The following is a 72,089-nucleotide window of genomic DNA, read 5'->3' on the forward strand; positions in this document are numbered from 1 at the left end:
CGTCAGAACAAGCACGTCGACATATTACTATGGTTTTAACGACTCACTAAGAATATAACAGTATGTTTTAGAAAATTACTCAAGTTACACCTTTTGATTAGACAACTATTGTTTAGAATACTACAAACGAAGCTTTTGTCACACAGTCTTTGGTTTTAAGACCACCATCTTGTACATCAGAATATATAGGATTTTTTTGGGGGGGGACAATTTTATTCGATTTTCGAAAAACAATGAACTAAAACACACATGCAATTAGGGATGTGCAGTCGGAATTGACCGGAACCCGAATAACCCGAAACCTGAATTCGATGAAAAGTGGGAACCGAAACCCGGACCGAATATACATTACGGGACCGGTTCGGTTCGGGTAGTACGGGTTTCGGTTTGGTTATTAATCCGAATGGACCGAAATAACTCAAATAAACATTTACATTATGTTTTTGAACCGAATAATCCAAATAAACCGAAATGACCTGAATAACCCAAATAAACCGAAATTGCCCAAATAACCCAAATAAGGAAATTCTATATCTAGTTCAAGGATAAAAATATTAAATTAATATTTTTTCTTGAACCAAATATAGAATTTCCTTATTTGGGTTATTCGGGCCATTTCAGATTATTTGGGTTATTCAGGTCATTTCGGTTTATTTGAGTTATTCGGTTCAAGTGACTATTCATTTTCCGGTTCGGTCTTTTTGGCCCGATTAAACCTTTATTCGGGTAATCCGGACCTAATAACCCGAAACCCGAATTGGGCAAAAATAGATACCAGAGTTTGGTTGAGTCTAGAGAAGGACTCAACAAAGTTGGACGAGATTATAGACCTTAAAATCATAGGACTCGACGAGTGTATGAACAAACTCGGTGAGTCCAAGGAAATCTCCCAAACCATGAAGATGGACTCGACGAGTTGTTCATACAACTCGGCGAGTGATAGACTGAACACATGCTTATGAGGGAGATGAACTCGACGAGTTCAAGGGGAAATCGACGATTCGGTTGAAGATGGTCCTGATATTATGGTTGAAGGAGGACCCGTCGAGTTGTTGCTAGACTCAACGAGTGGAGTCGGGAGTTGGATCATTATGGAGGAATAGGGACTCGACAAGTTGGTAGACCAACTCGGCAATTCAAGTCAACTGGAGGTTGACTTTAACCAAAGTTGACTTTAACCAGAATTTGGGTTGACCCTTATGGGGGTCATGAGTACGGATTGATGACTTAATAGAGTTGTTGAGTAGGGATCGAGGAGTCGAGGGAAGTCGATTTCCACGCCAGGGACAGTTCAGACACTACGCGACATTGAGGTGAGTTACCTTCTAGTAGAGGTGGGTCTAAGGCATCAAGGCCGATCCACTAGTAGTTGATTATAGTTGAGATGACTGTCTTTATGATAATTATCTGGTTGCTATTACTTGATATGTTCTATGTGCCAGTATGCTATGTTTTAATGTGATAGTGGTAGTAGGAGGGGAATAGTCCCCCGATCGGTCGTTAGGACCGAAGGGTAGGTCGGACACCCTAGATATGTTTGACAACACGTTTATGATATGTTATTATGTGATAGTAGTAGGGTTGAAATAGTCCCTATGACCGGGTGACATAGACCGGAGGGTAGGCAAGCACCCCAGAATTGCCTGACATGGGTATTCAGCACCCCAGAATGGCTTCACACGGGTAGTCAGCACCCCAGAAAGGCTTGATATGGGTAGGTCAGGTACCCCAGAATTGCCTGACAGCATGTATGATTGTATGGTATGTGGTATGATGTGGGAACTCACTAAGCTTTGTGCTTACAGTTTCATTTTGGGTTTCAGGTACCTCTCCATCCAAGGGGAAGGAGCCGGCGGCGTAGCATCACATCACACACACATGATTTCCGAAATGAATTTATGGGATTGTACCTTGATTTATACTACTGTTCGATGTTTTGATTTTGGAAACATGTTCATGATGGTTTATGGATTGATATGATATCGACAATGTTTTCAGTAAATGAATTTATAAATTACTTAATCACAAACGAAATTTTTGGACTCAAAATTTGGGATGTTACAAGTTGGTATCAGAGACTTGGTTTGAGGGATTCAGACACACCTTCGAGGGTGTCTGGACTCAAATCGAGGGCTTGAAGGATTTTTACAAGAAAATAGTTTTCTAAAATCTAAGTTAAAGAATTTTGAGAAAGAACGAAGTGTGTGATGCGTGCGACCGGACGAGCTCGAGTAAGTTTTCCCCAAGATACCCATACTTGTTATGTTATGTTATATGATATGATTATGAGAACTGCATGCTAGATTAAGGCTAAGGATCTAAGAGGATGCCTTGTATGCCTGTTATATGATTCTGAGAACTGCATGCTAGAATAGAACTAAGGATCTAGGATAGATGCCTTATATGCCTGATGTAGTAGAATAGCTTGACTGGGTTATGTTTGATTTGGTTACTCAATGCACGAATGCTACTTGCTTTGTGCTTATAGGGGTTCTGGCTAGCCTTAGCTAACTAGTAAGTGGATAGGTAATAGTATTTGCAAACTAGTTATGGAAGGAGGGCAAGGACTCCTTGTGCAGCTGATGGCAGAGAGTAGGTCGGAGAGGGCCCTAGGTCAAGCCTAGGAAGAGATTAGCTTGGAGAGCAGAATTGGTAGAAGGAATTAGGAGAAGCCAAGGCAGTCCTTGAGGAAAGTACGAATAGATGTGCAAGGTAGTATGGGCCCGTACTACTGGAAGCAGAGGATCCGTACTCGAGTCTAGGGAGGCTGAGATGGAACCAAGGACCTGGAGAGCGTGTGAGACCTCTCGAGAGTATGTACGACCCTGACGTTCACATGTTTTATTTGAGAATGGTGGTTACACGTCATGGAGTGGGAGGTTCAGGGTCTCGATCCGATTCTGGATCAGGCTCGGGTGCACGATCCGAGTAGGTTGATAACGGTCTATGCAAGTTCATCGCGTCTGAGATCATGAGTGGTATCCTTGAGGTGACCCTGGTTATTTTTGGGTCGATCAAGGAGGGGATTTTTGAGCTGATGGATGATCGCCTCCAAGCATTCAGGAGTGACTTGGCGTCCAACCAGTCGGGTACGCGCACAATGCCCTTCAAGGACTTCCGAGGGAGTGGTGCGCTGAACTTTCATAGGGAGAAGGACCCCACTGCAGCCAGGAGATGGATCACGGACATCGAGTCTGCGCATTTGACGAACTTTTGCTCGGAGGGGTCAAAGGTCTTCTTTATCGCGAGTTGTTTGAGGGACATAGTTAGGGATCGGTGGGAGTCAATTGGTGACTCGCTGGGAGTCCCAACCATTGAGGCTATGACTTGGTCAGACTTTGTGACCAGGTTCAAGGATGAGTTTGCGCCAGCTGTGGAGCTTTTGCAGCTGGCCATGGAGTTTCTGGATATAAGACAGACTACGAAGTCAGTGGCGGAGATCACCACTAAGTTCCGGGAGAGGGCCTTGTTGTACCTCAGTATGCAGGGGATGAGGAGATGCGGAAGACCTGCTATCATGATATGTTGAGGGCTAACATTTGGGAGTATGTCAACTATTCATCCTGTCCGAACCTGGAGTTCATGATTGCCAAGGAGAGGGAGAGAGATTGATTTAGAGCACCTCAGGAAGAGGAAGGCAGAGACTGAGCAGAGTATTGGGGTTTCGAGGAAGAAACCCAAGGGATCCGACCCTAGGTCGAAGGGCCAGCCAGGGCAGAGGTGCTACAGGTAATGCGGCAGGCCACATGAGGGAGCTTGTAGGGCAGGATCATCAGGTTGCTACAAGTGCGGCAAGACATGACATTTTGGCAGGGATTGTACTGCTCCTACCCCCACAGTTCATACTTCGGATCTGGTTTACTTTCATTGTAATCAGAGGGGCCATAAAAAGGCCAACTGCCCTAGATTGATAGCAGCAGAAGCAGCGCCAGTGGTGGCGCCGACTCCAGCGTCTGCACGAGTCACGGATGGCCGGAAGGTCATGGCAGAGGATCCAGTGGTGCGGAGCCAAGCATTTCAGTTGACAGCTGAGGAGGCACGCGCCGCACCAGATATGGTGACGGGACTATTCCATGTGAACAATATTCTAGTTCAGGTGTTGTTTGATTCGGGTGCTACCCGATAGTTTGTCTCTCTTACGCTCAACAAGAGGTTTCCTGAGTCCTCGGGCATGTTGGATTGTCCTCTAGAGGTCGAGATTATTGACGACCGGTTAGTACGAGCATCTGAGGTTTTCAGAGATTGTGTTTTAAGATTTTTCGAGGAGCGCTACTTGGTAGACTTGGTTCCTATACCATTGCATAGGAACAAGGTAATTATAGGCATTCATTGGCTAAGCCCCAACGGGGAGGTGATCAACTGCACACAACATTTGGTGCAGATTAGGACCCCAAGTGGGGGAGAGCTGGTGATTCAGGGTGAAAGGCCACAACGAGGACCAACCTTATGTTCAACAGCGAGGGCTAGGCGCTACCTCCGGTAGGGTTGTGCTGGATATGTTGCCTACGCTATGGATATAGGGAGGCGGGTAAGGCGACGGTCGGTGATGTGTCGGTGGTCCGGGAGTTCACGGATGTATTCCCAGAGGAGCTACATGTGATACCTCCGGAGAGGTAGGTAGAGTTCAGGATCGACCTAGTCCCCGGTGCGATTCTGATAGCCAAGACAGTGCATTGGTTGGCTCCTCCTAAGTTGCATGAGTTGTCTACACAGCTGCAGGAGCTGTTAGACAAGGGATTCATTAGGCCGAGCAGTTCGCCCTGGGGAGCCCCGATTTTATTTGTGAAAAAGAAGGACGGGTCGCATCGGATGTATATAGATTACCGGGAGCTGAATAAGGTACCGGTGAAGAACCGTTACCCACTCCTGAGGATTGATGACCTCTTTGACCAGCTCCAGGGAGCATCTTGGTTCTCCAAGATTGATTTTCATTCGGGTTATCATCAGATGAGGGTCAAAGAGGAGGATGTGTAAAAGACTGCTTTTCGGACACGATATGGTCACTATGAGTTCGTGGTGATGCCTTTTGGGCTCACCAATGCTCCTGCCGCGTTCATGGATCTCATGAACCGCCTGTGTATATCGATGTTGGATAGGTCTTTGATTGTTTTTATTGGCGATATCTTGGTTTATTCCAAGACGCAGGAGCATCATGAGGAGCACTTGCGGGACGTTTTGGATACTTTGAGGAGGGAGAGCTTGTATGCTAAGTTCTCCAAGTGCGAGTTTTGGTTGTGCGAGGTGAAGTTTCTTGGGCACTTTGTCAACCAGAATGGGATTTCGGTTGACCCAGCCAAGGTAGAGGCCATGATGAGGTGGGAGGTTACGAGGTCTCCATCTGATATTCGAAGCTTTCTGGGACTGGCGGGCTATTATTGGAGATTCATTCAGGACTTCTCCAAGATAGCCGTGCCCCTGACCCGGTTGACGAGGAGAGTCATGGTCTTTTGCTGGGGGCCTGAGCAGCAACTATATAAAGACCCCTAGTCTAGCAAAATCGACACTACTTGTAAAAGATAGAGGGCTAGCCGATTTTGAGGTTAAGTGAACTTCTCTCAAGTCTATTCCAAGAGTTGTAGTGTTGTGTGACACATTTGAGGCATCACACTTGAGGTGCTAGGCTCACAAGGTTCTCAAGGAATCCAAACTACAAAAAGGTATGTTCTTCTTCTAGCATTTATGTTTAAAAGTTCCCCATGTTATGCTAGATAGGTTAAGAACCTTGGAAAATCAATTTTTCATGTATCATAGTAAAACATAGATCCAAGGTTTCTAGGGTTGCATGTACACCTTAGGAGTGTTAGAATGCTCAAAACCCTTCAGTGGTATCAAAGACTACGTTTGTTTTCTTGATACTTGATGCTACATGTTTTTTCAAAAGTTGAAATTCTGCATTTTTTGCATATGACTGCTCATCACGACGTGGCAGTCTTTTCCACGACATGGTGATGCCCCTGTATGTAGAATTTTGAGGTTTTGCTTGGTATTGGATGAGGATCATTACCCTAAACTGTTTTTTGAACCTTAAAACCTGTTTTTAATGTGGTAATGATTATGCTAATCCAATTTCAAAGGTTATTATCAAAATTTCAAGCTTTGTATGGTTTATTTATGATTCTTAAAATTGTTGATATGAAAGTTCGTACACTTATGAGTTTAGAAGATCATAGGAATTATTTGTAACTTGCTTGTTAGTTTTATTCTTAATCATTATGTGTTTTAATGGAATCCATAATTTGTCCTCAAGTTATGGATTACCAAAAGTCATCCTTTTCAAGTCCATTAAAGAAACACATAGGTTACATAAAATGAAAAGTCTCTCATTTTAATAAACCATTTAACTCATAAGTTATGAAAAATGAAAAGTTTTGAAAGTTACAAAACTTGCCCTTAAGTTTTGGAACATGTAAAGCCACTTTAAAAACTTTAGTTCCAACCCCTAGAATGTTAAAAGTTAAAATTCAATCCTTATACTTTATAATATTATAAGTTTAATAATAATTATATATGTATAAGAAAAAGTCGTTTACCGTTAGTAGGCCTCATTCACAAAGCCGGACTATAAGGGGAGGGGGGTATAAGGTTGTTGTCTATAAAATGGCAGCTTAATGGGTGTCCACTCTCACCCACCGCTTCCTTGATCGGCGGAGGGTTGTTAGCCGAACGGGTAAGACAAGGACTTTAAATCTTCATTAAAAGTATTAATGATAGATATAAAGTAACTAAATGTTTTATAAATTCTCAATCTTATTTACTTTAAGAAAATGTGAATAAGGTGCTAACCCATGAAATTACACTTTACACTTTGCTTAAGTCGCTTAGTGGAGCGCGTGTGGTTAACCGGCACACTAGCTGGACTTAACAAGGTAGGCAAAGGGTAACTTAATATTGATCATAGTATCGATGGAGCGCATGTGGTTAATCGGCACATCGATTGAGGGGTAAAACACTAAGGGTACCAAGTAATTTGCATGGTTACTTCACACCTTGTTTTGTGATCCTCGACATCCCAGTCATAAAACCTAAAGGGCATACTCGAGATTGAAACATGCCATTGAAAAGTTCAATGAAACTCAGAGAATCTAGGATTTTCAAAAACAATTAAAACTTAATAATTTGTTTCGTTTTTCATGGTGGAAATTGGTGAATCGTCATTCACCTACCTTCAACTATTTTATAGATTGGATTACGGCATCCCTTTTCTAAGTTATAAAATATTGTGTCGGGTCCTAGCCTTAATATTTCATATTGGGTGTTATAATAAGGACTTAAATCAACTAACTTGAATATCTCCCATTGTAGATGTCTGGTTTAGACAACTATGATCTTCCCAAATCTCATGGAAATCATACTTCTCTACCTCCACCTCCTCCATTTATTCTCACTAACCCACAAGTTCGAAGACTTGAAAAATTCAAGGTTACTCAATCCCTACTAGCAATGAAACATAAAGATGGAAGACATGTGTGCACTCATGTCTTAGGAATGAAGTCACACATTGACAGGTTGAGAATGTTGGGTGTCGTTATCCCAAGGAAGTTGGCTATTGACTGGGTTCTTCAGTCACTTCCTGAGTCATATAGTGAGTTCATTAAGAACTACTATGTGACAGATCACGATATGACCCTAATAGATCTATCTTATTTTCTTGTTGTTGCCGAGTCAGAAATGATGTGGCGCAATGGTCAAGTAAACATGGGTGGAAGGTCCATTTCTTAAACTTCCATGGACATTGACAATGGTAACATTGGAAGTCCAAAAAAGCTTTCTCTTCCCAATGGAAAGGGATCGGCCTTGGTCAACTCGGTTGACCAAAAGGTAAAGGGAATAGCTAAGTATGTGATAGTCCCATGTATCATTCCAAAAGATTCTATATGTTTTCATTGTCAAGAGAAGGGGAATTGGTTGTGAAACTACCCTAACTACCTGAAAGATCTAAGAGAAAACGAAAAATCAAAAAGGTTTGACTCTACTTCAGGTAAGTCCACTATCTAACTCTGTTAAGTTCCTTATTGATGATTCTTAATACAAAATGTGACTCGGTTACATTTTGGTGTTTGGCAGGATCAAAAAAAGGTAAAGAAACTTAAAGAAAGAGTATGTTGAATCTGATCGTGAAAATGGATTTCAATCGCATGGTTCGAAGATCGGATTATAGAGCTACTACTTAGGAGTTATGATAGATTGCTAGAAAATATGTAATAGCATAGTTTTCATTTAAAGTTGCATTGTAAGGAAAAAGTTTTTTTTGCATTTATAAATAAATAAAATCTTGTTTTATTTTATTATATCTCCTTGCAATGGCATTTATGAAAAATTGATGTTTGTATGTTTCTAGCAATAATGGAAATGTGAATTTGATTCTTTTATTTGTGGTGGTGTCTAAATTTACCAAATAAGGAAAGATTCTCATCACCCAAGGTTTCAATTTGACCGAAATTTGAAATCATGCAAGTTGTATAGTATGATGAATGAGGATTTTTGTCTTTGAAAAATTAAGACTAAATCCTTGTTCACATGTATATATGAGTCAAGTGAAGGACAAAGGGATCGAGTACACATTCTAGTGCACTGGTCAAGTCCACCACAAAGATTGATAAGACTATTCGTCATGATTTACTAAAGTTTAGTAAATATGGTTATACTTAAAAGTTTAAGTATATTTCTGAAACATTGGAAAAGTTTCGATGTATGGCAGAACGAATGAGAAGAATCAAATTAGGTAGAAAGATACAAGTTTCTCAAATCTGAAAAGATGGGAGAGTACTTTAGTATCATGTTTTGTGATAATCTTAATGATTAAGAAATCATATCACAATTGGTCCTCTAAGGAAATCTTAGTGCATTCCTATGGCTAAGAAAAGGAATCTTGTATTGTTGAAATGGTTAATCAAGAAGATGAGTCATACTTCGTTCCAAAACAAGTCTTAGAGTCATACTCCAAGATTGTAATTTATGTGACACATCTTAAAGAAGGTTTATTAACACTTGTCAAATGTAAGAGTAAAATTTATCCTACTCTTGTACATTTGAAATTGGTAAGTTGTGATGTTTTTGATAAAACAGGACCAACTTAGGCCAATTGTGTGAAGTGTTTGTCTTGATAAGAATCCGCAAAATCTCTTGAATATTTGTTTGTCAAGGAATGGGTCTTGGAAAGAGAGTCTTATATGTCAAGAGGACAGTGGGAGTCTTAAAGATCTTGAAAAAGCTTCAAGATCTATTCAAGAATAAAAACTTGTAGTTTATCACTAGCACACAACATGAGGTTTATAACCTATCGTGTTGACATATTCTTATTTCTATGCTCATTCCAGTTAAAGTTGGCTTTGCATATGAGTTCTGAGAGTTCTCAATTGGTTTCACAACAACTTGGAAGCAATGGCAGACCCTTGTGCTGCTAGGTGGCAAGAAGTTAAGACTGCACAAGTTCAATCCATATGAGTTTGGATTTATCACTAACCTTGTCTTGAGATTATGGTTTTGACAAATTCACATGGATAGGAACACATACACCATAAAATCTAAGTGTCTTAAGGTTTCTCTCCGATTCATGAAAATGATGGTGAGGAAACACTTTCACTAAGTAGGTTTTAAGTAGATAGCAATTGTGATATTTGCATTCTCAAAGTTGTTAGTGGAGCGTGTGTCGTTAACCGGCACACTAACATGGACTTGTGGGAAATGGCAAAGGTCTAAACAATTGAGACTATGATTACGGCATCCGTTTTCATAGTTCTGAAATTGTTTAGACACACATGTGTGCTATTTAAGGAAAGGTGTATAATTTTGATAAAGTTTTATCAAAGCATCTCGTATCAGAAATATGAACTTTGCTAAGAAGGTCAATAAAGTATTGATTTCTAGAAGTCCAGTTGATTTCTGACTACATGTCAAAGCTTGTGGGAGCATAAGTGTTATGCTAATAATGATCATGCAAGTGGGAGCATGATAATTATAATAATCGTTGCAAGTTAGCAATGTTAATTAGAGAAAACAATAGGTTTCAATTGGGAAAAAGTTGTTTTCTATAATTAAGGGAGAGGAAATTATACTTCATTTCAATTCTAAAAGCTTAGATTGAGGTTTTAATCATCTTTAGTCAAGGATATATATATATATATATATATATATATATATATATATATATATATATATGTATGTATATATGAATTTTATGTTGGAATGGCTCAACATAAGGAAATTCTATATATGGGTCCATTATTTGCGTTCTAAAATTTGATTATGATTACGACATCCATTTTGATAATCTGAATTATGAGAACTTGGCAAATATAAATAGAAATATTATAGCAAAAGACTGGTCTAGTATCATGTCTTTATGAATCGTGTCCCATATGCTTCAGATATAGGATCGATTGCATGTGCTATAATATTCATATGTTCTAAATTTTTCCAAATGCCCAGAGCATTAAGAGGGACAAAGTACTAGAACTAGATATGGCTAATTTGATTAAGTAATTGTCGAGGACAATCTATGGTTTACCAAAGATTGGTTGCTCAATGACAGTTGAAAGTATAGTGTTAATTTTGGAAGGACCATATTGACATATTTTGAAAAGAGTCAACTCTTGTTCAGGAGTAATAGTCAAAAGGGGAATACAGAAATGTTCCCATAGGTGTAATTTATTCATTAAATATGTGTAAGATTAGGAAACTTAACGCAAGAAGAATGTTCAAAGTAATGAACCTTGAATACGAGACTTTGTTTCCATGGAGTTGATCTCCATTGGAATACTCTGTAATGCCTGTTAAAAAGTCTTTATGAATTTGTGCATAATCATTACAAGAGGACCAATGCATATAAGTTTAGAATCTAACATATTTAGGTAAATGTCATGAATTTGGAATTCTTGCATTTACGGTAAGGATTTGGGATTGTGAAATGAGTATCATTGGAATTATGCTCAATCGATCTATTTCACAGAGTAAAGATCATAGACAAACATAGTGTGCATACTTGGTGTATGGCATAACTAATGTTTGGAAAACATAGTGTGCATACTTGGTGTATGGCATGACTAGTGTTTAGAAAAAACCATAGTGTACATGCTTGGAGCATGGGATAACTATTGTTTTAATTCAAGTATAAAGTTGATAGTTTGAAATAGTATGCAATGAATAATGTGTAACCAATATGATGATAAATAAAAGATGTTCTATTTATATTCATAAGTTCTGAGACCATATTTGATTCAATTATTCTTGTGTTTCACTTTGCATGTTTTGACTTCCAGAATAACTAGGTCATTCTTTCCGAATGACTATGTTATTCAAACCATCCATAGTCAGTCATATGTTGGAAGTATATATGAATCAAGACTGTCATGAAGCTGGATTGTAGATGTCCAAGGTATGGGACATAGCACGAGTTGCTATAACATTCATGAGTGCTCATAAGTTCTAAGTATAGGATTCAACCCACGCACACTGGTATCACTTCATGAAATTTATCTCGAGTGATCGTGAGACGGTAATATCATATAAGTCTTCAAAACTAGAGATATGACTGTTGCCTATGAGTTGGTTATATATTGATTGTACGAAAACGCATTGGTAACTTGATGTTATAAAACGTGCCTTTGTGTATGATTCAACAAGTAGTAAAACAAGCATATGAGTCGAAGTTTATCTGTTCCTTATTAGAAGTGATATATGGGCCCCTCGGTGATTTTGTGTTGACCCATGTACCGGGCCCGGTCAGAACTAAGTTGATTTGTTCAATTAAGTTCTATGTCAAACAAATCGGAAATCGGGAAACAAACTGCTGGACAATAAGTAAGACATTGTTCCATGTATTTGTCTGACTGATATCTAGAACAAAGGATTATATGATCACTTATCTTAAATGGCATATCATCATCATCTCAGTTCCACGAGACCTTGAAAGAGCTATGATTGCTGATCAGTTCCTGAAGTTATTCTTTCAGATATAGTTATTAGACTTATCCAAGTGGGAGATTGGTGGATTAGGTGTCTAAGTTCATAACTATTTATGGGTTGTACTTGACCCGGTTGGCATGGTCCATTTGGGTTGCATGGCATTGCAACACTTGGATAGACTAAATGAGAGAAAGGGCACTTAAGGATTATTAATATATTATAAGTTCTAATATATTAATAATATTATTTAATTAGTATTGATCAAAGAATTAATTTGGAATTAATTAAGTGATCAAAAAGAGACTAATTAAATATATGGGGTTGATTGTGTAAATAATCTATTCTTATATAGTGGGATAATGATCCATGGTTTGTATGCATTGGGCTAAATCCCATAAGGTTCTCCATGGATAATCCATGGAGGTTACAAACCCATGGATCATGGAATATGAAAAGCCATGACAATTAGGGTTTACATGGTGTAACCCTACTTGTGCCACAACTATATAAAGACCCCTAGTCTAGCAAAATCGGCAGTACTTGTAAAAGATAGAGGGCTAGTTGATTTTGAGGTTAAGTGAACTTCTCTCAAGTCTATTCCAAGAGTTGTAGTGTTGTGTGAGACATTTGAGGCATTACACTTGAGGTGCTAGGCTCACAAGGTTCTCAAGGAATCCAAACTACAAAAAGGTATGTTCTTCTTCTAGCATTTATGTTTAAAAGTTCCCCATGGTATGCTAGATAGGTTAAGAACCTTAGAAAATCAATTTTGCATGTATCATAGTAAAACATAGATCCAAGGTTTCTAGGGTTGCATGCACACCTTAGGAGTGTTAGAATCCTCAAAACCCTTCAGAGGGACGTAGCTTGGTTTTTTTAGAGATGTCTGACCTGCAGGAAGGTCAAGGCCGAGCACCAGAGGCCACACGACAAGGTGCAGCTGCTAGACATTCCCATGTGGAAATGGGAAGATATTACTATGGACTTCATCACGAAGCTTCCCAGGACCTCATAGGGAGTGGATTCGATTTGGGTCATCGTGGATCGGTTGACCAAGAGTGCCCACTTCATACCGATCTAGGAGGGCATCTCGGCTGAGAAGTTGGCCGATATCTACATCCGAGAGGTAGTAGCTCAACATGGAGTGCCAGTTTCGGTGATTTCAGACAGAGATGTACGATTATCTTCCAGATTTTGGAAGAAATTCCATGATGATTTGGGCACTCGTCTACACTTCAGCACTGCATTCCACCAGTAGACGGATGGTCAGAGCGAGCGGACCATCCAGACATTGGAGGATATGTTGCGGGAGTGTGTGTTGGACTTCAGTGGTAACTGGGATACCTATCTTTCGTTAGCTAAGTTTTCCTATAACAACAACTATCATGCGAGTATTGATCGTCCTCCCTTTGAGATGTTGTATGGGAGGAAGTGCAAGACCCCGATATGTTGGGGTGAAGTCGGATAGAAGGTCATGGGGAGCACCGAAGTGGCGCTCAAGACGACAAAGTGGATTCAGCAGGTTAGGAGTAGGCTTCAGACTGCTTAGAGTTGGCAAAAAAAAGTTATGTCGACAAGCGTCATTCGGACCTGGAGTTCCATGTCGGGGATATGGTACTCCTGAAAGTGGTTCCTTGGAAGGGCTTCATTCGATTCAGGAAGCGGGGGACGCTGGGCCCCAACTATATTGGACCTTTTAGGGTTGTAGTCCGGGTGGGCAAGGTGGCATATAGGCTAGACCTGTTAGCCGAACTCAGTCTGATTCATAGCAATTTTCACGTCTCCCAGTTGCGGAAGTGTCTGGTGGACGATTCAGCAATGGTGCCTTTGGAGGATATTCAAGTGGACGACAAACTGAACTACATCGAGCAGCCAGTAGCTATCCTCGACAGAAAGTCGAAGGATCTGAGGAACAAGATGGTGGAACTAGTGAAGGTGCAATGGCAGCACCGCAAGGGCTCAGAATGGACCTGAGAGCCGGAGGACGAGATGAGGGAGCATTACCCCGAACTTTTCAAGACCCAGCAGCAGACTTTGCGGATGAAGTCTAAAATAAGTGGGGGAGATTTGTAACACCTGATTCTTGGTATGCATTTAATTCAAGTAATTCTTATATTTTTCCCTGGGACTCGACGAGTTGGGGGCCCAACTCGTCGAGTAGACTCGTGATCCGTGGGAAGTTTAAGTGATCTACTCGACGAGTCGGGAGACTGACTCGGCGAGTAGACACTATTTGAGTGAAACCCTAAATTTGAGATTTTGCACCCTATTTAAACAAGTTATATCTCCCTATCTCAACCATCATCGTCCCTAACACTTCTAGAAGACCTTAAACTGAAACCCTAGCCTTGTTTGAGTGCTCTTAAGCCATTTTTGTGCATTTTTGGAGGTTGTGAAGCTTGAGAAGAAGAAAGGAGCTTGGGAGTTCAATTTGAAGCTAGAAGATCCAGATATTGTGTTCCATTTCCAGTTCATTTAAGGTAAAAAGCTTCAATCTTGGCTTTCCATGTGTTTAATCAACTTTAGGGCTTGAATTTTGGTATCTTTAGGGCATTTCTAAGCCATTTTCGGGTTGTTGGGTGTAGTGTGGAGTTATGGCTTCAGATCTTGGACTTTGGAAGGTTCTCATGGCATAAAGGTGCAAACTCTATGGCCATGAGAGTCCCATGCATCTTATGGGTCTCATTTTTGGTCCTTTTGAGCTTAAAGGCCCATGCATGGACGTAAAGTTCGTGACTTTACGTGTTATATCAACCCTAAGAGGTCGGATCTACCCTTTGGATGAGACGAGCTTAGCAGAAATCGAGTGTATGGACATGGACCTTAGTGGACTCGGCGAGTTGTTCTTGGCACTCGGCGAGTCGGGTAGTGGTTCCCCGACCTTTGCTGTTTTGGGGGTCTGATTTAGTCTAGAGAAGGACTCAAAAAAGTTGGACCAGATTATAGACTTAGAAATCATAGGACTCGACGAGTGTATGAACAAACTCGGTGAGTCCAAGGCAATCTCCCCAACCATGAAGATGGACTCGACGAGTTGTTCATACATGTAACGCCCGTAGATCTGGGCTAGTCAATTTAGAGACGATAAGCATCAAAAATGAATTTTTGATGGAAGATTATTTAGAAGGATTAATCTTAACTAAGTTATAGTATATGTTACAAGGATTCCGTACATATAAATAACGCCGAAATCCGAGTTATAACGAAGAAGTTATGAGCTATCGAAGTTTCGCGAAAGAACCGACACGACACGGCGCGACGTAAATAGTGAATTTACGTTAGAGTGATATTTAGCCAAAACAATCTAAATGAGAATTGAAGATCTCATCGATAATAGTGCAACGAAGGAAAGACAGACAAAACGGACGTCAGACGAAGGAGTTATGAGTGTATAACGGAGTTTTCCTGTCCCGGCCTACTAAAAATAATATAAAAATAACATAATAAAAATAAAGTCAAAATTAGCCGACTGAGTCTAAATGAAAGTTGTAGATCTTGTTTTTACCTACGCGTCGATATAAAGAACGTCGAAAACGGAGTTCGTATGCGAAAGTTATGAATTTCTGAAGTTCGGGGCGCGAAACCCCAAAACTGTCAGATACCACGACGTGGCAAGCAGTGCCATGACGTGGCCAGTCTTCTGACAGCTCCGGGAGTCCCCCAGATGCAACTTTCGATGACGCATGCAGTGACGACCAAGCCCACGACGTGGAAAAAGGTGCCACGACGTGGCAAGGGCCAATTTTGCCCTATAAATAAATTTGAAGGGCCAGCCAACTATGGTTGCTCCATCCCTTCTCTCCCACTCCCGATACACCCTCTAAGCCCTATTTTAACCCCCCAAAGCCCCGGTATCAACCCCGAGACCCAAAGCAAGTTCCGAAACCCGAAGATCCCGAGAAGAAAAGAGTTTTTGAGCCGAAGCTCTGTCCGCGAGAAACCCGGTGTGTGAAGTGATCCCGGTTTCACCGAATAATATCTACTCTTAGAGTCGTAGTGTTGTCCGATCATCTTTTGATCAAGTGACTGTATAGTCACTTTCATCTTACACATAGATATGAAGTATTTTATAAAATACGTGTTATGTGTGTGTATATATATATATATATATATATATATATATATATATATATTGTTGTTTATATGTGTGAGTGTGTGGTTATTTTCTTCTAACATAAAGATATGAAGTATTTGCTATGAAATACATGTTATGTGTTTATATATTGTTGTTTATTTGAGATGATTGTGGAATGGATGTTTCATATAGGTGTTAAATGAGTTAATATGTATGTGTATTTTATATCTACAAATATGTTGGGTAGAACATGGGTAGATGAATTAGATGACGTGTGATTATAGTTAGGTGATGAGAAATAAGTGATGATAATTAGGTGATGAGAAATAGGTGATGATAATTAGGTGATGAGAGATAGGTGACGATAATTAGGTGATGATAAATAGGTTATATGAGATGAGAGGAGATACCATAACCTTGACCGGCGATGTGGCAATTTGGCAATGTAGTCATCTACCAGAGTATACATGGCGACCACAGACTATTCTAGATGACCCCGTGGAAACACCAGCAGGCTCATAACCTGTAGGTGATGAATTACGAGTTCAGGCGATGTTGTAACTACGTATTCATGCGTTGATACTCTAACCCTTACTATGAATTACGAGTCCAGGCAATGTTGTGACTACGTATTCATGCGATGATAGCCTAACCCTTACTATGAATTACGAGTCCAGGCGATGTTGTGACTACGTATTCATGTGATGATAGCCTTACCCTTACTATGAGTTACGAGTCCAGGCGATGTTGTGACTACGTATTCATGCTTTAGGAACGAATATATATATATATATATATATATATATATATATATATATATATATATATAAAGGAAATGCGATGTAAGAAGATGAGAGGTAAATACGATGTAGGAGATGACCCTTAGGATAATTCCTTAGGAAAGGTACTTAAGAATAAACAAAGATAATGGGGATGGGTAATTGGGTTGATTGTTTGATGATTGAATATAATAATTATATTATTGTGGGTTGAAACCCCTATATGCTCACCAGGCTCCCAAGCCTGACCCACTCAGTTTTCTTTGCATTACAGGTAATGGCACAAGGGTATAAGTTGGTGGACTTGACGAGAGAATTTGGATTATAGATCAGTAGTTATAAATAACTGTTGTAAGGTCTATTTTATATTGTTTATGCTTTTGGTCTGTATCGGAACATGACATCCCGAGGTTTTATTATTTAATGCAAATACATTCTCTTTGAGAAATGTTTTGATAAATGGTTATCATATTTTGTTTTTGGGACAATTTCCGCAACTGTTTTCCTTAAAAACGATTACTCTGATTTTAAAACAAAGCATAAACAAATCGGTCTTTTCTGTCCGCGAAATTGGGGATGTCACAATACACCTCGGCGAGTCATAGACTAAACACATGCTTATGAGGGAGATGAACTCGACGAGTTCAAGAGGAAATCGACGATTCGGTTGAAGATGGTCCTGATATTATGGTTGAAGGAGGACCCGTCGAGTTGTTGCTAGACTCAACGAGTGGAGTCAGGAGTTGGATTATTATGGAGGAATAGGGACTCGACAAGTTGGTAGACCAACTCGGCAATTCAAGTCAACTGGAGGTTGACTTTAACCAAAGTTGACTTTGACCAGAATTTGGGTTGACCCTTATGGGGGTCATGAGTACGGATTGATGACTTAATAGAGTTGTCGAGTAGGGATCGAGGAGTCGAGGGAAGTCGATTTCCACGCCAGGGACAGTTCAGACACTACGCGACATTGAGGTGAGTTACCTTCTAGTAGAGGTGGGTCTAAGGCACCAAGGCCGACCCACTAGTAGTTGATTATAGTTGAGATGAATGTCTTTGTCATAATTGTCTGGTTGCTATTACTTGATATGTTCTATGTGCCAGTATGCTATGTTCTATGTGATAGTGGTAGTAGGAGGGGAATAGTCCCCCGATCGGTTGTTAGGACCGAAGGGTAGGTCGGACACCCCAGATATGTCCGACAACACGTTTAAGATATTTTATTATGTGATAGTAGTAGGGGGTGAAATAGGCCCCGTGACCGGGTGAGATAGACCGGAGGGTAGGCAGGCACCCCAAAATGACCTGACATGGGTAGTCAGCACCCTAGAATGGCTTGACACGGGTAGTCAGCACCCTAGAATGGCTTGACATGGGTAGTCAGCACCCTAGAATGGCTTGACATGGGTAGGTCGTACACCCCAGAATTGCCTGGTAGCATGTATGTGTAACACCGTAAAAGTTCGAACAATTTTTCGCATTTTAAAAACCATGTATTTTCATTTACATCCACATTTTAAAATATTGTATCATCACTATCTCAATACAAAACCCCCAAGATCAAAACATATGAACTCCAGTGTGTGTGTGTGTACGAGTCATGCCGGCGCCTTCCCGCGATCATCACTGGTACCTGAAACACCACACATAACACTGTAAGCATAAATGTTTAGTGAGTTCCCCAAAATACCACATAAACACATATCAGCCACTCAACGTTGTAACTTTGTTGACCCTCTGGTCGAATATCTCTGTGGGACCCTCTTGGTCCCATAACTCTGTGGATCCACTGGTCCTAACTCTGTAAACTCTGAATCATGCATATCACATATCACAATAAATCACAACACATAATATCATACAAATACCCTGGCATATAACTCTAGAATACTCTGTCACATAACTCTGTTACCGTACTAGGTAAAGTATAGTGAGAAGACTCACCTCATATGTCTCGGTATATCTCTGACTTGGTAGAAATATGATCTAGCCTCCGCCTAATCACACAAAGTAAATATTCTCATAAATATAACTCTCGAGACTAGACTCAACCCTCTCTAGGTGAAAGACCATTTTACCCCTCTATCAGCTCAAAGGCCACATTGTTGACCAAACCCTAAAAGTCAACAAAAGTCAACGGTCAAACTTTGACCCAACTCGTCGAGTGCACTTGGGCGACTCGGCGAGTCTACACATGTCTACTGACTCTCTTAGTCCCTCTTGGCACGTCGAGTCCCTCCCCTTACTCGACGAGTCACACCTGGCATGAATCGCGGGGCCACCCCGACTCAACTCGCCGAGTCTCAAGAACAACTCGGTGAGTTCCGCCTTGAACTTCAGTCCCCTAACTCTCCCTGACTCACCGAGTTATTTACCAAACTCGTCAAGTCTACTCACTGAGTGATTTACGGGAAACCCTCACCCCACTCGCCGAGTCTGATCTTCGGACTCGGCGAGTTCATGCCATGCACAAACTCCATAGACCTCCTGAGGTCAGATTTGTTCCTTTAATCCGTAGATCTGACCTTCCTAAGCATGATAATCACGTAAAGTTCAGACCTTGACACTCATATAACATCTAAATGGTCTAACTTGGTGATTTAGCCCCAAAAATGACATCCTAAGCTCATGGCTCCCAAAATAACTCATAAAGCTCTAATGGTTAAGGTCTCTGGACCTCTTTGCCTCCAGATCCAAAGCATAGACTCGAGAAGGGACCAATTGCTCCACTTATCCATCCTCTAAAGGGTTACAAAAACCCTAACTCTAAGAATCAATACCAAAACTGAAGAAGGTCCGAATAAATACCTCAATATGAACTTTATGAATTCTGAAGTCACCAAAATCGCACCTCCTTTAGCCTCCTCTTCACTTGGTCACCTCTTTCTTGCAAATACACCAACAAAAAGATCAAGAATGGCCTCTCCTTCCTCACAAACGCTCTAGATCTCTTAGGGTTTCTCTCTGGGGTTTGGTAGCCGCAAATGATGGCCCTAAGGGCCTTTAAATAGGTCCCAAACCCAGGAAATTAGGGTTTCATTAAACAGCGTGGACTCACCGAGTCCACTCATGAACTCGCCGAGTCCGACTGTGAACCCGGATACTAATCCGCGACCATAGTCGGCGAGTCTAAACACCAACTCGACGAGTCCCCTCTCAATCTCCAAAAATAAAAGGAATAATTAATATACCTGGGAATCCTGGTGTTACAATTCTCCCCTACTAGAATTAGACTTCTCCCTCGAAGTCTCACTCTGTAAACAACTCGGGATGCTGCTCCCGCAGCTCACGCTCCGGCTCCTAAGTCAACTCCGACCCTTTCCAATGCTGCCACTGGACCTGTACCAAAGGCACCTCTTTGTTCCTCAAAACCTTGATCTTCTGATCCCTAATCGCCACCAGTCTCTCAATATAGTTCAGGCTCGTATCCACCTGAATATCTTCTAATGGCACCACTGCAGACTCATCGGCTATACACTTTCTCAACTGCGTCACGTGGAAAGTGTCATGGATCTGACCCAACTCTGCAGGTAACTCCAAACGGTAGGCTACCCTGCCTACCCTCGCGATCACCCTGAAAGGACCGATATATCGGGGCCCCAACTTGCCCCTCTTTCTGAATCGAATCACTCCCTTCCATGGAGAGACCTTCAGGAGCACGAAGTGGCCGACCTGAAACTCGAGCTCGGACCGGCGCCTATCCGCATAACTCTTCTGATGACTCTGAGCGGCCAACAACCTCTGTCTGACCTGCTGAATTTGCTCCTTCGTCACTACCCATCACACACTGCCCTACCTCTCCCCAGCAAATGGGGGTCCGGCACCTCCTCCTATACAACAGCTCAAAGGGTGGCATACCAATGCTCAAATGATGGCTGTTGTTGTAGGAAAACTCTGCCAAGGGCAAGTACGTGTCCCAACTCCTGCCGAAATCCAACACACATGCTCGGAGCATGTCCTCGAACGTCTGAATCGTCCGCTCACTCTGCCCGCCAGTCTGTGGGTGGTATGTGGTACTAAAATGCAGTCTCGTACCCAATTCCTCATGAAACTTCTTCCAGAATCTGGAAGTGAAACGTACATCTCGATCTGAGACAATCGAGATCGGCACTCCATGCCGCGATACCACCTCTCTCACGTACATCTCTGCCAACCTCTCCGCGGAAGAGCTCTCACTGATAACAAGGAAATGAGCGCTCTTCGTCAACCTGTCCACAATCACCAAAATTGCATCGACACCTCTCGCGGTCCTTGGCAATTTGGTGATGAAATCAATGGTAATCTGTTCCCATTTCCACTTGGGAATCTCTAACGGCTGCAGCTTACCATGTGGACGCTGGTGCTCGGCCTTAACCCTACGACAACTCAAGCATCTCTCCACAAACCATGCGACATCCCTCTTCATACTGGGCCACCAATACTCCCTCTTCAGATCCAAATACATCTTAGCGGCCCTGGGATGGATCGAGAATTTCGATCGATGAGCCTCTTCCATCAAAATGGTATGCGTCCCGCCCACAAACGGTACCCATATCCGACCCTGAAATGTCATAAGCCCCCGACTATCAGTAACGAATTTCGATACCAGCCCGACAACTCGCTCTCTTTTCTAGTTTTCTGGCCTCACGGCCTCAACCTGAGCCCCATGAATAGTGTCCAACACCGGAGTCATCACTGTCAATCTCAAACAAACATCTCACATCGGGGCGCCCTCTGCTCTACGGCTCAGTGCATCGGCTACAACATTAGCCTTGCCTGGGTGGTACAGGATCTCACAATCGTAATCCTTCACCACATCCAACCATCTCCTCTGGCGCATATTCAGGTTGGGCTGATCCATTAGATACTTCAGGCTCTTGTGGTCCATGTATATGGTACATCGAACCCCATACAGATAGTGAAGCCAAATCTTGAGGGCGAACACCACCGCCCCCAAATCCAAATCGTGGGTGGGATACCTCATCTCATGAGGCTTCAGCTGCCTCGATGCATATGCTATGACATGCCCTCTCTGCATCAGCACCGCTCCCAGCCCAGATATCGACGCGTCACAATACACTACAAAATCCTCCATCCCCTCCGGGAGGGCTAACACCGGAGCTTCGCATAATCTCTGGTGAAGTGTCTCGAAGGAGGCCTGCTGCTCTGGACCCCATGAAAAAGCAACACCCTTCCGGGTCAACTTGGTGAGTGGCACGGCAATATTGGAGAAATCCCTGATAAATCTCCGATAATAACCAGCCAACCCTAGGAAACTCCTGATCTCGGTAGGTGACCTCGGCACCTGCCAACTCATCATTGCCTCAATCTTGGCCGGATCGACCAATATCCCTTTCTGGTTCACGAGGTGCCCTAGGAACTGGACCTCTCGCAACCAAAAATCACACTTGGAGAATTTGGCATAAAGCCTCTCCGATCTCAGGACTCCGAGGATCTCCCTCAAATGCTCCTCATGCTGCTCTCTGGATCTTGAATACACCAATATGTCGTCGATGAACACGATCACCGAGCGATCCAACATCGGTCTGCACACTCTGTTCATGAGATCCATGAACACCGCCAGTGCGTTGGTGAGTCCGAAAGGCATCACCACGAACTCGTAATGCCCATAACGAGTCCGGAACGCTGTCTTCTGGACGTCCTCATCTCGCACCCTCACCTGATGATACCCAGACCTCAAATCGATCTTGGAGAACCAAGATGCTCCCTGCAACTGATCGAATAAATCGTTGATCCTTGGCAACGGGTAACGGTTCTTGACCGTTAGCTTGTTCAACTCCCGATTATCAATGCACATCCGGTGTGAACCATCCTTCTTCTTGACAAAAAGGATAGGCGCCCCCCATGGTGAACTGCTCGGCCGAATAAACCCCTTCCCCAGCAGCTCCTGGAGCTGCGATGATAACTCCTGCATCTCTCGAGGCGCAAGTCGATAAGGCGCCTTGGCGATAGGCGCAGCTCCTGGAACCAAATCGATATTGAACTCTACCTGCCTCTCCGGAGGCACACCCAACAACTCCTCTGGAAACACATCCGAAAACTCACACACTATTGGGAGCTCATCAACTGATTTCGGTCTCTCTGAATCAACCCTCGCATCCATCACATATGCCACAAATCCCCTATAGCCCTGCTGTAGACTCTGTCTCGCTCTGGCGGCCGAACAAAATGTTGACCCAGCACGTTTACCCTCTCCGTACACTGTAAGAACTCCCCCAATAGGGTCTCGTATGGTCACTAGCTATCTCTTGTAGTCGATAACCGCTCCCACTCTGCTCAACCAGTCCATGCCCACGATGACACAGACATCCCCCATCGCAATAGGAACCAAATCAATCGGAAACTCGATGCCGAAAATATCGAGTACACATCCTCGGATTACCTCAGCGGCATACACCATCCTCTCGTCAGCTATGGAAACCATCAGAGGTCGACTCAAAACCTCTCGAGTAATACTGATGTGCTGACTAAAAGCCAAAGATACAAAAGACCGACTCGCACCCGAGTCAAATAACACCAAGGTAGGTACAGAATTCACAAGAAAAGTACCTACGCATAACATAAAATAAACACTATATCCCAACATCAAAATAAATACAAGAAAGGATACATACCAGCCACAACGTCGGGCGCAGCGCGGACCGCCTCCGCAGTCAGCTGAAAGGCTCTCCCTCATGCCTTCGGTACCTCGACCTTCAGTGGCCGGCTCTCAGCAGCTCTGATAGCAGTAGGGACAGATCCCTGAGGTGCTCCCTGAGCTGTCCCTCGCAACTGTGGACACTATGCCTTGCGGTGTCCGGTTTGGTTGAAGTGGAAACACACTGCAAACCCCTTGGGGCAATCCTTGGCCATATGCCCCTCCTTGCCACATTTGTAGCAAGATCCCACTCTGCGCACCCCATCGTGGCTCTTGCCGCACTTACCACAAGTGCGGCCCTTCTGACCCCCAGATCTCGAATCAACGGGCTTAGCCCGCTTGGCTGCCGGCTGAGACTGCGCAGGTCGCTGATCCCTCCCCTGAGACTCAGCCTCCTCACTAGCCTGAGTCTCCAGCTCTTTCTCCCTCTTCCGGGAATTTGCCTGAAGCTCAGAAAATGTCCGCTAAGTCGAGTTCGCCACGAACTCCCGTATATCCCTCCTCAAAATGCTCAGATATCGGCTCATACGTGCCTGCTCGGAGGACACGTGCTCTGGGCAGAACATCGCCCGCTCATGGAATATCCTCGTAATCACTGTGACAGACTCAGTACCCTGCTTGAGCGTCAAAAACTCTTGGGCCAAACGCTCCCTCTCCACCTGGGGAACTTACTCGTCTCGAAACATAGCAGTGAACCTCTCCCAGGTCACTGCAGCAAGCTTAGCAGGCGTATAATGCGCCGGCACAAACTTCCACCAGTCCTTCACTCCCAAGCGAAGCTGGTTCAGCGCGAACCGGACTCTCAAATTCTCAGGAGATGAGCAAGTAAAGAAACACCACTCAATGTCCGAAATCCACCTCATCGCTACAATCGGGTCCTGGGTCCCATCAAACTCTGGTGGTTTTGTGTTGCTGAACTCCCGGAACAGCAACGCATCACCACCCTGCGGTCTAGCCGCAGCTACAGCTGCAGTGGCCGCAACAACAACAGCATCAGAAAGAGCAGCGTATCTCTTGTCAAATGTCTCTATCAGGGTGGTCTTGATAGACCTGAACATCTCTGGAATCTCAGCGCGGATGGCAGCAGCCACCTCATCATGAATCATCTGGCGGAGCTCCTCGTCGCTCACACCCCCTCCACTAGTCCCTGGTCTGTGGTGCGTTCCCACCATGATACCTCTCTGAAATACAACACAAAATATCAAGACTCGCTCGAGCATGCACACACTCGATACCCCCAATCCTACTTGGTTCCTGGTACCCTAAGGATTCTTACTTGGGTTGCGCACTGGCTCGGTGCCTTCGGTAGTACGGGCCCAATACTACCGACCACACCGACTCAACATTCATCCCAAGTCCTCCTCCCAGAGTCCCACATTTCCAAGAACTCTACTCTCTTAATCATGTGTTACTCACAAGTAGATATCTCATAAACACCTCGCTACTATCTAAACACTCTCAAACATTTCTAGCAGCAAAAGCCCCTAGACTAAGGCATCATATATCAGGCCACTCTAGTCCTAATAAAAATACCTAGTCTACTCTAGCATGCATATCATAATTCGTCATATATCATAACATAACATATCTGATGCACTTATTGAAAGGGTATTTTGGGAAATCACCGTTCGGGTGCTGGCTGATCGTACACACGGCTGTGCTCCGTTTATCTCAAAACTCTTTTTACTCTATTCAAAGAAATTTTACTTTATTACCAAAATTCTTCTCAAATCCTGAGTTTGAGTTCAGATACGCTCGAAGAAGCATCTGAATCCCTCAAACCAAGGCTCTAATACCAACTTGTAACACCGTAAAAATTCAAACAATTTTTCGCATTTTAAAAACCATGTATTTTCATTTACATACACATTTTAAAATATTGTATCATCACTATCTCAATACAAAACCCCCAAGATCAAAACATATGAACTCCAGTTTGTGTGTGTGTGTGTACGAGTCATGTCGGCGCCTTCCCGCGATCATCACTAGTACCTAAAACACCACACATAACACCGTAAGTATAAATGTTTAGTGAGTTCCCCAAAATACCACATAAAAACATATCAGCCACTCAACGCTGTAACTCTGTTGACCCTCTGGTCGAATATCTCTGTGGGACCCTCTTGGTCCCATAACTCTGTGGATCCACTGGTCCTAACTCTGTAAACTCTGAATCATGCATATCACATATCACAATAAATCACAACACATAATATCATACAAATACCCTGACATATAACTCTAGAATACTCTGTCACATAACTCTGTTACCGCACTAGGTAAAGTATAGTGAGAAGACTCACCTCAGATGTATCGGTATATCTCTGACTTGCTAGAAATATGATCTAGCCTCTGCCGAATGACACAAAGTAAATATTCTCATAAATATAACTCTCGATACTAGACTCAACCCTATCTAGGTGAAAGACCATTTTACCCCTCTATCAGCTCAAATGCCACATTGTTGACCAAACCCTAAAAGTCAACAAAAGTCAACGGTCAAACTTTGACCCGACTCGTCGAGTGCACGAGGCCCTCCCCTTACTCGACGAGTCACACCTGGCATGAATCGCGGGGCCACCCCGACTCAACTCGCCGAGTCTCAAGAACAACTCGGCGAGTTCCGCCTTAAACTTCAGTCCCTAACTCTCCCTGACTCATCGAGTTATTTCCCTAACTCGGCAAGTCTACTCGCTGAGTGATTTACGGGAAACCCTCACCCTACTCGCCGAGTCTAATCTTCGGACTCGGCGAGTTCATGCCATCCACAAACTCCATAGACCTCCTTAGGTCAGATCTGTTCCTTTAATCCATAGATCTGACCTTCCCAACCATGATAATCACGTAAAGTTCAGACCTTGACACTCATATAACATCTAAATGGTCTAATTTGGTGATTTAGCCCCAAAAATGACATCCTAAGCTCATGGCTCCCAAAATAACTCATAAAGCTCCAATGGTTAAGGTCTCTGGACCTCTTTGGGTCCAGATCCAAAGCATAGACTCGTGAAGGGACCAATTGCTCCACTTATCCATCCTCTAAAGGGGTTAGAAAACCCTAATTCTAATAATCACCACCAAAACTGAAGAAGGTCCGAATAAATACCTCAATATGAACTCTATGAACTCTGAAGTCACCAAAATCGCACCTCTTTCGGCCTCCTCTTGCCTTGGTCACCTGTTTCTTGCAAATACACCAACAAAAAGATCAAGAATGGCCTCTCCTTCCTCACAAACGCTCTAGATCTCTTAGGGTTTCTCTCTGGGGTTTGGTAGCCGCAAATGATGGCCCTAAGGGCCTTTAAATAGGTCCCAAACCCAGGAAATTAGGGTTTCATTAAACAGCATGGACTCGCCGAGTCCACTCATGAACTCGCCGAGTCCGGCTGTGAACCCGGATACTAATCCGCGACCATACTCGGCGAGTCAAAATACCAACTCGCCGAGTCCCCTCTCAATCTCCAAAAATAAAAGGAATAATAAATATACCTGGGAATCCAGGTGTTACAGTATGATTGTATGGTATGTGGTATGATGGTGGAACTCACTAAGCTTTGTGCTTACAGTTTCAGTTTTGGTTTCAGGTCCCTCTCCATCCAAAGGGAAGGAGCCGGCAGCGTAGCAGCGCATCACACACACATGATTTCCGTAATGAGTTTCTGGGATTGTACTCTGATTTATACTACTTTTCGGTGTTTTGATTTTGAAAACATGTTCATGATGGTTTATGGATTGATATGATATTGACAGTGTTTTCAGTAAACGAATTTATAAATTACTTAATCACAAACGAAATTTTTGGACTCGAAATTTGGGATGTTACAATGTCGTTTCTTTTGTGTATTTTCAAGAACATGAACAATATGTAAACACAATGTAAGTTTGTATTATTAATGTATGAGGTTTGCATTGCTATGTTTCATTTATATCCAATTGTTATGATACTGCACAATGAAGTCACCCGCCTCTAGATGTTTCTGCCGCTCTGGTCCGGGGGTGTGACACTTTGCATGTCCATTAATTTCTTAACTCACCATCTTAATACCTTAAGACACTCTAAAGAATGCATGGAGCAAAAACAACCATTAAGACCCCTTTTTATGATTCGAGACCCTTCCTAAGGTCTGAACGGACGGATTAATGGGTCAAGAACATGTGATGCTCATGAAACACCACATTTGGGACAAAAATAGCCCAAAACAAGATCTAAATGAAACTTCACCAAGTTCAGAACTTTATACCTCTAAGTGATGCCAAATGAGGGTGTGTTTTGGATCTAAAGTATTTCAATTCCTTCTTCTTCAAAGGCACAAAACACACACACAAGCTTAGAAATGCTTCACAAAGTGGATTAGGGTTGCAAGGTCGTTTGAAAGGATAGAGGCTAATGGAAGAAGCCAAGGGTAGGAGTTAATGAAGAATAAATAGGGTCCACACCCTAAAGATTAGGGTACCACATACGCCCTGAGTACACAAAGCGTACACCCAGCGTATGTGGCTCAGCCCAAAAAATCCAAAAGTGGCACAAACAGCCCCTCACATCCACAAGTCTTACATAATAAGGACCTAAATGCAATAAATCTCAATTTAAGGGTCAAAGATGAAAGTACCTCAAAATATGATGTTATAGTGGTGAAACTAGGATGGTGAACCAAATGGATAGGAGGAAAAGAACTAGAGTTAATCAGGAATGAATTTGAAGATTTGGGTGTTTGTGTGAAACAAATGATCCTTATTTGTGTGTGTGTGTGTGTGAGAGAGAGAGAGAGAGGTCAAATTTTTTCATTTTTATTTTTATTTAATAAATATGAAAAATATAAAAAAAATTTAAAGGTAAAAAGAGTCCTTTCAATTTTTTTAGGATCTAAATCACGAAAAATTTCTTATTTTGAACATTCCATGCAAGTCATAAATTTTTTGACCTTATCCATAATTGTTATCAAACCACAAGGATCAATTTTCAATTTCTGTCTCATCTATACTAATAAATAAAGATTCATTATGTCACATGTGGTTGTCTCATTCAATTATGTCATTTTGTCATAATTTTGAGATATTTATTTTCCACTTGTCATTTATTTCATTTTCTATTTTTCAATATATCATTAATTTAGTTTCCATAAATTAAACATACAAATATTAATTTCAAATTTTGATTTTTAAATTCAAATTTCAAATAAATTTACAGTTTAAACATTTGTATTTAATATTTTATTATAATTAACCCGCTTTAGTGCACGAGTCTGACTAAACATATAATTTTAATTTATTTTGTTGCATGTTTTTTTTTTTTACTTTTTTATTTGTTTCTCATAATTTTCATTTATTTCAAGTTTTAAATTTAATTAAACTTATCGTTTAATATTTCGTATTTAAAATTTTGTTTTAATCAATCTGTATATTATACGAGTCTCACAACTAGCATATAATATAGGGAAATCTCTCTTAAAGTCTCATTATTTTACATTAATTTATGAATAAATCTGAAACTAAAATTTATTTACGAAAAATTATGAATTACTAGTAAAAATGACGACTTGACCATTTTTTTTCAATTTATTGGTTTTATTGTTGAACTGGACATATTAAAGTCTCATTATTTTACCTTTATTTACGAATAAGTCCCAAAATAAATTTTGTTTACGAAAAAACATGAATTATCAGTGATTATTTTGCCATTTTTTTCCCTTCTTACACATATTTTACCAGTTTCATTGCTAACATAGACGGCTAATCATTAATTGAGATGATGAGATGGATATGACGGGTTATATAATGTTACGTTTACCATAAAACTTGATATTCATCTCATCAGTTTATTTAATGATTAGACGTTTAGGTCAACAATAAAACCAATAAAATGTGTTGTTACCGGGAAAAATACAGAAAAGTAGTTGATGAGATGGATATGTTAGGTTACATAAAATTAGATAGACAATTTAAAATCTATTATAAACTTCAAAAATGATGAAACTATTGCTAGTTTATGTAATTATTATAGTCTTCGTTGCATGCATTTCATAGTCCAAAAAATACACAATGCAATAGGATATCAAGTTTTACAGAAGACATATTATTATATAACCCAATATATTTATCCCGCCAGTTCATTTAGTGACTATGCGTCTAGGTCAACAATGAAATCGGTAAAATGCATCTTATACGGAGAAAATGATCAAATCATAACTTTTACGATTGGCTGTGCTCGGATACGATTGGATGCGATTGATCACAACCCGTCGCAGTCAAATGGTTGTGAGCAACTTCATAGTGTGATTGGATGCGATCCGATGCGATTTGGATGTTGTGACATCCCCAAAATCACAGCCAGAAAAGACCGATTTCATTTATGCTTTTTAAAATAATTTCAGAGTAAATCCTTTTGATTTAAAAGAGTTGCGTAATTTGTTCCCAAAACAAAATATGATAAAATAATATTTATCAAAGCATTTCATCAAGAGATGCATTTTCATTATATAATCAAAACTCGGGATGTCATGTTCCGATACAGACCATAAAGCATAAATGATAACATTACAAGTCATTCAACAAATATTTACATATACAGACTTGTAAACAAAACAACTTGATGATTCAACCATCTTATGCCCTCGCGTCACTACCTGTAATACGAATAAACTGACTGGGTCAGGCTTGGGAGCCTGGTGAGCATATAGGGTTTTCAACCCACAATAAATAATTATATTTAATTTCACCAACCAACAATAACCCGATTACCCATTCCCGTTCTCCTCACTTTATGTCCCTAAAATAACATCTATCTCAAGGGACCTAATCTAGGATTTTCATCGGGACGGACATTACTGCTAAGGGGTTTCCTCAACAATAGATATCCTAAAGGCAACCATGAGGGGGATAGAGTACACCGGTGAACACATCGTTCACAACACCTACAGGTTATGAAACTGCTAGCGTTCCACTGGACTGTCTAGAAAGAGTCTGTGGTTGTCATCCATACTCTGCTAGATGACTAGGTCGACATCAACAACATCGAGGCCTCTCATCTGTTTATCACACATCAACTATCTACCCATGTTCTACCCAACATATTAGTAGATAAAAATATATATTTTTATATATAGTTTAAAACCAGTATAGCATGTTCAATCAATACATACTCCATATAACAGATGAGGCACACACACATAACACGTATTTCATAGAGAATAAATCAGATCTATGAGATAGAAGAAAGTGAATATATATTCACACCTATAACAACAAAATATACACATAACACGTATATCGTATAAAATATTTCATAGTTATGCGTTAGAAGAAAGTAACTACACACGCACTTGATCAGAAGATGATCGGACAGCACTAAGACTTGTAGAAGTAGTATTCTTCGGTAGATCTGGAAGATCTTTACAAAAATCGGCTTCTCACGGGCAGAGCTTCGGCTCGGAAATCGCACTTCTCGGGATCTCCGGGGCTTCGAAACTTGCTTCGGGGCTCGGTATTGATACCGGGGCTTCGGGATACTTCTGGCACGCAAAACGATGCAAAAAGAGAGAGAGAAGAGAAAAAGAGCAAAACTCCCGGCTGCCCTCGCAAGCCTTTTATAGGAGGCTGAGGCCTCGCATTACGCTGGGCGTAATGCTCTACGCGGGGCGTACGCCTCCGAAATCGTCACTGCTTACGTATCCGAAGAACTCGAGTGCGAGGCGCGTCATGCTTCGTTGTACGCTGGGCGTAACCCGGATAAGTCCGGTGACTCCCCTTCGGATTATATCGGATTAATAATTAAATTTATATATTAATTATTTAATAAAATTCAAAAATTCATATCTTCTTCATACGAACTCCGTTTTTTACGTTCTTTATATCCACGCGTAGGTGAGACTACGCTCTACAACTTTCATTTAGACTCTGTCGGCTAATTTTGACTTTATTTTTATTATTTATTTTTAGTAGTCCGAGACAGGAAAAAACTCCGTTATAAAATCATAACTTCTTCATCCGACGTCCGTTTTCGCCTATCTTTTTATCGTTTCACTACAATTAATGAGATCTTCGATTCTCATTTAGATTGTTTCGGCTAAAAACTGATCGGTCTCAAATCGAGTATTCGGGCTGCATACTGCTAAGTCGAAACTTCAGAAAAATCATAACTTCCTCATACGAAGTCAGATTTAGGCGTTCTCTTTATGCACGCTCTCAGTTTAACGAACTCTACGACATTCGTTTAGATCACTAGGGCTAAATATCGCTCTAACGTAAATTTTAATTTTTTCGTCATTTAGCGTTGTCGGTTCTGTTGCGAAACTTCGACAAGTCATAACTTCTACATTATAACTCGGATTCCGACTTTCTTTATATATTCGGAAACCTCATTTCAACTACTACAACATTATCCATAGATATCGAGCTTATCTAACATTTCATTTTGACGCTTATTTTTATTCTTAATTACATTAAGACACACAATTAAGCACAAAACACATAATACTCAAATAATACACTTCTATTATTTCAAAACGGGTTACAAAGGTTAACCTAGACTATTATATCAACATTAATGACAAGCCTAGAAACACAGGCGTTACAATTCTCTCCACCTTAGAATGATTTCGTCCCCGAAATCACACATCAACAAACAAATGCGGATAGCGAACCATCATGTCACTCTCCGTCTCCTAGGTGAGATTCGGCCCATTCGTGTGTTTCCATCGGACAAGCACTAACCCGACCATCTTGCGTCGTAATTTCTTTGTGTTTCGGTCAACGATTGCCTCTGGTTCTTCAATCAACCTTTTGTTCTCATCGATTCTCAACTCCGAAAGTGGAATCATGTCGGGAAGTTCTCCCGTGAACTTCCTCAAATAACACACATGAAAAGTGTTATGAATTCCATTCCGTTCTTCTAGTAGATCGAGCTTGTAAGCTTGGTTCCCAATCCTCTGAAGAACTTTAAACGGTCCAATAAACCTTGGACTTAATTTTCCCCTTTTACCAAATCTTATAAGTCCCTTCCACGGCGAGACTTTAAGCAAAACCGAACCTCCAACTTTAAAAGTCATCGGTCTTCACTTGTTGTCAGCATAGCTCTTTTAACGATCCTGAGCTGCTAACATTCTTTCCCTAATTATTTTCAACTTTTCAGCAGTTTGATGGACTATCTCCGGTCCCATAAACTGCTTTTCCCCAACCTCAAGCCAACAAGACAGCGTACGACACTTCTGTCCATACAAAGCTTGATAAGGTGCCATCTTAATGCTCGAGTGGAAACTATTATTGTAGGAAAATTCTACCAAAGGTAAATGTTCATCCCAATTACCTTGGAATTCTAGGGTACATGCTCTTAGCATATCTTCAAATGTTTGTATCGTCCGTTCGCTCTGACCATCAGTCTGTGGATGGTAAGCTGTACTTAAACACAACTTGGTACCCAATTCCTCTTGTAGACTTTTCCAAAATCGCGAGGTGAAACGGCTGTCATGATCTGACACAATCGTTAACAGAACACCGTGAAGCCTCACAATTTCTTTCACGTAAGAATTCGCAAGCTTATCCATAGACCATTTCTCCTTGGCTGCTATGAAATGCGCACTCTTAGTGAATCGATCAATGACCACCCAAATCATGTCGTGACCATTATTTGTTCTGGGTAGTTTAGTGACAAAATCCATAGTGATGTCTTCCCATTTACCCATAGGCACAGGTAAAGGTTCTAAACTCCCATATGGTTTCTGATGTTGTGTCTTGACTCTCGCACAAGTCACACACTCAGCCACATACCTTGCAACATCAAGCTTCATCGTCGGCCACCAATAGTAGGTTTCAGGTCCCTATACATTTTAGTGCTACCGGGATCAATCGAGTACATGGTCTTGTGAGCTTCTTCCATCAGAAGATCTCTGACTCCTCCTGTCTTAGGTATCCAAATCCGATCTTGGAACACCTTCATTCCATAACTATTTATACCGAATACCAATGTTTTGCCCAAACGTTCCTTCTTTCGGTCATTCTTCTCAGAAGCTTCCTCTTGAGCTTTCTTTATACTTTCCACAATAGTCGAGACAACTTCAATTCTCAACGCTCTTGGCCTTTTCCTTTCAAGATTGACTTTCCGACTGAGAGCATCAGCAACAACATTTGCTTTACCGGGGTGGTAAAGTATTTCACAGTCGTAGTCCTTAAGTAACTCTAGCCAGCGTCGTTGCCTCATATTCAATTCTTTCTGATTAAAGAGATATTGGAGACTCTTATGATCAGTGAAAAGTTTGCACTTCGTGCCATAGAGGTAAGCCTCCATATCTTCAGAGCGAAAACTACCGCTGCCAACTCCAAATCATGAGTCGGGTAGTTCTTTTCATGCTCTTTCAATTGTCAAGACGCATATGCGATCACCTTATCTCTTTGGGTCAAAACACAACCCAATCCAACCCCAGACGCATCGCTATAAACAGCGAAGTCTTCAACTCCATCGGGTAGAGAAAGTATCGATGCCTCACATAGTTTCTTCTTTAGCTTCTTGAATGCTTCTTTATGCTTATCACTCCAAGCATAAGTAGCTCCTTTGTGGGTCAAAGCCGTCAATGGACTAGCTATCGAAGAAAAGCCTTGGATAAACCTTCGGTAATATCCGGCTAATCCTAAAAAGCTTCGGATCTCCGTGGGACTTTTCGGTCGTTCCCACTTCATCACAACTTTGATCTTCGCTGGATCAAACATTATCCCTTCTTGGTTGACCACGTGACCCAAGAATTAGACTTCTCGAATCCAAAAATCACACTTGGAGAATTTTGCATACAATTTCTCCTTCTTTAAAACTTCTAACACTTCTCGCAAGTGTCTACCATGCTCCTCTTGGCTTTTCGAGTAAATCAGAATGTCATCTATGAACACTATCACAAATTTATCAAGGAATGGATTACAAACCCGATTCATTAAATCCATGAATGCTGCTGGAGCATTGGTTAGTCCAAACGACATAACCAAGAACTCGTAGTGTCCATATCTAGTTCTGAATGCAGTCTTCTCGATATCTTGCTCTCTTACTTTTAGCTGATGATATCCTGACCTTAGATCGATCTTCGAGAAATAGCTCGAACCTTGAAGTTGATCGAACAGGTCATCAATCCTTGGCAACGGGTATCTATTCTTTATCGTTTCTTTACTCAGCTCTCTATAATCAATGCACATCCTCATGCTCCCATCTTTCTTTTCCACGAATAACACCGGAGCTCCGCAGGGTGATGAACTAGGTCTAATGAAACCTTTGTCCAATAACTCCTGAAGTTGCATCATCAGTTCCTTCATCTCCGTCGGTGCTAATCGGTAAGGTGCTTTTGCTATTGGCATCGTTCCTGGTAACAAGTCTATTCTAAACTTCACTTGTCTATCAGGCGGTAATACGGGAAGATCTTCGGGAAATACTTCCGGATAATCACATACGAAAGGAATGCTCTGCATCGCCTTTTTCTCCTTCTTAGCATCTATCACAAATGCTAAATACGACGTACATCCTATGGCCAAACACTTTCTGGCTTTCATCAATGAAATGATTCCAGAATTTACTCTGCGTTTATCTCCATACACCATAAACGACTCTTTCCCAGGCGGGTTTACCTTTACAATCTTCTTCTTGCACAATATCTCGGCGTCATTGGCGCTAAGCCAATCCATTCCCAACACGATGTTGAAACCATTAAGTTCTATAGGCAATAATTCCTCGCGAAACTTATTCCCATTCAAGTCAATTAAGATTTTTTTCATATGATGGCTAACAGGTACAAACTTGCCACTAGCAACTTCGACTAATAAGGCATTATCTAGTCTATCAACATGCAAAGCTAGTTTCCTACCAAATTCATGCGAAATAAAGGAGTAGTTGGCTCCAGAATCAAATAAAATTTGGGCAGGCAATGTGTTTATGAGAAAGGTACCTGAAGCGACATCAGCTTCATCTTTAGCAGCTTCCAGTGTCATCTGGAATGCTCTCGCCTTCGGCTTTGGCGGAATGGTGGGCCTTGTTGCCTCCTTCTTTTTCGGGCAGTCCCTCGACATGTGTCCCTCCTCACCACACCCATAACAAACTTTCTTAGTGAGGGTGCATTCATTGGCATAGTGCCCTGGCTTTCCACATTTAAAACATGTGGCCACTACCTCACATTTTCCATGATGCTTCTTCTTACATTTTTCGCACCATATCGCTTCACCTCCTCCTCCTCTCGAACTAGACTTCGAGAAATTGTTTTTCTTGTTGGACCCTGAAGGTCCATCGAACTTCCTTTTCTCACCAACATCTATCCTTTCCAGACCCTTTTCCTTCTGCTCGGCCTCCACATTCTTAGCTACTCGAACAGCTGTTTTCAGAGTGGTTGCCATCTTGACTGTCGGGCCAAAGTCGGCAGGCAGTCCATTAGCGAACCTCTGAATCTTGGAGAGTTCCGTTGGCACTAGGTACGGAAATAACTTCATTTTGTCAGTGAATGCACTTGCATAGTCATCTATGCTCATCCTCCCCTTCTTCAAGTTTTGGAACTCATTGTTTAGATCAATCAGATCTATCTCTGAACAATACTGCACCCTTAATTGTTCCAAGAACTCCTCCCATGACATTTTCAGGGCTTCTCCTCGTGGCATAGTATCTGCCAGCAACTTCCACCAACTCAAGACTCCAGTGTTCAGTTGTCTAACTACAAAGACAGTCTTCTGTTTGTTGCTACAGTCGCAACTTTCAAATACCATCTCCATTTCGGAGATCCAGTCCATAATCTCAACAGGCTTCGGGCTTCCAGAAAGGCTTGGCGGCTTGGCGCCCAAGAAATTCTTGTACATTCGCCCATCCTTGTTGTTTCTCCTTTCCGGGTTGTTCCTTCATTCTCCTTGAGTCCCAACTTGACTCATAATGCGACTATTGTTTCCTTCCTCCGATTGCTCGGGAATCAATTCAGGTTCCTCGATGGGCATGATAGGTTTGTCCCTATTATCATGCAACATCTGTCGCATCTCATCCCTTTGTTCGGCTAACATAGCCCGAATCATGGCTTGCACCCCAGCCATTGTTATTGGTTCTGGTGTTGCTGGTACAACAGGTGCTTGCTCAATCACTGGTGGTTGATTCCTGTTTTCATCCGCGTTTCCAATGCCACTCCTTGTTCTTACCATTTTTGATCTACACACCGAATAAGGTGAAATTAGATCCTCATCCATGATATATATTCAAATCATCCTTATCACTATGAAATGTTTACATGTTAGTTCTAATACCGTCGTCATACGCTTAGAATCCTACACACATAAGGTTTCCAGATCCGGTCGGCAACAGACCATAGATCCGAACAAATAATATCATATATGGCAACATATAACATTTAGCACATAAAAGCATTTTACGCAGCTTCCTAAAATATACTAGTGCTCGTGTCTATAATATATCAGACATACATCTCACAATCTCCACTTAGCATTCTAAGTTTAAGTCTAGAAATCCTACAAATTCCTAGTTCGCTTAAACTAATGCTCTGATACCAACTGTGACATCCCCAAAATCACGGCCAGAAAAGACCAATTTCATTTATGCTTTTTAAAATAATTTCAGAGTAAATCCTTTTGATTTAAAAAAGTTGCGGAATTTGTTCCTAAAACAAAATATGATAAAATAATATTTATCAAAGCATTTCATCAAGAGATGCATTTTCATTATATAATCAAAACTCAGGATGTCATGTTCCGATACAGACCATAAAGCATAAACGATAACATTACAAGTCATTCATAAAATATATACATATACAGACTTGTAAACAAAACAACTTGATGATTCAACCATCTTATGCCTTCACGCCACTACTTGTAATACGAATAAACTGAGTGGGTCAGGCTTGGGAGCCTGGTGAGCATATAGGGTTTTCAACCCACAATAAATAATTATATTTAATTTCACCAACCAACAATAACCCGATTACCCATTCCCTTTATCCTCACTTTATGTCCCTAAAATAACATCTATCTCAAGGGACCTAATCTAGGATTTTCATCGGGACGGACATTACTGCTAAGGGGTTTCCTCAACAATAGCTATCCTAAAGGCAACCATGAGGGGGATAGAGTACACCGGTGAACACATCGTTCACAACACCTACAGGTTATGAACCTGCTAGCGTTCCACTGGACTGTCTAGAAAGAGTCTGTGGTCGTCATCCATACTCTGCTAGATGACTATGTCAACATTAACAACATCGAGGCCTCTCATCTGTTTATCACACATCAACTATCTACCCATGTTCTACCCAACATATTAGTAGATAAAAATATATATTTTTATATATAGTTTAAAACCGGTATACCATGTTCAATCAATACATATTCCATATAACAGATGAGGCACACACACATAACACTTATTTTATAGAGAATAAATCAGATCTATGAGATAGAAGAAAGTGAATATACATTCACACATATAACAACAAAATATACACATAACACGTATATCGTATAAAATACTTCATAGTTATGCGTTAGACGAAAGTAACTACACACTCACTTGATCAGAAGATGATCGGACAGCACTACGACTTGTAGAAGTAGTATTCTTCGGTAGATCTGGAAGATCTTCACAAAAATCGGCTTCTCGCGGGCAGAGCTTTGGCTCGGGAATCGCACTTTTCGGGATCTTCGGGGCTTCGAAACTTGCTTCGGGGCTCGGGATTGATACCGGGGCTTCGGGATACTTCTGGCACGCAAAACGATGCAAAGAGAGGGAGAGAGAAGAGAAAAAGAGCAAAACTCTCGGCTGCCCTCGCAAGCCTTTTATAGGAGGCTGAGGCCTCACATTACGCTGGGCATAACGCTCTACGCAGGGCGTACGCCTCCGAAATCGTCACTGCTTACGTATCCGAAGAACTCGAGTGCGAGGCGCGTCATGCTTCGCTATACACTGGGCGTACAGCCCTACGCTGGGCGTAACCCGGATAAGTCCGGTGACTCCCCTTCGGATAATATCGGATTAATAATTAAATTTATATATTAATTATTTAATAAACTTCAAAAATTCATATCTTCTTCATACGAACTCAGTTTTTGACGTTCTTTATATCCACGCGTAGGTGAGACTACGCTCTACAACTTTCGTTTAGACTATGTCGGCTAATTTTGACTTTATTTTTATTATTTATTTTTAGTAGGTCGGGACAGGAAAACTCCGTTATAAAATCATAACTTCTTCATCCGACGTCCGTTTGCACCTATCTTTTTATCGTTTCACTACAATTAACGAGATCTTCGATTCTCGTTTAGATTGTTTCGGCTAAAAACCGCTCGGTCTCAAATCGAGTATTCGGGTTGCATACTACTAAGTCGAAACTTCAGAAAAATCATAACTTCCTCATACGAAGTCAGATTTAGGCGTTCTCTTTATGCACGCTCTCAGTTTAACGAACTCTACGACATTCGTTTAGATCACTAGGGCTAAATATCGATCTAACGTAAATTTCACTTTTTATGACATTTAGCGTTGCTGGTTCTGTCGCGAAACTTCGACATGTCATAACTTCTTCGTTATAACTCAGATTTCGGCTTTCTTTATATATTCGGAAACCGCATTTCAACTACTACAACATTATCCGTAGATATCGGGCTAATCTAACATTTCATTTTGACGCTTATTTTTATTCTTAATTACATTAAGACACACAATTAAGCACAAAACACATAATACTCAAATAATACACTTCTATTATTTCAAAACGGGTTACAAAGGTTAACTTAGACTATTATATCAACATTAATGACAACCCCAGAAACACAAGCGTTACAGATGTGAACGATCGCAAGCCATCACAATCCTTAGTAAATGGATGCGAATTGGACTCTTGGAATGCGATCCGATGGGCTGTTGTTTGGTTTTGGGCTACTTGTTGGTTCTAAAAGCTACTTAGATGCGAAAGCATCATGGATGCGAAAGCTACTTGGTTCCGACAGACTACTCGATTCCAATGGGATGTTTGGATGCGATAGGTTACATGGGTGTGAGACTGTTGGATGCGAACAACTATTGGATGCAAACGTCTGATGGTGGATGCGAAAGTTGGGTGGAAGCAGCTCCTCACACGTGGACTTTTGCATAGTTTCTTAAGGACGAAGATTCTAGACTCTACCTTATTTTTGGGAACGATTTTATGTTATTTTATTTTCTTTTCTTTTAAGCTTTTATTAGGTAGTTTCCTTTTTTATTAATTAGTTCCCTTTCTTTTTGTAATAGCTTGTAAGGCTGTAAATAGCCCATTTAAGCATTATAATCGATATAGATGATTGAAGTTGAATTTTGAACGTTTGTTATTGATTTCTTGAATTATTACTTACAATTCGGATTGTCATCATTATTTGGGGCGCGTTTCTCATTTGTGGCTTGACTTTAAGTCAATAGGTTTTGGCTTGTCATAAAATATCATTTGACGGATTATTTTCTGATCTTGATAAGAACTCAAGTTAATAGATCGCAGGGACGGAACACAAACACTACAGCTAGAGGGGCCAGAATCAAAACTTCATAATTGAACTATATTATGACATATCAAAACTTCATAATTAAATTATATTAACAAGTTTTATTTGGTTCAAAATAATGACATATCAAAAGTGTAAACACGAAAACTAATATAAAGATTGTTACATTGTTTATCAAAGTGGAACGCGACGATCTTTTGCATTTTTAAAGTCTTCTATAATTGTCTCTAAACTAATCTTTTCGGAATCTTGAACAAAACTTGGACGTTTTTTTTTTAAAAAAACTCATCAATAGTTGATTGTTTTTTCATGTTGATATCCACTACAATAAACAAATGATTTTTTTATTTTAAAAAGATAATATATAATACTTATGATATAAATTAGTTTCATATCAAAACAATAAATATATATGTTAGTCCAACATGCATGGATATACAATTCTTATGAATTTATATGCAAATAAATCAACATTTACTTTAGAATAATGAATAATAAACTAATAAATATAATAAATCAACATGAATAATAAATTAATAAATAGAAAATTATGTATACTTTTACGTATATATTAATTCAATATGTATATCTAATATCTTAATTCAATATGTGTATGTCAGAATGTGAGAGGAGTAGAAAAGCGTGCACGTACGGTCATAATCAATTCAAAAGCACAATTTTTTACTTTATGAATTTCTACTATTTGCCTAGTGCCCTAGTGACTAGACTATGAGTCTATGAATCATATATATATATATATATATATATATATATATATATATATATATATATATATATATATATATATATATATATATATATATATATATATAAAGTAAAAGAAAGAAACAAATATATGTACCTAGTAAAGTGGTAAAGTGAGAACGAAGACGGTGGAAACAAATAAGTTGCAGGCTCCGGTGACAATGGAGCCGGAGGTCAAGTTTCAACAGCCAACAACAGTCCGGCGAGGCGGCGACTAGCGAAGATGAGAGAGAGCATACGATACGAATGGCGTGAACAATCCGGCGACCGGAAAAGATTACAAGACAACAGTGGTCTTAACCGGCGGCGATGTTCTTCCGGTGAGTTCGAGAAATAGTATTCTGGCGGCCGGAATAAACTAGGTTTAAACTTTTCAGTTTCTTAAACTCAATTTGGGTTAAACTGTTATAATTTGGATTAGATCGTTGAGTTTTTATAGATATTAAGTTTTCTTATTTTCTAGAATTCTAAATAAACAAGGTTGGATTTGATTTTGTTTATGATCTTCCAAAAATTTTGTTATATATATATATATATATATATATATATATATATATATATATATATATATATATATATATATATATATATATATATATATATATATATATATATATGGGGGGGGGGGCAAAGATGTCTTTCTAGTATATTATTTTTTCCATCTATAATATCTGATTATATATATCACGCATTAGAAGGCCTAAAATCGGGGAGGCCATGGCCTCCTCCAGCCCCTAAGACGATCCGCCACATTAGATCGTAACTTGTTTTCACCAGATATTCTATCAAAAGTATCATTTTTTGTTGTTTTCTTATCGTTCTTGTTCTTGTTTCCTATTTTCTGTCGCGTTCATAAAGAACCCAAAAAGAAAACTCTCTCATGTTCGCATAAAAAACAAACCAATTAAAAAATAAAAAAAAAACACAAAACGACAGAGATAACTTAAAATAATAAACTAATTTATTTAATTAATACTTAATAATACATAACATAGAAACCACGACAAACAAATGCTAAATCATGTCAACTTTGTGTTGAATATTAAGCACAACGCACGTATGAATTTAAATTTCAGTTTCATCCCAATTTCATTTCGTATAATTTATTTTTACTGTATCGTATAATAAATTGTCACCTCTAACTATTTACATCTGAAAAAAACTAAAACAAATACAATTTCTGATATGTTTTATTTTTATCAAGACATGGATGCAGTATGAATATTATTATTTTTATTAAGTAAAATAAAGTTATCTTGTTTAAGATATGGTCAACAATTTTATTTTTATTCAATAAATTGACGTTTTATTTTTTATTTCTCATATTATGTGTTTAAGATAAAATTATTGTATTATTTTGTGTGCCAGCCAATAACATATTAATTGAACTATAATACTATACCTTCATTTAATTTAAAATTTTAAAGACGATTATATTTTAAACCGTCGAAACTTTATTAATTTTTGCAAATAATAATTGGAAAATAAGTATTTAATCATAAAACTCATATCACTAAAACTATCTGGTGAATACATTTAAAATAAAATTAATATAGATTATTATTAAATATTTTGAACTATTTATAATAGTAAAAAATTGTTGTTAATTTGTTCAAGAACTATTAAATATAAAATATTAATAAAATTAGAAGGGGTAAAAAAATATAACGTTGGTTTCAATTTGTATGATTTCTCATTTTTTTTATATTGTTCATTTTGAAAGTAACTTTCATTAAAATTAAAAATTATAAGGTATTTGTGATAAATAGATGTTCAACTAGAATGGATGGGTCAACATATTATATGATGTATTTCTATTTATTATTTCTCATTGTTTTTATTAAATATAAGTTTGGCCTCATGAAATCTATATAATATATACCCCAACATATTTAGATGGATTGTCGGCCATGGATTTTGATTACATCCACGATCGTGGAGCAAATTCACAACAGCTACAATAAAAATTCACAACAACTACAATAGTATTAACGACTACTTGCATAATGTCAATCATAACCCCTCTAATAACGAAATAATCTCCCTTCAAATAGGAAGAAAACTAGAAAGGAAAATAGTGGACAACACCATCCTTACAACTTGTAATGACAAATGAAAGACACATCCAAAAGGCACAAAGAGCCCACTCTCCCTACGAAAATCAACACAACCCTAACCTAGAGGCTAGAGCTCACCACGCTAGTCAAAGCAATCAAACGCTAAGCAAATAAAATGAGCCATATCCCACGCAAACATGGACAATACTACTACTGCGAGAGGGATCATACCTAGCAAAAACAAAGTCAAACTTAGAACCTATGATAGACATGATAAAGCTCTAGAAATGACCATGATGGATACGTGAGGTCACATTTCCAAACCCATATTATAGTATAGCCTTATTCAATAAATACAGCTCATATCACAGGAAATGATATACGTTGGGTCGTTGGCCTTGTACTAACACGTAACAGTCTGGAAACTAAAACACCATCAATGAAGAGTATTATCCCGTGTAGTACCATTTATATCTTTGTCGTATTGTCATGTAATGCTTTTGATGCTTTTAATTAGAATTGATTTACACTTATCTAACTTAATTGCCATACAAAATTGGTTATTCGGACTCATCAACCGAACACGAATGTTTCTTACACTGTTTTCCAAATGATAAACATGTAATATCCTTTATCTAGGATCACCCTTTAATTGTATTGTGAACGATCAAAAATCAATTTTGATTAACAACTCTCACAAAGAGAGAATGCACAAAATGTTGTACTTTTACGAGTAACCCTAGTGTAACTTATATACTAGGGTAAAGACTATTCTAGAATGAGATCTCTACATATCAGGGATTCGAATACAAAAGATATATACAAAAAATATAAAGAGATATATATTATACAAAATAAGATCTTATCACTTAGATAACAGATCTGATGCTTGTAGCTTAAGCAAGTAACACGTTGCAGTGAAATCCTGGATAGCGGTTGATGGCGTTGTGTAAAGTTAATTAGCGTATCACAAGGTTTAAATCAATAGATTATAAGGTTTGACCTTACAATCTCCCCAAATATGATGATGTCAAAACCTAATCCAGTTGAAAGTCGTGGAGGCAAACTTTATTAGCTTCAATTAAATTTTTTGGCTTTATCCATTTGAAGTCATCACGTAGAAGTTCTTCTCATCTCTTATTCAGCTCAAAAGAAACAAGAGAGTGATAACTGTCAGCTTCTGATTTTCCTTTGCACTCTAATCTTAGATGAAATAAATGTTCAGTATGAGATTTTCCCAGATCAAGTGACTGTTGAAAAAACATGTGGTCTTGAGCATCAATATAAAACATTCCATACTATGGATCTCGTATGAAGAGATGTTGAACAGGATATATTCATACTGCCAGAGAATTATTAATGTAGACAGTTCCATACGGAAACATAAGAACTTTGCATGCTTGTACTTCTTTCTTTTCCTTGAGGCAGTTAGAGCAGATGACCAAGGCCGGTCCTAAGATATTTGATGCTCGGGACAAAACAAAAAAAGGCCCCCTTCAAATTACAAAATTTATATAATAATTAAATCTAAGTTAATTTTTTCGAATTTTTTTTGGCGATAAACAACCTACGGATCATAAATAAAAGTAATTAGTAATTTTTTACAAAAGATTGTTATTATATAGAATTATATGTAAATAACTTCAAATGAATTTTAAATAAAATAATTAGAAAAATATCAAAATCAATACAATTACATAATATTCTAATAAAATCAAACATATAAACCATCTAGCCTACTATGTGTTATTATTTTTTTTTATTGTTTATTAGATATAACTTTAATATATATTATAAAAGAAAGCAAAGAAAAAATAAGGATAAAAAAAGCAATTGAAAAAAGGATAATTGATGGTGTATTGCAGGGAAATAAACTTTGAAGTAATACTATACACATTAAAAAAAAAGGATCAATAATATGGTAGAAAAGTTTGCAACTCCAGGGAATTGAACTAGGGTGCTTGGGCACACAAGAATATTTTCCTACCAAGTCGGCTGAGCCTATTTTACATTATAGATTAACAGATATAATTATTATTAAATAGCTACTGACGTGAAATTGGGGCCCCCAAATTGATATGGGCCTGGGCAGTGGCCCAGCTTGCCCCCCCTCCTAAATCGGGCTTGCAGACGACGTAGAAGATGTATCTAAAAGTGGAACCAAAATGAAATTCATGACCTTATTTATCATCAGGACCATGGCAAGCTTTAACTTATGTGCATGAATACCCTTGTGATTTTTAATGATTCCATGTATATCTAGCCACTCAGAGTATATGTATTTGACAAGCTTGGATATCAGAATCCTTTTAGGGTATTCTCCCTTATAATTACTTATAGTTAAGTGTAAAGTAAGAATCTTCTCCCCCTTTAGGTTTTGTGCATCTAACCTTTAAAATTAGATCAGGAGAGAATCTTCTTAAGAAGATATAAGTGCAAGTAGAACGATCTATTTTGTTGAGAATTTCATCAACTCTCTTCTTTTTGTCAACTTCATCATTAAACTTTTTAAGAGTTTTCTTACACTCATACAAACTTCCTTCAGTGGTAGCAATTTCTGGAATAACTTTAGTAGAATCAAGTTGATAAATCACTTGATTGATAGTTGCTATGTTGTGTTCAGCAACAAAAGCTTTGGCTTCTTCAAAAGATAGACCTCGTTCTTTATTTACATCCATAAAACTTAATTGGTATACTTTGTTTGGGAGCAAAAGAGCTTGAAGCAGCAGAAGACTTCCTTTTTCTTGTCATGGGCTGATCATTATCAGAGTTTATGTCATTGTTGACATGTTGCTACTCCTAAGGCCGAGACTCCCCCTCATCTTGTGATCCAGTTGGGAAAATGGTAGAGATTGGAAGTGGCATGGCATGATGTTATAGCCCGAGACCTTGATCTCGTGATAGGATGTAGGGGTGAGCAAAAACCGCACCGCAACTAAAATTAATCGCAAAAACCGCATAAACCGCAACCGAAAAACCGCAACCGCAATAAAAACCGATGGTGAGGTTTTCTGTTTTTCAAAAACCGCAAATTTGCGGTGCGGTGCGGTTATTAGTTTTCAAAAACCGCACCGCACCGCATATATTATATACAATTTTTTATCAATTATTAGTTTATTAAATATTAAAAATAAGACAAGTTTCATGAATGAAAGACGGATAAAATACTAAAAGACAAAAGTGTTGGTTTTTTCTTATGTTTAAATTTGAAAAAAGAATGAAATTAGACAATTTTAAGATATTTATTGTTAATTACTATTGATTTGATGTTTTTAAGATATTAGTTGTTTGAGGTTTAAGTTAAATAGTTAATTGTCTTATACCTTATGGTTTTTATTATTATTACAAGTAATATGTTTGAACTCTTAAAACTATTTGAACTCTAAACTGTGGTTAAAAACCACACAAAATAAGCGCACCAAATCCATGCGGTTAATAACCGCAACACAAAAAAAACAAAACCGCACCGCAAAAATAACCGCCTAACCGCACCGCAAAAATAACCGCACCATGCGGTTTTGAAAATGGATTAACCGCATTTACGGTTAGTGGTGAGGTTTTGGCTAATAACCGCACCGAACCGCACCGCGCTCACCCCTAATAGGATGAATGTTGGTGCTTAAAGGTGTTGTGAACTCCTTTGTAACCTAGCCTCCTGTTTGCAGGAGACTAAACTAAGATATTAAACTAAAAATACCCTATTAATTATTTTAAAATTCTAGCATATCTTATTCCATAAAAGGATGCCCTTTAAATTGGGATAAACAAAAGACTGTAATAAGGAAAGAAAGACTCTAAAATCGACTTAAATACTAAACGATCCTAATTACCAAATTTAAAAAATAGAAGATTCTGATTACCAAATTTAAAAATGGAAACACGATAATTTTCTTATTATCGACTAACTTGAGGACTTATCTAGTATTATTCATAACATTACTCCCTTCATCTGCATTGAGTTTGCCCTAAATCTTAATATTCACACATTAGCATCGTTTTCCTCATCTTCCACCAACATGACGCAAAAGAGTTCGGCACATTTCTGCCAAATTGAGAATATTTCATCACAGTTGAAGCACAAGCCTTTTTTCTGCCTCTCTGCCAATTCTATAGCCGTTACTTTTTTCTAGGCCGGATTTGGTGTTTTAGTTTTGTAGTTCTCGGCTCCCCATTTTCTTGTCAACTCTCGATTTTGGTTTCTTGTAGGCCCGACACCCCTTGGTTGTCCTGCTTCTGCCACCCTTAGCTCAATTTGTCTAGCTAGATTCATGGCATAGTATAGAGTTGTGGGTCATGCAAATTCAACCTCATACCTTATCATGTTTATTAGCCCTGCACAAAAGTGTCAAATGTTTTGCTCCGGTATGACCCCGTTGTCCTAACCAACAACAATTCAAAGCTTTCACAGTAGTCTTCCACCATCTCGACTTGTCGAAGCCAGGTTAACTCCCCTAAGGGATTCAAGCTCATAGGCAGACCAAAACGGATTTTGCATTCTTCCGAAAGCTCGAACCAGTTTAAAAGATTCATCATCCTTCTCAGGTTCCAATACCACCCGCTTGCCTGACCCACTAGGTCAAAAATCGCTTGACGGACCCAAGCCTCTTACAGTGTTCGTTATTCTTTGAATAAGTCCTCATACTTCTGCAACCATTTGAGTGGGTCACCTTTTCCCTTGTAACATCCCAAAAAATTCAACTTTTCAAAACGACCCCTTTTACTAATAAATATGTTTACAAAATTAGTGTTCTCAAAACATTATTTAAAAAGCAGTGCCTCCCAAGATCAATGACATAAAATCAGGATGTGTACGGTCACGCCTTCGCCTTGCCACGATTCTCTGAAATACCTGAAACCATAAACCAAAAACTATAAGCATAAAGCTTACTGTATTCCCCCAAAGTACTAACACACAACAGATAACATATACCACAAACAACATACTATAGGTCCAATCAACTATCGGGTTGGAATACCCCAAACCCCTCGACCATTGGGTTGGAATGCCAACATGTTATGGGTCCAATCAACCATTGAGTTGGAATACCCCAGGCCCTCAACTATCGGGTTGGAATGCCAACATACTATGGGTCCAGTCAACCATCATGTTGGAATACCCCAGGCCCCTCAACCATCGGGTTGGAATGCCATCATACTATGAGTCCAATCATCCTGGGGGTGGAATGCCCTCGGGCCCATTCAACCATCGGGTTGGAATGCCTCGGCCTGTTGGCTTACGCACAAAGAAGTGAAGCCTCAGCCACCGACCAAACATGTGCACATACAACAGATAATCATGTAACAGTCTACAGCCAGTCAAACAGATCTACAAATCACTAAGCATAGCAACATCCTATCTACCAGGATACCGATCTAACATATCACTACAACATAACAACATCCTATCTACCAGGATATCGATCTAATAAATCACAACAGCACAAAAGCATGCATAACATAATATCAATCCAATGTGCCGACATTGGTGCCTTCGACCTGTAATTACATTGATGAAAACTCACCTCACACTGCCAAATCACACAGACGATCCCTGGTTGCTGGCTGACACATCCCCAAACTGTCAATACCAAGACAATACCCCATCAACAACTGATCCCACGAATAATCTCTGACTACAGATCCGTTAAAATCCACGCGCTATCAAATATAACAATGACAACCCATTAACATCTAGCCCCCGACTCACACTATGAGTCAAAATTTGGGTAAAAGACCTTTTTACCCTTCCTCAAGCTTGGCCCAAGGCCAAGGCCCAAACTAGATTACTAAAGGCCCAAAATTCAAAATAAGCATCTAAGGCCCAAATATGGCCCAATTTCCCCAATTGGGCCCAATTCCTTTCGTGGGCCTTCACCCAAGAAAGTCCAACAAGTCACAATATCCCAACCATAAAATCTAGATTACCCAACATGGCCCAACAAAACCAAGCCCAAAACAAAGAAGCCCATGTCTGTTGATTCCGCAAGGCGTACTCAGCCTGTACACTCAGCGTACTGCATGCAAGGCTTGTATGCACAACGTACATACTTGTACGCCCAGTGTACTCACCAGCCATGGCCATCTTTCCAAATTAGCATCAATCCATTAGGAATTGGATCTAAACTCAGATCTAAGTTCCCCAAGGTGGTTAATCATATAAAGTTGCCAACTTTATGTGCATGCATGGCTAAATGGGACACTAGAGCTTAACGGAGCTTAATACATGACTTAATACATGCATGGAATGAAAACCCACCATAAAGTTTGCACTTCTATGCCCAAGGAACCCATAATATATCTAGAGCTACAAATACAATCTTCAAAACGACTTTAACTCCTAACCATCAACCAAAAAGGGTCAAAATGACCAAAAATGAGCTAAGAAGAAGATCCATGAAATGAAAAGGAAAGGTTTGGACTTTATACCTCCCAAGCCATAAAACGAGATGTTAATGTTGGATCTCAAAGCTTTCCTTCAAAGAACAAGTCTTCAAGCCCCTTCTTCTTCTTCTAGATCTATAAAAACTTTCCACAAAAGCCTCACAAGAGCTCAAGAGCACCAAACAAAGAGTATGTAACGAATTAGGGTTTTAGGATATAGAGGCCATCTAAGAAATGATCAAATGAGGCTAACATGAAGCTTATAAAGGGTACAACACGAAAATTAGGGTTTTTAATTTCCCTCTCGTATGCCCAGCGTACTCCTCGTACGCCTAGCGTACGAGGCTGCTGACCCGCGACTCTTATCCACTAGTACGCTAAGCATACACCAGAGGGTACACCCCCGTGTACTATCTTCTCAGCTAGTACACCAAGCGTAACTTGTTGTACGCCCCGTGTACTAGGGTTCCTTCTTAAACCTTAAAACACTCCAAAGACCATAACTTCCTCGATCTAGGTCCATTTCCGACGAACTTTATATTCACGGAAAGGTGAAGAGAAACCCTACACTTCTAATAACTCACCTTAGCCTTAAAACACCTCGAACCAAAGCCAAAAGTCAGAAAGGACTAAATTAACAAATTACGATTATGCCCTTGGGCTCCGAAACACCATCGAACACTTGGATCACTTAGACTTTAACACCCTCATCGAAAAGGGCCAAATCCTTTCTTCCCCAAGGTCCCAAGCCTTATGATAATTGATGATCGGGCCACAACCCCAAATAATGAAGCGATTCGAAACCGGGTGTTACAACCCTAATACCCCAGAAACTCCATTTTGGCGATTTCCAGGCACCCGATCGCCACGGTAACCTCCTTCATCAAATTCATCCCAGCTTGTATGCACCTGTTCTTATTCAATACGTTGGTTGGGCATTGATCCTTTGACTTTATGGAAATCCAAGCGGTGTTTGAATGATTATGGTTCTGCATTGCGCCAAGAATTAGATATGTTTCCCACTCCCCGTCCTGTTCCTAAGGGGTTTGATCCAAACGACCCCTTTCCTTGACCTAACGTTATAAAGGAACCAATCATCTTGCCTTCTGGTGTGTTTTCGGTGATGATGCCCTTTCCCTTTCCTCGGCATAGCTCGCTGCTATCCTCAAATAGCTAGTACATCTCTTATTTTTCCCCGCTTGCTTTAGACCCTTGTTTGTTAACTTTGTTTCAGGATTGTAATAAACCCTCTTCCAATGCAACATGCTTGGCTTGCAAGGCTTCGACTACCCCTTTTAGTTCAAGCGTACTTTGAGTTTGTTGGACCATTAATTCGTCTAGCTTCTTCATCAATTCTTTCTGTTGAGTAGACATTGTGAGCAACTCTGATACCAAATTTATTATGTGTAATGCCCGCTTTTCCTACTAGATTAGTCATGGTCTGTAATCACTTTGCTCAACTATTAAAAGCCTTTATACGAATGAATAAGAAATGATTATTAGTATATTTATATGCTTATGTGTTTTATATGATATTATGTGTAAATTATATTAGTATTTAATAATAAAATAAATAAGATTAAAATACACATTGAAAATAAAAGATTACTTAGGACAAATAATCTTAACCTATTCGTAGTATACGTAATAAGGATTCTAGGGACATAAGGATCGTTCGAATCTGACTTAGAACGAAGAAGTTATGTTTATTCGAAGTTTCACGATTAAACCGGCACAACTCTGCATATCATAAAAAGTAAATTTTTGATAAATTACTTCTTAACCTAAGTGTTCTAAACGAAAGTTGTAGTAGTCATTAAAACGAGAGAGTGCATATAGAGAACGTCTAAATCTGATTTCATTAGAGGAAGTTATTATTTTTCTAAGATTCAGCGTAACAGTATACATCTCAACAATTGAATTTTAAATCGGTCAAGTTTTAGCCAAAACAATCTAAATGAGAAATGAAGATCTCATTAATAGGAATCCAACAGTATAAAGTCTTTCAAAAACGGACATCGGATGATAGAGTTATGCATTTTATACGGACTTTAACAGTCTAAGCCTATGTGAAATAAAAAAAGTCAAAATTAGCCGATAGAGTCTAAATGAAAGTTATAGATCTCGTCAATAGCTACACGTGGATATAAATAACATTAAAAATGAAGCTCGTATGAAGAAGTTATACAATTTTGAAAATATGGAAATTGACACATGCGTGGGACATGCCACGAGGTTCTAGAAGCAGCTACGTTGCCCCACCCGTTATAGGACATGTGTCAAAATATATGTGGTGCCAAGTCACCAGGCACGATGTGCTTTTCATAAATCTTATAAATATCTCCCATTTCATATAAGTACATCACTCGTTTCCCTTACACCCCTTCTCACGAAGTCCCCCCCCCTTGTAGCCTCTTTTTCCTTAGTTTTCTGGAAGCCGGTGAAGCGTTGTGATCCCCCTGAGTACTCAGCCGAGTAGTAGCCTTCAAGTAGGAGATCCCGAGTCAGTATTCTGCCCACTTAGATCCCGGTTCTCATCAATAGTACTTCTTAAGTGAGCTACACTTACTTTGCTTCCATATAAATTACCCTTATAATTATAAGTCGTTACTAGGAACTTATAATTAAGATTTATCAATGATCCCCAGTCATAGCACAGATTAATCTACTTACAAGAGAGGTGCTTAGAATGGTCATGTCGGGTTGGTTGTTGGATTTCAGAAATGCTATATTGAAACGTCCCAAAAATCAGAGTAAAATTTTTATTTTTCCAAAACAACCCCAAGTCAATAATTGTTTACAAAAACATTGTTTCAAAAGTATAGTTCGTAAATCAAAGTATCCCAAAAGCCAATAACATAAAACTCGAAGGATGTGCAAGATCATGCCTTTGATTTTCCTGATCATCTGAAGTACCTGAAACCATAACAAAGAACTGTAAGCACAAATCTTAGTGAGTTCCCCCAAAGTACCACGACACAAACATATAAAATATAAAACATACATGCATATAGGGTTTGTTGGCCCTTGACCTGAACCCAATCATACCGAGTTTGTTGGTTTACAGTACAAAGCAGTAAGACCTCAACCCAACCGTCCAGGGTTTGTTGGCACATGGCCTCACCCCAGCCATCTAGATTTGTTTTCATGTGACCTCAACCTTACCATATCGGGTTTGTTGACCTCCAGTTTCAACCTAACCATATCAGGTTTGTTGGTACATGGCCTCAACCCAACCATCCAGGTTTGTTGGCACGTGGCCTCAACCTTACCATACCAGGTTTTTTAACTGGTGGCACAAAGCAATACAGTCTCAACCCAACCACACTATGTTGACATATGCAACTGATAAACATATAGCCAGTAAACAGATAAGCAGGCAGATCTACAGATCACTACCACATAGCAACATCCTAAACACCAGGATACAAATCTAACATATTACTACTACATAGCAACATCCTATATACTAGGATACATAACCTAGTGGGCTAACATTGGTGCCTTTGACCCACGAGCATAGTGAGGAAAACTTACTTAAATGAAGAAACCCGAAAAACACTACAACATGCTCCCTGCTACACCGCTTTCTCCTGCGGACCCACTAACACCAGAACCATATAAAATCTTAATCACCAGTCAAAACCCTCAAGTTTGACCTAAAGTCAAACTTGGTCAAAAAGTCAACGGTCAATGGAGTCAATTAAGTCAAAGTCCAACGCTGGTTGAGTACGCCCTACGTACTCAACGTACGCCCAACGTACATGGGATGGTTTAGTACGCCCAACGTATGAAAATTACGCCCAACATACATGAGTTGGTTCCATCTTTTCCATTAAGAACTTAATCCCTTAAGGACTTTTCACCCAAACTCAGATCTAGCCTCAAAACATTGTCTTAAGTTATAAAGTTTCCACCTTTATGACTTTCCATGGATAGGGAAGGTCCAAAAGCTAAAACCTTAACTTATTAATCCATTAAGACATCACAACTCTTGAATTGAAGGGATAGAAGGACCAAGATCACATTTTTATGTTTCCTAATAGCTCCATAATGGATAAAGTTTCCAACTTTATACATTAGAATGGTCCCAACAAACAAGATCTAGTCTTCAAGTTTTAAAGGGACCAAAAGTGCATCTTTTTCAACTTAATCAATTAAGTCCAAGTCTCCAACCTTCAGATCTGAATCAATATGATGTTTAGATGGGTAAAGTTTCCAACTTTATCCATAACAAGGTCACAAAATTTCAATATCTAAACTTTGTGCACTTAAAGTGACCAAAAGCTCGTAACACCCAAAACTAGCTAGATCTAACAATTTCATCATCAAGATTCAAACTTTATACCTCCAGAAGAAAGATCAAGGCGAACAAGGTCTGTATCTACAAGCTCCAATGCAACCAATGCTTCTTCAATGAGTTCCTTCTTCTCCAAGGTGCACCAAGAACACTCCAAAGCAGTTAAAAACACCTTCTTTTTTCTCATAAAGCTCAAACTAGGGTTAGGGTTTCAAGAGAGGGTGTTGCAGAGGTGGAGGCTAAGAATGGAATGGGTTTGGGAAAGTTAAGGAGCTTAAATAGGAATAACCACGGAAATAGGGTTTGGGCACTTATCGTGTATGCCCAACATACTCCTGGTTCGCCCAGCATACTAGGGATGCCCTAGTACGCCCAACATACTCCTCGTACGCTCATCGTACGCGGCTAACCCAAAAATCGTTTTAACTTCAAACAGTCGTAACTTCTTCGTCCAACTCCATTTTCAACTTTCTTTATATCCATGGAAAGGTGTTGAAGAGCTCTACATTATTATCTAAATACTTGGACTAAAAAATTTCTCGAACAAAAACCCATATTTCATGCAAGAACTCGGCCTATGACTTTTCCCTTTCTACCCTTCGGCCCTAAACACAAATAAAGGGTTAAATCTCTTAACTAACATTACCTCCTTCCACAAGGACTAAACTTTTCCTCCTTAAGGCCCAAAGCCTTACACAATCTTTCGGCCCACAAACCAAAATGGTAGGAAACAAGATGTTACAATTCTCCCCCACTTAAATTAGATTTCGTCCTCGAAATTTGTTTCGGTTATGATTTATAAAACAACACCAACATATTCCATAAACTCCCTCTAACCATTTCGAAATCAAGGCATCTTATAAATAAAACTCAAGAGGGCACTCAGAAACCCCCAACTGCCAACAAGTAACCCAATAACTTGAAAATGCTCAAACGCAACAATTTTCTTTCTCTCCCAAACTGCATGACCCAACTTACTGAGAAAAACCACAAAAACCGAGGACTTTCAGTACTTCTACCACAAACCATCCTCATCCTTATACTTCCCGAAACCAAGAACCCATCAGTCTATTCTCAATAACCTTACCCTAAGACTGATGATCATCCATTCGTTGAACCCAAACTAGTCCCTGACTAGGGACACCACCAAAACATGTTGAAAAGATACTCAAAACATACCGATTGCGAATTCCACCTAAAAACTTTAAATATACTCTTGACTCTGTGACAAGTCATCACAAACCAGTTGACCCCATAGGTATAAGGATGTTCAATCCAAGAATTCGCACATTGCATTGAAATCCCTCATCAGCTCAGGTGTACCTCCACCTGACAAATCACTCGAGATTTCAGAACCAACTCCTCATACTGGAAACCAAACTCCTAATAGACAGCCCACGAGAAGATGAGGTCCACCATGGCAACCATTCATTAAGCGACTTCCGGTGAACAAAATAATATACCATTCCAAAAAACTTTTCCTGAGCACATGATCCAATCCAATTAGTCACCAAGTCTCCTGACTCCCAAGAACAACACGCTATCATCCAACCATGCTAATAATATTAACGATCTGAAACCTAAGAGTCTCAACCAAATGACTACCGGGTCTAAAGGTACTCAACCATTAACCCACTGTCTTGCAAAAAACCCATTCAACATTCCTTTCGATGCTAATCAAACACAACCCATGTCATACCCTTTTGTTACGCACAATATCTTGCACAACCTAGGCTGCTACCAATGCAAAATCATATGAAAACATGGTTTCACCCAACCAACGAATGAGATAGGCGGTTGTACTGTTGTTCCAAATCATGGGATACAAACCAATTAAGAACTGTACCAATGAATTCAATCCAGGCGTTCTCATGCTATCTTACACATTCCATATGCACCTCCTCATAACCATATTTGATGAGCTACCACAATATACATCCCCCAAAGGGAAGCACATTACCATCTCTAGATATATTGCATTCCTTCTTCCTCACAACCTTACCCAAAGGGTGAAGTGTCAGTAGATCTAATAAAATAGCGATCCTCAACTGTTATCAGAACATCCTTATGAACAAGCAAAACTAGATCCCACACCTTGATTGAAACTGAACAAATTCCACCAATACGTAACTAGCTCGAAAAGACTTCCAAGGTTATCTAGAAATGATGCCAAAAATTTAGTCGGATCAATCCCACTATGAATCCTACCGACACAATATGCCAAAATTAGATTCTTTGTAGGTCAAAGTCACATGTGGAAAACTGAACAACGCTGCCCCAACATTTGGACTTACAATAACCAAGGACAGCTGCCAAACTTGAGCCTGCTATGAACCGAAATTCCACACCACAATTGAGGGTAAACATACCTACAAACCAAAGAAAATATAAAACATACGTAACTTGACAATAGGTTGGCGCATCCATTGAACTTCAACTGACACAATTCGAAAGTTTCAAAGAACCTCTGCCTTATAGATGATGAATGAAATGACCAGCGATCGAGGATGCATAGAGAATTAATCCCATGACCCGATATACTACTGAACAACCCATGTGGAACTAAATATGCCAACTCTGAAACTAATCGACTGATCATCAATTGCCTATCCTAGACTATAGATATAAAACTATACGACAGGCTGACAAATTTCTCAATGATAAGTACTCAACCTGAGCAACTTAAATGCCTCTTGATCTATTCCTTGATGCTTCCGAAAGGAGCCACTGGCTACAATGACTCCCTTGTCCAAAATCTTCTTCTCGTGAAGACGACTCTTGGATTCCTGTCCACATACATCTGATGGCAACTTTCTTTGCACTCATGTCCTGCCTAAATCTTGAACCAACGTTTCTCATACCCAAACCATAATTCCCTATGACCCATTCTTTTCAAACCAAAACTCGAAGAGGTTGTTGATCCTCTAACCAATACATCCAACTCTCCCCCACTTGGCTTCTAACTACCATCAACTGACCTTGCAAACAGCCAAAAATCCTAATAGGCTCGCCCAGATACATAGCATCCTTGATCCTTGGGATATATCCCAACGTAAGATGATCGTACCAAGCAAACACAAAAGATGTCGAATCTCAGATGAGGACCTCTGGAACTCACCAATCATGGCTGCATCTAACATCAAGAATTCCTTGCAAATGCACAAGCAAAACACCATCTTCCCATCTAAAAACAAATGGATTACTACACTCCTCGCCAGAAACCATCAACTAGCACCCAACCCTACAACGGTTAGACTCAAATGAGAGTTGCGCAATAGGGCCGAATCCATCATTCTAAAATTATTTAACCTTTGCAGCATGTAACTTAGCATATTAATTTAATGGTTAACTCACATCAATATGCGTCCCATAAAGTACAAACCAAGCAACATCTGAGTAGTGAAACCGACTAGAACTAAGACACCATAAAAAATAAGCAGATCCTTACATGCAAATTCCGGACCATTATGCCTAAGCATCAAGGATACACAAACACCTGCACTTACTCTCTCAAGAGTGGCTAAACATTCCTCATCTGACCAACTGCTCACACATATACCCATCCATTAAACTTCCAAAAACCCTATAGCACTCACATATGCTAATCATACATAACACTGGATCCTTTAGACAGTCGAATACTTGATTCTACCCTAGGACTACAACCTAACAAGGAACATGAAATAAGGCAAAACCAAGCATTCTAACGCTATAAAATCTTAGTTATGTACAATTATGATGCATACACTAAGCAACTACAGTAATGATGTCAATTCTATACAAGAAGTAATCCAAGGCTATCAGGCAATTCTAACATGCAATTCCTGAAGATCCGTAGTGATGAGTTGAAAACTCTTTTAAGATCGATTAGATTCTTAACAAGTAAATCAGAATGTAAACAATTGTAAGAACACACAATGAATCAAATTAAGACTGCAACACTACAGAAGAGCTCGATAAAGAACTTCTATTGTAGAGGTGTGCTAGGGTTACAATGCAATCAAAGATGATAATCAGAAGCGTACTAATGACGATGCATGCATGCACCATAAATACCAAACCCTAATAATAAAAACACGGCTAGACAGGCCCAAACTGTGATAAAATTGGACCGAATACAAAAGCCCAATGACGCAACTCCTAGACTCAACACCTAGCCTATCACTAGCATGTAGTTCTATCATATCATAACAAATAAGGGTGTGGTAACTTGGGGTATACTTTCTTGCTCTAGCTGATCATACACATCTCCTTCTTCCTGGGTTACTTTTGAAAACAATTTGAATTTAAGTTGAAAATAATTTAAAAATCATTTTGAAAACTTTTACAGATCCTTAGTTTGAGTCTGGATTCACATGAATGCTCATCCAATTCTCTCAAACCAGGGCTCTAATACCAACTAGAAACATCCCAAAAATCATAGTAAAATTTTCATTTTTCCAAAACAACCCCGAGTCAATAATTATTTACAAAAACATTGTTTCAAAAGTATACTTCGTAAATCAGAGTATCCCAAAATCTAATAACATAAAATCCAAAGGATGTGCACCATAATGCCTTTGCTTTTCCTGATCATCTGAAGTACCAGGAACCATGACAAACAATTGTAAGCATGAAGCTTAGTGAGTTCCCCCAAAGTACCATTACACAAACAGATAACATATACCAGGATATATAACCTACTGGGTCGACATTGGTGCCTTCGACCCACGAGTATAGTGAGGAAAACTCACTTGAATTAAGAAACCCGAAAAACACTACAACATGCTCCCTGCTACACTGCTTGCTCCTGCAGATCCACTAACACTAGAACCATATAAAATCTTAATCACCAATCAAAAACCTCAAGTTTGAACTAATGTCAAACTTGGTCAAAAGTTCAATGGTCAACAAAGTCAACAAAAGTCAAAGTCCAAGGCTGGTTGAGTACGCCCTGCGTACTCAACTTATGCCCAGCGTACATGGGATGGTTTAGTATGCCCAGCGTATGATAATTACGCCTAAAGTACACGAGCTGGTTCCATCCTTTCCATTAAGCACTTAATCCCTTAAGGACTTTTCACCCAAACTCAGATCTAGCCTCAAAACATTATCTTAAGTCATAAAGGTTCCACCTTTATGACTTTCCATGGCTAGGGAAGGTCCAAAATGTAAAACCCTAACTTATTAATCTTTTAAGGCATCACAACTCTTGAATGGAAGGGATAGAAGGACCAAGATCACATTTTTATGTTTCCAAATAGCTCCATAATGGATAAAGTTTCCAACTTTATCCATTAGAATGGTCCCAACAAACAAAATCTAGTCTTTAAGTCTTAAAGGGACCAAAAGTGCATCTTTTTCAACTTAATCCATTAAGTCCAAGTCTCCAACCTTCAGATTTGAATCAATTTGATGTTTAGATGGATCAAGTTTCCAACTTTATCTATAACAAGGCCATAAAATTTTAAGATCTAAACTTTATGCACTTAAAGTGAACAAAAGCTCATAACACCCAAAACTAGCTAGATCTAACAATTTCATCATCAAGATTCAAACTTTATACCTCCAGAAGAAAGATCAAGGTGAACAAGGTTTGGATCTACAAGCTCCAATGCAACCAATGCTTCTTGAATGAGTTCCTTCTTCTCCAAGGTGCACCAAGAACTCTCCAAATCCCTTAAAAGCACCTTATTTTTCTCACAACGCTCAAACTTAGGTTAGGGTTTTAAAAGAGGGTGTTGGAGAGCGGAGGCTGAGAATGGAATGGGTTTAGGCAAGTTAAGGAGATTAAATAGGGCTTAAACCATAAAAATAAGGTTTGATCACTAATCAAGTACGCCCAACATACTAGGGATGCCTTAGTACACCCCACGTACTCCCCGTACGCCCAACGTACGTGGCTAACCCAAAAATCATCCTAACTTCAAACGGTCGTAACTTCTTCGTTCAAACTCCGTTTTAGACGTTCTTTATATCCACGGAAAGGTGTTGAAGAGCTATATAATATTATCTAAATATCTTGGACTAAAAACGTCTTGAACAAAAACCCATATTTCATGCAAGAACCCGACCTATGAGTTTTCCTTTTCTACCCTTCGACCATAAACACAATTCAAGGGTTAAATCTCTTAACTAACATTACCTCCTTCCACAAGGACTAAAATTTTCCTCCTTAAGGCCAAAAGATTTACAGAATCGACTTTCGGACCACGGCCCAGAAATGGAAGGAAACAGGATGTTACATATATGCAGAAATCGTCATGCCTCCCGACTGTCTTGGCTAGCTGATCCTTACTTTATAAATCTTAAAGTAGACATTGGGATTGTTGAGGAATCTAAACCTTTAGGATAATAGTTCCATGAATTATGAAATTAGACTAAGACTTAGTGTTATATACATCTATGTCTTTTAGAAAAAGTGTACGAAGAAGCACTGATCGATTCACCAATTACTAGACAGTTTGCCAGGTGAGTGCATAGTTATTATCAAGAACCAAGGTTGTAAAAATCGCTCGACAGTAGCTTGACGGTCGACTGGTGTTAAGGGATTAATCGGTCTTGGCGGGGATTAATCGGGGACCATAGATTATTAATAAAATGTTAAAATTCATCAAATATTAATATATCTTAAGAAAAACAAGTACTTCAAAATTAGAAAATAAGAAAATTTGTAATTTGAAAATTTGAAAATACGAAAATATGAATATTTTGCTATAACATTTGAAATTTTGAAAATTTGAAAATTTTGGAGTAAAAAAAAAGTTGATTTTTTGAATTTTTTTAAAACTGTTTTTAAATTTTTTTGACCTTTTATTGATTTTTTTTCGAATTTTTTGACTTTTGTTGATCGATTAATCCCGCCAAACCCGATTAATCCTAAATTTCCAATTAATACTCTAATCCTCGACGGTTGGAGAACACCAAGCAATTAATTGCTGATTAATCCCGATTTTTGCAACCATGTCAAGAACATAATATTAATTTAAAAAGTATTAGTATTATTAAGTAATATCAAATGTTTATCTGTATTATTTGTGTTATGTGATATTCTTAGGTTTAAGAATAAGACTTGTAAAGGTTGATTATGTATCATGGATAGAATGTGAGATCAGAACGGACTGAAGTCCTCCTCTTTCTTGGATGACCATAAATAGTGGGTCCAGATCAGACAATTGGCCAGTATATTTGGGTCATCGACCAGAGTAGGTGATAATGCTTGACTATTCTAGGAAGTCTAGTGAATTACGTTGCTAGCATGGATTTATAAGTCATGGACATAGATAAAATAGGATACCATATTTATCAAATCTCTGAACATTGGTTACCTTATATGACTTATACTGACCAAGGAAACCCCTAGTTGTGTAGTCAAACAGATACTCAAACAATTCATCGGGTAAGGTGATTCTTCTAAATGATTGTCAAACTAGGATCTGTGAGGATCAATTAGGTTAAGTAGTTGGTCTTAGTTCAAATTCTATGTACACTTTTATTATCTGATAACATTTTTCCACATGAATGATATTATCTATTATCATTAAATTATTATGGGCTTGAAAACCCTACGTATCTCACCAGGTTTTCCCAAACCAAACCCACTCTTTTTTATGCATCACAAGCAGTGGAACCAAGGTTGCAGTAGTTTTGTTAGGATGTCGAGTGGAATAAAGAGATGCGGTTGTAATAAGTAGTTTCAGAGCCTTTATACTTTATGATGTAATGTATGTTTGGACATGGTTTTATTAAAATAATTTTTGTTATCTTAAAAATGTTTTATGTAACTGGGAATTTCCGCATCTCAATTTATAAAGCGTAAAGAAAATGTTTTAATTGGTTCTGAAAAATGGGGGATGTCACAGTTGGTATTAGAGCATTATTTAAAGCGAACTTAAACTTAAAAACTAAGTATGATCAGTGAGGTGTGGGTTAAAATGCTTTAGGATAAACACCTTAGTTACTTTAGAGACTAGCAGTAGCATAATATAGGAAGATACCTTAACAGCTAATTATGTGCTAAATGTGTGTGTATGTATGTATGTGTGTGTATATATATATATATATATATATATATATATATATATATATATATATCACCATATAAAACTAGTCGCCTCTACGACTATAGAACGACATGACGATCACAAGAAGTGGCAGAGTCATCAATAATGAAGGAGGTTTGGAACCTCAGAACGACGAAGCATTTGTTTTTCAAATCCTAATGAACGAAGTTAGAGCAATGATGCAAGAAATGCTCGATCAGAAGCAACGTAAGTTTAGGAACCTCTTAGCTCAAGAACTAACTAATGTTAGAGGATGAGCGTCAATGATGAACGAGCAGGTAGTTTTTGTACAAGTCAACAACAAACCGATTCCTTCTCATCCAAAAATAGTCCAGGAAGGAAATGATGACATGAAAAGTCATTAAGGAGCACTTCCTCATCCGAAAGGCTTGAAGATCCGAAGGAATGATGAACCAAGGAGCTAGTGCAAATATAAGGACTTCACTACTTGCAAGTATTCATTATTTAACGGAAAGGAGGATCCAGTGGGAGTAATAGACTGGATCTCAAAAATGGAGCTGGAATAGTCACATGTGGTTGCACGGGGAAGCTACAAACTACCTATGATGTAAGACAATTCAAGGGCATAACACTTCGTTGGTGGGATACATTGGGAAAGATGTTGAGTCCAACAAGCCATAACAGTTGACATGGGATGACTTATTAATCCACTTTAAAAGGAAGTTATGTTTGGCTGAGAGCATGGTGGATTTGGAGAATCAATTATTGGCTTTGAATAAGGGAAACATGATGGTGGGAGAATACACCAATGCTTTCGTAGATAAAATGGAGCTTGCATTGTGTATGGTCCTTAACGAGTTGAAAAAGATTTATAGATATGCAAAGAGATTGCCATGGGAGTACACGGTGCCAGTTAAGCATGAACCTAATTTCCAGGCGGTCGTCTGGGTTGCGAAATCTATGGAAGGAATGATTTAGAAAAGCACTACCGACAGAGCGGAAGTCGGTGAAAAGAGGAACGTTGAGGGAAGCAAAAACAACAACAACAAGAAGAATAAGTTCTCAAAGTCAAGCAACAAGACTGGAAGAAACCAAGAAGGGAAGTGGTATAACCAGTGTAAGAAGAAGCACTTAGCGACCATGTCGTCTTCTTCAAGTGCACAAAGCCCAAACATATTTCTACAAATTACCCAATAAAAGGAAAAGCTTGTTTCAATTGTTAAGAGGAAGGGAACATGAAGGAGGAGTGCCTAAAAGTTGGAAAACCACTCCGAAGGATCATGCCACCAAAGCCCAAGGGTCGAAGCTATTAGATGACCCTTAATGAAACAAAGGAAGAGACTGATGTTGCTTCAGGTGCATTCTTAGTTAATCAAATTCCTTCTAAGATATTATTTTATTATAGAGAAGATCATATTCGATTAGGTGTCAAAGAAATAACTAAATTGGTATATACTTGAATTAAAAGCAGAGTCCTTTTGTGTTGCCCTAAAACCTAGTAATTGACCGAATGACTTTTTAGAGAGTGAGGTTGATATATTGGTCTATTATAAGATTAATAAATAGCAAGAAATAATTTAATAATATATTATGAGGTTAATATATTAACTATAAATTGTTTTATTTAATTAATAATTAATCATAAATTAATTGGAATTAATTTTAGGATTAATTGGATTAAATAAAAGTATAGCGACTAAAGGTGACAATGTTCCAAAGTTGAGCATTGAGGAATTCTAGAACCCTCCCATAAGGAGGAAGATTGTGGAGGAGGTTACTAGGGCTTCTTGGAAGCCTTAGGAATCCTTAGGGAGCAAGAAAAGAGATAAGGGTTATCCAAGGAAACCTGTCTTATCCTAGGCTCTTTACTCACCTATATAAACCTCTCATGGGGTTCATAATTTTAGCACTCCTTCTTTAAGAGCCTTAGAGTCTCTCTCCTCTTTCCTCTAAATTCTTCGATTGCCAGGGTTGAGGTACAAACCATTAGAGACACGATATTTATGGTGCTTGCTTTCTAAAGCTTGATCAAGAAGGAATTGCTGATTATTTACTACAATAATCAAAAGGTATGTACACCCTAAAATCCTTTATGAATTTTGAAAATAGTAGAGTACTCCTAGGGTTCTTAATGTTCAATTTTTTGTTGCAAATCTATATAGAAAATTTAGATCCAATAAGTTGCATGTGATCTTAGGCTTATGTTTTTCTGCCATATATTTTTTTGTAATCTATAAAACCTATCAGTGGTATCTGAGCCATTGTTTTCAATTAATCTTGCACAAAGTTGAATAGATCAAAATTAAGTTTTATAGAAATTAAACCCTAAGGAGACATTTTTCGAAAATTGATAGGTTTCTTGAAACCCTATCCTCCTCTCTTAGGTTTTCGAAATTTGTTAGGGTTCTTGAAACCTTAGCCTCAACCATTTTCGAAAATTAGGTAAATCCTTTTAGGGTTTATCTAGTTTCCTTAGTTGTTATTTTAAAAGCCTTAAAATTGAATAATAAAAACCAGTTAAACCAAAATCCATATTTTCGAAAATTAGGGGGTTTTGGATTAGGATTAAATTTGAATTATTTTATTAATTGGTTAATAGTAAATAATTATTTAATCCAAAAATGATTTAGTTAATTTAATTAACTGTTTAATTAAAAGATCAAGATAAATCATAACTAGCTAATATTAATTAATTAAAAGATAAAGATAAATCATAACAGGCTAATATTAATTAATTAAAAAGATTAATTTAACTAATTAATATTTGAACCTCATATTTTTAAAAGTTTTAAAACATACCATATATATATATATATATATATATATATATATATATATACATACATATATATATATATATATATATATATATATATATATTGTTAAAAGTTACTTATTATATGTATAAGACAAGTCAGTCAAATCGCTAGTACGCCTCATTCACGAAACCATGGTTTTTTTTTGAAAGAGCTTCACGAAACCATGCTATAAGAGGGTATAAGGAAGTGGCCTATAAAATGATCGTTGAATGGGTGTCCACTCTCACCCACCGCTCTCATGTGATGGAGGGTTGTTAGCCGAACAGATTTGATAGGACATAATATCATTAATAAGTATAATGATATACTAGTACTAGAACCTTCTTTAAAAATCTTACTCTAGTTACTTTAGGAAAAATGTGAAATAGTATGTTAATCATGCAAATGCATGTCATAATTTAATATGTCGTTAGTGGAGCGTGTGTGGTTAACCAACACATTAATAGGGACTTTAAAGAGAAATGATGGGCATCTCGAAAATTATCATTGTTAATGGAGCGTGTGTGGTTAAAGGAAACATTATTTGGAGATGATAAATGACATTGAGGGTGCCAAGCGTGTTTTCATGGTTATTCACCTCTTGTTTTGAAAAATCTAGTATGCTCAAGAATCATATTAAATTGATACTCTCTCTAATTAACATAAGATAATAATGGGTCACACTAACAATAACTTGATACAATTGATTATTTATTAGAAATTTATTTTAATAAATATTTAATAAACTATTATAATTAAATTGGAAATTATTTATTTCTAGGAAATAATAATTGTCACACCCCCAAACCGGAACGGCAGAAACGTCCAGGGGTGGATGACTTCATGTTAAGTATCACAACACATGCATCATAGTAAAATAAGCAACAACATCCATTGCATTAATATTAAAGTGTTTACATCGTATTCAAATCACATATGATTGACTCCAAAAGTAAATAACAAAACAAAGACATGAAGCTACTATGCTCCATCTTCTGAATCCCTGTGCATGTACCTATCTACTAGTTTCCTGAGAATACAAGTGATTTTGAAAGAGAGCATCAACATTTAAGTTGGTGAGTTCATAAGTATTATTGTTATGAAAGGTATACTCTATGTTCTTTGGAAAAGTTCACCACCTGTTCCTCCAGAAAATCCTATATTTTATGATGTGATAAATGATAAGTAAAAATGACTCTTACAATTCCTTTTATGAGTACTTAATGAATACAAGCAATATACAATCTAGATCAAACAGACAATCGATTGTGTGAATCTTCCCTAAGTCCAGAACCAAACAAGGAACAGGAAATGAGGCGGAAGTCAAACATCTCATTGTTTGTTAGACCCACATTGTATATAACCCTGACGTATTCACTAGGTGCTTACGGAGTTAACTGTAATAGTTCTTTAAAATATGATGAAAATATTCCTTAAGAAAATCTTATATTTCCTTTTAGAAAAATGGTAACCACAATAGTTCCTTCTACAATCACTTAGTTTATACAAGCTATACATAACCTAATATCGAACGGACAGTGAAATGTGTGAATCTGCCCTAAGCCCACAACCAAAAAAGGAACATGAAATAAGGCGGAAGTCACACATTCCACTTCCTATCGGATATCATTTATATATAACTTTGATGTATAATCTAAGGAATTATAAAATTAACCACTCAAGGTCCTTTATGTTATACTAGTTTGTTATCAAGTGTTGAACCTTTTGTAAAAAGGTTCTTAATTCCATTTACTCTAATGTAAAACATTGTTTTCAGAAAGTTCTATTGAAATACTGATTACTTTTGAGATAACGATGTCTACCATAGAAAATCCTATATTTTCTATAAAACCAATTTGTAGTCTTACTCGTTCCAAGACCAAAAAGCACAAGTACAAATACTATACTTACTGTAATGATATTTAGTTTTGTTGATAAGTTAGACTGGCTGAAGACTTGGTTTCTATGGAAACCTGATGCAACGATACTACCCTCCTATGATTACTTAATACATATGAGTTGTACATAACCAAGATCGAACAGACAGTTGAATGGGTAAATCTGCCCTAAGCCCACAACCAAACAAGGAACAGGAAGTAAGGCGGAAATCACACATTCCACTGTCTACCGGACTTCAATTTTGTCTGACCCTATTGTACATATTGAGTAATCACATAGTTAATATCCCTTGAGATTTTTCATGAAAAAGTATATTACTACGTAAATATATCACTTTTATCTAGTTGTGAGTTTTATGACCATATTATTAGATACGACGTGTAATGGACACCAATATCATTTATGACTTTGTCACCCCCGGCCTGTCGGTCTAATTGTAGCTAACAGTAGAGGTGAGATTTTTGGTCCCATATAGATCTATACACAAACTCACGCTCTCCCTCAAGGAGACTCTGGTTCATAAGGGTAGACTTCTGCTAGTACATATGTAGGTACCTGAAGACGTGTCCCACAAACTAGATTAACGACTTTACAAGTAATAATGCGAAAACCCTTTTTATAAATAACAGATAAGTTTATAAAAAGATTATTTTATTCCATACACTATACTTATTATAGTTTATAAGCTTATTTCCATGTTTTAATAAGTTTCATGTTTTAAATACATTTCAATGGTAAGAAAAGACATAATAAGCAATATATACTTTAAAACACAACATTCTTTGTGTTTTACTTGTATTTCCCCCCCCCCCCCTAAAACATTAAAAACTTGAAAAATATGGGGGTATGAACTCGCCTTATGTGAGTGATTTGATTGAAGACTAAAATAAGGATGTTATACTCACGAACGAAGTCCCATAACACAAACGAGTCCTAAATAGCATATTATGACATACATATGTATACAGTTAGTGCATTTAACATCTAAGGTGCAAAGGAAACAACCTATGAAGCAGGGAACACTTACAAAGAAGTGTTAGAATCGAAAAATGGAATGCTGAAAGTTGATCACAGCCAGACTTGATGGGTTCACGGCCCTAAGAAGGGTTCACGGCCCAAAATCAGGGAAGAACACTTGAAGATCTTGATGATTGGCGAGTGTTTGAAGGTCCTAAGTGATATACTAAGGAGATGCAAAAGGAAAAGGGATGAAAAGAGTGAAAATGGTGTTCTTGGTATATGATACTTGAGAGAGAAAGTTGAGTTCACGGCCAAGAAGTGAAGAAGTGAGGATAAAATTGATCATACATATATATATATATATATATATATATATATATATATATATATATATATATATATATATAGGGAGGTGTTTGCGGCCGAGGAGTTCACGGTCCGAAGATGTTCACGGCTTCGAAGGGGTTTGCGGCTCCGAAGTGTTCACGGCTGCGATGTGGTTTGCGGTTCGGACAAAGTTCTTGGTTTTCATGCATTTCACTCCAAATTCATGCAACACTTCTAATTTAAAGGATTTTGAACCCATATAAAATTTAAATCTTCTTAATTAAGATAGATAAAAAAAAATAAGAAGTTTGACTTTTGTTGACCTAAAACAATGGGTTGTCACATCATCCCCCGAAATTAGCTTTCTTAGCAGGACTGCAGGGGTCATACTCCTCTGAATGGTAGAATATCCACTCGTAGACCTGGGCAATTTTTCCCTGAAGTTCATGATAGGATTTACACCTGGTCCATCTATCATTACGTCGTGTATACAAGTCATATATAATTAAGATTAGTAAGATGGTCGGACATGCGACTCTACCCCAGGTCCACAACCAAACAAGGAACAAGAGATAGGGCGGAAGCACACATTCTTAGTCCGCAAAATCTTAATTATATACTACTCTCGCGTATACACTTAATAGTGATAGGTTAACTGTATTCGTCCTTAGTCTCTGTGCTTGAACTTGACATGTTGGACGAGTGGTAGTTCTGGAAGGTTTTCTGAGTATACATCGAAAAGCTTTCAGAGGGCAAAGTACTCCTCGCATGAGTACTTTGGGGTCTAGAATATGAGAGAGACGATTATGAGGTCTGTATGAGGTTGTAGTTACGAGTGACGAGGGTTTCATTCATCATTTGGTTAAGGAGGTGGGTTTTCGTAACACATGAACTTGGTATGGTGAGGACCATGCCAATCCATGTCGAATGACAATGTTGGACTCTTTATAAAAACAAGTGTTAAGTCGATTTGAAAGAAACTTCTGTTATAACGCTGGTGTATTCCAAGTGTGCTCGACAGTGCATTCTGTGTCGACTTTCTAGTGCTTTCTCGATATTACCACTGCCACAAAACGTACCGTAATAAGCGAGTCCTAGCAGTGAAAGTGCTTTGATAACTAGTGTCGATACTTTATATTATGATCCTTCTCGGTACCTCTATTATCGCTTGGCATATACAAGTTATGTACATTTAAGATGAATAAGGCGGTCGACTAAGTGACTCTGCCCTAAATCCACAACCAGAAAAGGAACATGAAATCAGGCAGAATCACTCACTCTAAGTCTACAAAATGTTAGTTATGCATAACCCTGATGTACGTACTAAGCCATCATAGCTCACCTGTACGGATCTTTAGTGCTTTTATGAATGTTTTGACTTGTTCGGACGAGTGAGTTATTTATAATTACTTTTTAAATTTTTCCCCAAGTTTTAATATCAATAAAAATTAAATATTTAAAGTAATTTTATTTAGAAGACGTATCGTTGTTCACTGGTGATTCCAGGGCAGTCTCTCATGCGGTGTTCATCAGTATTTGTCCTTCCCCGCCCGAGTTCTTCGTTATTGGGCAGTCCCTATTGTAGCGTCCAGTTTCACCACACCCATAGCAGGCCTGGTTTACTTCTACTCCAGGGACTTGGGAGATTGTTTGTGCCGACGCCGTGCAGAAACGAGCAGTGTGCCCCTTCCTGTGGCAATTCATGCACTGCATGTCCTGTCAAGCTCCAATGTGGTGGTAGTTACACTTATCACACTTCGGGAGAGTTCCATCATATCGACTGACAGGCGCTGGAGTGGCAGGTGTTGTGGCGGCGTGTACAGTAACCTTTTGCTTCTCCTAGGTCCTTCATAGAGAAACATTTCCCAAGCCAGGACTTAACTTCCTGCAGAGTTGGGATGTCATTTCCTATGAGTAGTATGTCATCCACATACAATACCAAAAAGCTAATTGTACTCCCACTAGCCTTGACATACACATAAGATTCATCTTCACTCCTAGAAAAGCCAAATTCCTTGACTTTCTCATCAAAGCAAAGATTCCATCTGCGAGGTGCTTGCTTTAATCCATAAATGGATTTCTCAAGCTTACACACTCTATTAGGGTACTCGTTACTGACAAAACCTTTTGGTTGACTCATGTAAACATCTTCAGTCAACTTTCCATTAAGGAAAGCGGTTTTGACATCCATTTGCCATATTTCATAGTCATGAAATGCAGCTATGGCTAACATAACCCTAATAGACTTAATCTTGGCTACTGGAGAAAAAGTCTCATCATAGTCCACTCCAGGAGTTTGAGAGAAGCCCTTTGCAACCAGTCACGCCTTATAAGTGTGTACATTACCATCCATGTCGGTATTCTTCTTGAAGATCCATTTGCACCCTACAGTATTACGACCTGGTACATTTTCAACCAAGTTCCAAACTTGATTGTCATACATGGATTGGATCTCGCTATCCATAGCCTCTTTCCATTTAGAAGACTCAGGGCCTGCCATGGCTTCCGCGTAGTTGTTAGGTTCATCCAGACCTATTAGTGTCTCATCACTAATAAGTGTCTCACCTTCCGCAGTAATATGGAAACCATAGTAATTCTCAGGTGCATTCCTAACTCTCGTAGAATGTCTCAGAGGTACAGACTCGTCAATTGGCTCAACAGGAGTTTCCTCCTCAAGTTGAGGGCTAGGGTTTGAAGTTCCTTCACCACTTGACTCTTGAAGTTCTTCAAGGTTAATTTGCCTCCCACTGTCTCCATGGCTTATAAACTCTCTCTCTCTCTCTCTCTCTCTCTCTCTCTCTCTCGAAAGACTCCTCTTCTTGCTACAAAGACCACATTATCACTAGGTCTGTAGAAGAGGTAACCAAAGGATCTTTGTGGGTAGCCGATGAAAGTACACCTCTTGCTTCGAGGTTCTAGCTTATCATGAGACTCGAGCCTCACAAAAGCCTCGCAACCCCAAATCTTGAAGTGGTCTAGTTTGGGTACTTTACCAGTCCACATCTCGTGAGGAGTTTTGGCAACTTTCTTTGTAGGGACTAGATTGAGGATATGGGCGGCAGTCTCTAAGGCATACCCCCAGAATGAGATTGGTAGCGAAGCACGACTCATCATGGAACGAACCATATCCAACAAGGTTCGATTATGCCTCTCAGCTACACCATTCAACCGCGGTGTTCTAGGAGGTGTCAATTGTGAGACAATCCCACATTCCCTAAGATAGTCGAGGAACTCTGAACTAAGATACTCACCACCTTGATCGGATCGAAGCATCTTAATGTTCCTGCCCAATTGATTCTCGACTTCCTGTTTAAATTCCTTAAACCTTTCGAAAGTCTCTGACTTATGCTTGATTAAGTAGACATATCCATATCTACTGTAATCATCGCTAAAAGTCAAATAATAACGATTAGCATCCCTTGTGTCATGTTTGAATGGTCCACACACATCCGTGTGTACAAGGTCCCAACAAACCTTCACCCCTCTCACAAGAACCTGTGAAGGGTGACTTTGTTATTTTTCCAAGTAAGCATGATTTGCAACTCTCACCTGACTTTAGGTCAAATGACTCCAAGACTCCATCCTTTTGGAGTTGGCCTATGTGTTTCTTGCTTATATGTCCAAGACAACAATGCCATAATGATGCTTTATCCAAGTTATTATTATTAGGAGAATCAATACACAAAACATCATTTCCTAAGTTATCTACAACAGATACAGTTTCATACACGCCATCACAAGGTAATGCTTTAAAATAAAGACTATTATTAAAGAAAGCATTAATCGAACCAACTTCATTATCAAATGAAAAGGTAAAACCTTGTTTATACAATGCATGAAAGGAAATAATATTTCTTGCCATTTCGGCGAATAACAACATTTATTCAAATCTAAACTAATCCCACTACTTAGTGATAAAGTATAAACTCCAATCTTGGTTACAGGTGAAGCTTTCCTGTTTCCCATGATCAAGTTTATTCTTCCTTGCTCCACATTCTCACTTCTTCTTAGTCCCTGTAAAGCAGAACAGATATGAATACCACAACCGATATCAAGGACCCATGAGTTAGAATGGGGTGAGTTGTTAGATAAGATAGTGTAAATACCTGCATGGTTGGGTTTGACTTTCCCATCCTTCACATCTTGCTAGTATTTTGGGCAGTTCCGCTTCCAATGTGCCTTTTCATGGCAATAGAAGCATTCAGGCTCTTTTGGGTCAGAAGAAGGAGTGATGAAACCTTTCTTGGTTCCACTTGAAGAAGAGCCATCAAGGGTCCTAGCCTTGTTACCCTTCGAAGAACTCTTTCTCTTCTTCCCTCGTCCTTTCCCGATTGCCAAGACAGGGGTGGAGTTGGTAGGAGTAGGAGTAGTAACAACCGCCTTACCCTTAAGATCACTTTCCGCGGTCTTTAAGAGTCCTTGAAGTTTGCTGAGAGTGACCTTTTCCTTATTTATATGGTATGTCATGTGGAATTGATCATAACATGAAGGTAAGGAGTGCAAAATGATATCTATTTCAAGCTCCTCGGGGAAGTTCACATTAAGCTTCAGCAAATGGTCCACAAATCTTTGCATTTTCTGCATGTGGCCCGTGATGGGTTCACCATCCTTCATTCGGGTTGTTATCATGGAGGAGATGATTTCATACCTCTCTTGTCTTGCATTTTGATGGTATCTTTCCATCAAATCTTGGTGCATTTCAAAAGGGTAGAAGTCCTCGTAGGA

Source organism: Lactuca serriola, chromosome 6, assembly GCF_051521515.1.
Source record: "Lactuca serriola cultivar US96UC23 chromosome 6, Lser_US96UC23_V15, whole genome shotgun sequence".
NCBI classification, from domain to species: Eukaryota; Viridiplantae; Streptophyta; class Magnoliopsida; order Asterales; family Asteraceae; genus Lactuca; species Lactuca serriola.